Source organism: Gorilla gorilla, chromosome 13 (genome assembly GCF_029281585.2).
Source record: "Gorilla gorilla gorilla isolate KB3781 chromosome 13, NHGRI_mGorGor1-v2.1_pri, whole genome shotgun sequence".
NCBI lineage: Eukaryota > Metazoa > Chordata > Mammalia > Primates > Hominidae > Gorilla > Gorilla gorilla.
Window position 1 is genome coordinate 62,322,592 of NC_073237.2, and position 72,089 is coordinate 62,394,680.

General features: G+C 42.5%; 1 long non-coding RNA gene across 1 annotated transcript; it reads right to left on the minus strand.

The window, feature by feature from the left end:
• Window positions 1–9,490: 9,490 nt before the first annotated feature.
• LOC129524691 (uncharacterized) lies at window positions 9,491–35,244 on the minus strand. The gene is made up of 3 exons (XR_008668553.2): window positions 34,637–35,244; window positions 32,755–33,948; window positions 9,491–9,732 (listed from the first exon to the last, which is right to left on the minus strand). It is a non-coding gene; the product is annotated as an uncharacterized lncRNA (long non-coding RNA).
• Between the last annotated feature and the right edge of the window lie 36,845 nt (window positions 35,245–72,089).

Consider the following 72,089-nt stretch of genomic DNA (forward strand, 5'->3'; position numbering starts at 1 on the left):
TATTCAGAGGATACGCAGGTTGTTAGCAAGCACAGGGCTGTAGGCTGCCTCTTCAGAGAGGCTTTATGGATCATAATCTGAGGATGGTGAGGGAAGAACTGCAGGTGAGGATGAGAATTTGAGCGTGTCTGTGCCATCCTGAGGGCCTCTCTCACCACCTTGGTAGCTGCTTTGTAACATGTTCCTTCCAAGTCCCCAGTTTTCCAATATTCCTTTGTCATTTCTAGTGGGGACCTTTTGACTGTTGTAGTTACCAGGTCATAAGACATTTAATTTGAGGCACTAGGCTAGCGTTCAAATCCCAATGGGAAACATTTGTTGCTGGATCTTTTGCAAATTACTCAATACTGCTAAGCCAACATTTTGTCAATTCTAAAAGAATGAAATAATACCCATCTCATAGAACTGCTGTGAGAATCAAGTATAAACAACTATAGGAAAAATGTATTGTCAACTACTACTACCCCCTCCAGCATCCTCTAAATTGCCAGGAATAAATAGTTTCCATTCAGCCATAGTCCATGTGCTCCCTGGAATTAATACTGGTTTAGAGTTTACTGCTTCAAATGCAAATGGAAAAATAAACCATTTAGAGAGAATCCCTAGCAGACTGCAACGTCCTCAAAGTCAAGGCCATTGACTTATTCATCTTCACACCCTGGCATCTAGCCTCATTTCTGGCATCCAGGAGTCACTTCACATCAAGTGAATTTGTGAGTGCAGGAGGAGTCAGTCGTGCCTTGTCGACCACCTCTTCTCACAAAAGTGTGTGATCCCAAGAGTCAAGGCGGTTGAGCAGCTAGTTTGGGGATCCTGGGATTAATATGAGTCAGAAATTGGAATGAGCATGTGGTAGCCCAAGGGATGGGGTGGAGTGAATGAGGTGCTGACCCTGTGTATGGGTGAACCTGAGACTCAGGGCTCCTTAAATATTGTGTCCTAGGTGCCTCACTGCCTAAGCTTAGTCCCAGTGTTTGGCAACCCTGTGCTTAACCACCTTCACTTTTGGAGTTCTTCAGAAATTGCAGAGGATTCAGGCTCAATCAAGATTTGGGGGCAATCTCCCATGTATTCAGAATGGCTGAACTATGAAATATTATGGCTATTAAATATTGATTAGTGCATAATTTTATTCACTTCAGAGCAGAAAGTTCACTGATGTGTGAGTGGAAAGATCCCTTGTACCCCTCCCCTCTGTTTCCTCATTTTTCAAATGAAGCATTTGCCATTTTAAAATTCTGTATTTTCAGATTGGCAGAATATTAATAGTTGAAGCTGGGGAATGGGAACATGGGGGAACATTATGCTGTTCTCTCTTATTTGGGATATGTTCAAAACTTTGCATAACACATTCAAAAAATAATCTATTTTCTCTAAATATTCTCTACTGCTGATCAATTTTTGAAGACATCAAACATCACAAATGACTTAAATATATCCCAAAGCTGTTCCAAATATTCAGATTAACAAAATCATTACAGCATAGAATTTGCTGTGATCACATTCCCCCAAGTCCTGGGCAATATATTAGGTAAATAAAAATTAAATTTTATGTAATCTGCTCAGACCCTCACTGAGAGTAACTTCATATGCAAGAGCAACACTGAGATGCTGCTGATCAAATAGAAGCACATTTCAGATAAATATCTCATTACCATACATGAAGGATTGAAATTCTTGCCTCATCAAAATGGTACCTTGCTATACACCAGGGAGTTTCAGGTCACCTGCAAATGCATCTACAGAATGTAGAGAATGCAAAGTGTGGTCCCCTCACTCAGATGTCAACAAAGTATGATTGTATTTATTTTTCTGCAACTGAACAATATGATTTCTATTTCGATTTCCCTTTATGCCAAAATAGCATAGACTGAATCACATTCTATTTTGGATTTACCTTTTCCCTGGGATTTTGTGTAAGTCTGGGGAGGGGGTTTAAATGGTATCATTGTGAGAAGGAGGCACTCTATGTCATCATCTCTCCAGATCAACATCCTTTGAGACATTCCTATTTCCATCAGTACATCAATTGCACATGAAAGCAATCACTGGGTTGTCCTTCATGCCTACTGCCATGCTCCACTGAGGGACGGGGCACAATTCTGTGGGCTCCCACACCACACTGAGCCATGGTAAGATCCACAAGGCTGTGTAGAACCCCATGTACCTAAACAATATGCAGGAGCGTAGTGTGGGGTGTAGTCTCTTTCCTAGGGAGCTACTTAGGACAGGGAGGCTCAAGGGATCTTTGTTCTCAGATATCCCTAATCGAATTGGAGGTGCTTTCACCTCCCAGGTTAGTAACAGATAGAATAGAATGGAAAAAACTCCCATATCCTCTTCCCCAAATCCACTACATACATTCATTATTGACTTCCCCTTTATTCCTCCCCACCATCACCACCACCACCATCCCCTTCTCCCCAAATTCAGGGAATCTTTTTCTAGTTTGGAAGTAAACCACCTTTTTCTAACTCATCAGATATTAATGCAAATCTACTGTTTATGCCTTAAGTGCCCTCAAGGCTAGGCTTATGAAACTCAAAGCCTTTATTCTGCTGTTGTAATAATATCAATTGTCCATGGTAATCAACACCTCCAAGTCTGGGTCTGGGCTTGAAACAAAAATGGGTCATGGGATTACAGGGTAATAGAAAATAATAGGAAAATTATGATTCCTGTTAATATTTAAAAATATTATTCTGCCACAAATATTCTCTGGTTTTGTTGCAACTAGCAATTTCAAGAGCTTCAGCTCATCTTCAAAGCTCTTCAGCCCTTCAACTCATCCTTAGGGAATTCTAAAATGTGTTCTTATTATTGTTCTCCTCCCCTACTGATATGGTTTGGCTGTGTCCCCACCCAAATCTCATCCTGAGTTTTAGCTTCCATAATCCACATGTGTCATGGGAGGGACTCTGTGGGAGGTAATTGAATCATGGGGGCAGGTTTTTCACATGCTGTTCTTATGACAGTGAATAAGTCTCATGAGATCTGATGGTTTTATAAAGTGCAGTTCCCCTGCCCACACCCTCTTGCCTACCACCATGTAACACATGCCTTAGCTCCTCCTTTGCCTTCTGCTGTGATAGTGAGGCCTCCCTAGCCATGTGGAACTGTGAGTCCATTAAACTTCTTTTTCTTTATAAATTACCCAGTCTCAGGTATTTCTTCATAGCAGTAAGAAAATGGACTAATACACCTACTAACTGCCTTCTAAACCCTAAAAAGCATGAGGTGCCACTATAAAAGCTGCCTATTACATTTCCTGTTGCTGCTCAAACCAGCAGCACCATGCTGCCAAGTCAGTGAAGGCTTTTCTGCATTCTCAATGTCCCCCAGGGATTTTAGAGAAACAGACCTTTTAGCTTGTACTCATTGTTTAACTTTGTTGGCTGTGAGCCTATAGAGCTGGAGCAAGGGGTACTCTTAGTGAGAGACATGGCCCTTGTTCTCCAATGCCTTTAGACTTTTTTTGCTCCAAGCACGCAGCTTCCATGCTCTTTTTGTCTCATCTTGCAGGCTCCTGGGTCCCACAGGCAAAGAGGTCTTTGCTGGGCCTCTGGACATGCTCAGACAGGTTTAAATCCTAGGATAGAGACAGCCCAGGTTCTGAAGCTGAGACTCACAACCTCACACTGAAAAACACATTGATACCAAAGACTGATTAATATGCATGTAAATACTGGCATTTGGCACTCATACTTATAGGTAGTAGAGGCTCAAAAGCCAAGACTGAAAAAATTTGTCTCTATTCATAGATACCAGTCTGGCTACCTCCATCTCTACTCTGAACTCAGAGACTAAGGAGGGTACATGGGAGGACAGTCCATGCCCTAGAGAAATTGAGGAAGATAGCTTCTTCCTCATTGTTGGGAGTACAGTGGCTTTTATACCATAATCTTCCCATTCTCTTCTCAGATAAACCCATTGGCAAGTATAATTTTTAAATCTTTCTTTGAAAACTGCTGAACCTGACACATTGTAAAAGTAAAATTCTTCCCTGTGGTAGGCTGAATAATATCCCCTAAATATGTTCATGCTCTAATTCCAGACCCTGTGAATTTAACCTTACATGGCGAAAGGGTCTTTGTCAAGATGGTTAAATCAAGGATCTTGAAATGGGGAGGTTATCCTGGATTATTCTGGGCCTAATGTAATCACAATAGTCCTTATAAAGGGAATGCAGGAGGAGTCAGAGAGTCAGGGGAGAAAGCTATGTGAGGACAGAAGCAGAGATTGGAGTGAGAGGGCTACAAGCCAAGGAATGCCAGCAACTTCTAGAAGCTGAAAGGAGAAAGAAACAGATTCCCCATTGAGAGCTGCAGAAGAAATATACTCTGCTGACACTTTGATTTTAGCCTTGTACAACTCATTTCAGACGTGTGACTTCCAGAACCATAAGACTTCCAAAACATTAAGTTTGTGGTAATTTGTTACAGGGGCAATGGGAAACTCGGACTCTCTCACAACTCGGCAGAATTAGTGGAACAGCATGTGTCTTTTATCTAGAATTTTGTCATATAGCTCTGGAGTTATCTAAGAAATAGGAGACTGAGAGCACCTAGAAGCTGTGTTTCTTAGCAAGGAGATGCTTGAGATCAGTTTGCCTATTTGTTATCCATGAACTGGTAAGCTTCCTGTCAGATGGTGGATATCACATTGGACCTGGAATCAGTAGACCACTGATATGGTTTTGCTCTGTGTCCCCACCCTAAGCTTATGCTGAATTGTAATTCCCAGTGTTGAAGGTGGGGCCTGGTGGGAGGTGACTGGATCATGGGGGTAGTTTCTAATGGTTTAGCACCATCCCTTAGTGCTGTCTCATGATAGAGTTCTCATGAGATCTGGTTGTTTAAAAGTGTGTCTCACCTCCCCCTTCTCTCTCTCTCTCTCTCTCTCCCTCCCTCCCTCTCTTTCTCTCCTGCCAGCCATGTGAAGACTTGCTTGCTTCTACTTCACCTTCCACTATGATTGTAAGTTTCCTGACGCCTCCCTAGCAATGCCTCCTGTACAACCTGTAAAACTGTGAGCCAATTAAACCTCTTTTCTTCATTAATTACCCACCTCAGGTAGTTTTTTGTAGCTGTGTGAGAAACAACTAATGCAACCACTTTGAACGCCGGCTGTCATTAGCCAGCTGAATGATCTGGGTTAAGTCACTCACCCTTTCTAAAATGGAGATCAATGACTACTTAAAAATATACTATGAAAATCCAGTGAGATAATGTAAGTGAGAGAACTTGATATCCCATAAAAACCTTCACATATATAAGGTATTTTTACAAATAGGGTGTATAAAAAATAGTCTAGTCATTCGCATTTCTTGCTTGTTTTGATTTCAGATAAATGGAAGTCACTTGGCTTTTCTTTTAAGGAGCTCAGATTTCATCAAAAGCATTGGACTCTGCTCTAGGGTCCTTTCCAGCTCTGCCATTCTATAATTCTAAATGTCAGCCTGAATGATGCTGTGATAGCACCATTAATTCTCTCATGGCAGATAGAGACCAAAAGTCCAGGAAGAAGCTAGAGTTGATCAAGCCTGAAGGATAGCATGGGCCAGGGTACAGACTCCTGCATAGGAGTGTTTTATTCATACATTCTTTATTCATTTATTCATTGCACATATATTCACTGAGTGAATACAATATATGCCAGGGGTTATGCTAGGCACTGGGTAAGTTGGGAAAGGTGACTGGGGGGCAGGAAGAGTTATGACAATGAATAAGACAAGGTTTGTGGCCTCAGTGACTTTACATCAGGTGGGGTAGGTAGATATGCAACCCATGGCAGCCTAAATGTCCCCAGGCCTCTCTCCCCTGTGGTCTCCAATGAGGTCACAGGACTTTTATACCCACATCTCATTGATTTCCATAGACCCATCTACTCACACAGAAAATCAGCCCCTTGCTAAATTGCCCAATGTTTCTGGAGGCCTAAAGGGATGTCTCACATGTGCTCATCAACAGGCTGTGCCTGCTGGCTGCTGTGCGACCCAGGCACGTGCCATCTGCCACCACCAGAGCTCTCAGGCAGGGCCCCTCTGTATTTCATAGATGTGGTTAAATTTGGAACCAACCTTAAATCCATAGCTGTGGCAACCTAAGCCTCCCGCACAATTCCCACGAGTTTCCATGGCTTCCATCCTCCTTATCCATTTTGTTTACCACTCACCCACTTCCAACATCCTCCTCCACATGCTTGCTGAAGAATTCAGCTACTTCTATTGTTTCTAAAGAAAATCATGTGCATCAAGCACTTTATGTCCTTCATTCCTTCCTTCCTTGACTTCATAAATTTAACTGACAATCTGCATAATAGGGAAAGGACAGAGCAGAGATTTGAAGGGAGCTCACACTGCAGAGGGCAAGGCCTTTCACCATCCACTGGCTCCATCCCTCTCTCCCCCTTGCCCTTACCTCTCTCTCCTTCTCCTAAGCTACCAAGCACACCCTCTCCTCCAACCTTCCACAGGGCAGTTCCACTCATGCCTAGATGCACTGGAGACTGAGCTCCCACTGCAGGTGCTTATTACGGTATTTTCCCCGTACAGATCTGTGGAATCCAGAGGAGGGGCTGTCTCACAGACAAAATTTTTCAGGATAAGATAGAATAAACACAAGCCACAAAATTTCTCCCATTTCATGACCTAAAGCACCAGCATACATTCTTTCTGGGTTCCAGTGTCATTTCCAGTAATAGAAGTATGAGGACATAAAGCAAACATCAGCCACACAAGCTGCAGTGTGGCTTCCAGTTACTGCTGTTTGTGTTGCTAAGGACAGTGGGGTGGGGCGGGGCCTGAGCACCTGCACCCTGGTGATGACGAATCAGACACAGCAGGACCCAGAGCAGGTGCCCTTTTCCTTGTTTAGGATTCTGAGTGTTTCGAAGTATCGATCATGCACCAGATGTCACTAAAAGAGGTTTTATTTGAAACAGTCTGACTTATTGAGGCTCAGATTGTTGCTGTGAGCTTGTGGGGAGAGAGTAGGTATACACAAGCAGAGGTAAATTTACCCTGGAGCTAATAAGCCTCATGCTTCAGGGCCTGTCACTTGCCTACGTTTCTTCCAAGGCCGTGTCCTCAATTTTGTATTTGTAATTTTATACTCACTTTCTTAACGAGCACTCCCATATTGTTAAGTTTCATGGCCCACAAAACCAACCACCCCAGTACACCAGAGCCTTTGGCCCATGTTGCCACCAGGCTGAACGCAGACATGCACACACATGCTCATGGGGGTCAGCCCTTGCGAAATTAGAAAATGCAAAATCTGTCACTGACATCCTTCTCCTCCACCTGCCTTTTCTCTCAGAGCCTGTGGCCTTGCCTCTTAGAATTCTCCATGCTCCCACTAACCATACTTCCCCACTCTGCTTGGTGCACTCAACTGCCTACTTTTCCCACACCCCATTATCCAATATAGTGGTCTCCAAACTACAGCCCTTGGGACAAATCTAGTCCACCACCTGTTTTTGTAACTAAAGTTACACATCTTGTGTGTGGCTGCTTTTGTGAGGCAGAATTGAGTAGTTGCAACAGAGACTAAATTGCCCCAAAGCCTAAAATATTTACTCTCTGGCCTTTTACAGAAAACAAGTATGCCAACCTCTGGTTGAATCCCCAGTAACTTCATAACTAATATTGACAACTCATTTCATCAGCCAAAGATCTGCTTAAAAATAAACCTACTCATGCTCTCTCCTACTGCTTCCCACTACGCTTGAAATGAAAACCAGCTTCTGCCCAGGCCCCACAGACTTTCCATGGCCAACACTGCCTGACTCTCTGATCTGTTCTGACTGTCCCCCTTTCACTCACTATTCCACACTCTCTTTCTTTCTGTTCTCCAGACAGGCAAACTTGGTTCCAGCCTCTGGATCTCTGCACTGACTGTTTCTGCTCGCTAAAAGCCCTTCCTCCAGTTCTCACATGGCTGTTTCTTCTTTATGATTCAAATATTGACTCAAACATTGTCTCCCCAGAGAGGCAATCATGATCTCTTATCAAATATTGTACCCTGCCTTCCATCACATGTGCTGGTTTTGTGTTACATGTGCTAGCTTCTCTTCTTATACCTCTTGCAATTATCCTGTGTGCTTGCTTGTTTACTTGTTTACCATTGGTTTCCTCCAATGGTGTTCCTCCCAGAACCACAGGCTTGTCTATCTTACTCAATGTTGGGAAGTATCTAAAGTTGTGCCTGGCATATAGTAGTAGGCTATCAAGAAACATTTGTTAAACAAATAAATGAGCAGAATGGTGATGATTTAATAAGGGGATTCTGAAACCTGAAAAGGAAGGGCCATTAATACAGGAATTTCAGAATTACACACATAGGTGGAATTTCAGAACTGCACAAATTGCACAACTCTAGGAATGGCCATCCCTATGTTGCAGGGAGATTAACCAAGGGTTCTGATATGGTTTGGCTCTAGGTCCCCACCCAACTCTCATCTTGAATTGTAATCCCCACATGTTGAGGGAGAGACCTGGTGGGAGGTGATTGGATCATGGGGATGGTTTCTTCCATGCTGTTCTCATGATAGTGAGGGAGTTCTCGTGAGATCTTGACAGTTTAAAAGTGTGGCACTTCCTTGTGCTTGCTCGGTCTCTCCTGCTGCCGTGTAAGATGTGCCTTGCTTCCCCTTTGCCTTCTGCCATGATTGTAAGTTTCCTGAGGCCTCTCCAGCCATGCGGAACTGTGAATCAATTAAAACTCTTTTGTTTAGTTTAGAAATTACCCAGTCTCAGATAGTATCTTTATAGCAGTGTGAGAATAGACTGATAAAGGGTAAATCAGAATTTCTTTCTGGGACTTTTGAGGATGTAGGTTTTAGGTTTAACTCATTACCAGGGAACCACCCAAAGCTCATATAGATTTAGTGTAAACCAGAGTTTAGTACTTCCACTGGAGAAAGAAAACTCACATTAGGGTTCAGGCTGAACACATGAACCTATTTGTTTATCACTGTGACATATTTCAATAGACAGCTTCTGACACTGGAGCAATAACCAGAGACAAGGCTTTCACTTTAAAACTTCCTTTTTGGTAGTAACAAGCATCCTTAATTTCATGCACAGTCTTGGCATTAACCAGTGATTTTTTTTCAAAAATCTCTCCCTGTTGCTGCTCCCATTCATGCCAGCCTCACTCCAGTCACTCTGGGCAAGTTCAGAACATTCTCTGTGTGCTTCCACTTCCACAGCTTTCTTACTCTCCTCTCCATGCCTCTCACCATCACCACTTGCCCAAGGTCTGGCTATTTCTAAAGCTATACTTATACCCTACCTCCCCCTATCCCAGAGATCTCCCAAATTAGCATTAATTTCTTCTTTTCTAACACTCTATTGCACTTTCTTTCTACTACACTAGTTGCCTATGGCTGGATAGCAGACCATCCCAAACTGTAACCAGTTAAAACAACTGGCATTTTATTTTATCTAAATTCCTGATTTTGGATCAGGAATTTAGAAAGGGCTCAGGTTGGCAATTTTTCTTCTTCACATGATATAAGCTGAAGTCACTAGGTGGAATTCATCTGGTGAACGAGTAAGTATGGTCTACGACAGCTCACTCAATGTTTAACACATTGGTGGGAATGGAGTGTCTAGATGTTCTCTAGCATGTGTAGGTGGGTAGTCAGGCTTCTTTTCAGCAACTCAGAGACCCCAGATAGAGTTCCAGAAGACAAGAAGTAGAAGCTTCTTGGGTTGCAGTTTTCTCTCTGAAAATAAAACCTTTCATTAATGAGATGGTCTCCCAGATGGCTCCAGCCCCAAGAGTCTGATGCTTTAACTCCATCCCAGAGTGTGTGTACTCAGCCATTAATCCCTTCCTTACTTGGAAGGTAGGAGATTTCTAGGAATCTCAGACAAATCACAGTAGAATAGTTTAAGAGCTGTTTGTCTAAAGGACTAAGAGCTATGCACCAACATGGTAGAACAGGATTGCAAATGCATACTTCACTAAGCTGGCAAAAACAAAACAAAACAAAATACAAGCTTCTTTATAGTCTTTAACTGATCCAGTCTTCCTTATTAACTGCCAATCTCCCTCCCAATCTTGCTAGATAGTAGGGAGATGGGGTGAGAATAAGGGCAGAATTTGGAAATTAATAGTATCTACATATTCAAATGCTTTTTTGGGAACAAACATTCATATAATGTTAACTTAAACTCTTTGAACAGAGCTGTTTTCCCCCCTCTTCTTCCTGCTTTTCAAGATGGCTTCAGGGTGGAGGTGAAAGCTTGAGGGTATTTCTGATAACTGGGGGAGTGGAGACATAGGAAAGGGGTTGAGGTGGTGGGAGAAAGCTGGCCTGGGTACTGCCCCTCTCTGCCAACCTGGCATGGGGTGTCGATCTGATCTCAGGATTGGCATTTGCCAATTCTGACAATTTCACCTGGCCTCATGGCATGAAGTTTATCATCTGATGCTCATGGCTGGCATTTGTTGTTGACTTTCCTGTCCTTGGTAGTTGCTTATTTCTGATGCCAGGCCCTTCTTGGCAGCTCTGTGAGTTCTCACCAGGCCATGAAGCCAGCTTCAGACCTTTTACCCAACACACCAAAGTTCAGCAGAGCCAAGAGAGCTTCCAGAGGCTCGTCCCTCAAGCCACTTTCCTCTACTGGTGCTGCCCCATATCCTTCTACCAGATTTTTCCTAGAGACCTGAAGTCCTCATAAGGCCATGCTTGAAAAAAGGGCCACAGCATTACAAAACTCCAGGAATGGCCGTTCGCAAAGAATACAATGTAACTGGTGCCCCTGTAGTTGCAAAGCACAGAGGTTCCAGTGAGGGTAGCAGGCCACCAACCTCAGTGTTGGATTCACTCAAGATTCTCCCAAGAAGGGAAACTGTGAACACATGTGTTTAACTCTTTGGCTGTTCCCTGGTTCCTATCTTCTTCTTCCCACAATTCCTCAACGCTAAAGATGCAAGATTTCTCCCTGCCTTTCTGGTGTAGCCAAGGCTTCCCTTACATTATATGCTAAGTTTTCTCTATCAAGGTTTATAGAAACTCTATGAGCCAGTCCACCAGCAATGATTCCTGACATGTTAATGGGAGCTCAAGGAATTTAGAAATTTATTTTTCTTCACCAAAGCCTGACTTTGAAGACTATTATCTTGCTAGTGACTCAAAAATCCTATTTGCTAGTCAAAGATGAGAAATAACTCTATTGCTAGAGTTGGCCTCCACCCTTTCCCTGAAGATCTTAAATCCATTGCTTCATGACTGGAAGGCCCCAGGGCAACCATCATTCTAGGAGATGGAACACTTCAGAAATTGTATTTTAAATTATTAGCCCTCATATGCATATATGTTACAAACATTGTTTTCATGTTTTATACATATATTGACATTACAGGGCTCTCAGGGGTTAAGAAATAAGATGAAAGCTCTTTCTTATGCTGATAAAATATTCACTTCCTATTACCTTCTTCCCAGGTCCTTTCTTAACTGGGTATGAAACCTTTGCTCCTAAGGTGGTAACTGAGGGATGGATGAGATGATTTCAAACCAGAGAGTTGATAAAATGGGAGTATACAGGTGAGATTCACATGTGATAAAAACACAAGGCTTGCAAATGTGGTGAGTGAATTCAGAGCAGATGCTTTCCCTGTTACCACTTGATGGAACCTCCTTAGGATGTAGAAGTGAATCCAAAATAGCAGCGATTCCATGCTCCAACTTCAGCTCCCATCCTAATCACAGGCTTCAGCCGAGTTGAGGCCATGTGCTCTGGCAAGGCTTTCTGTGTAACTTAAATCACGTTTCGTCTCTGATTTATTAGGATTTTGTTAAATTGCTAATACCATTATTCTACCCTCATCCATTTCATCAGCAGCAGTTTAAACTCAGTCTCCTTGAATCAGTCACAAACAGTCCCAAAGGTTTATTTGGCCTTATATTTCTTAACACAATTTATAGCATTCAAATATTGAGTTAGATTTCAGGATGACATTTATCAAGCCTACTGTAATATGCCCTTGGCTTTTTTCTCTTCATCCGTTTCATCTATCTTGGCAGTAAGAGTGCTGCTGCTTTACCTCTGTTCCATATGATCAGGTTAAGTCACTTTTTCTTTCCTAGGCCCCTATTTCAGCAGTGCCTTAGAGCTCATCTACATGAACCGCTTAAGCTTCTTTCCTTCCATAAAGCTTTGTAATAAACTTTCTTCTTCAAATACAGTTTCCCCCAGTACATACCTCAAATTTGGTCTTTTTCAAATGCAGGAATTGCTCACATTCCTGCATTTGATATCTTTCCCAAAGATGGGATATTATCTTTCCCAAAGAAAGAGGGATATCATCTTTCCCAAAGAACAGATTTGGTCTCATGGACCTCCAAGCATGTGTGTGTTCATGGGAACAAAGAGCTGAAATACTACAATCTAGTATGAAAAAATCTCATTTAGAGGGCTCATTGTCTGAAGTGGATTGCTCTCCAATAGCTAAGTTTCCAGGACTCCGGCCTAAGAGGCAGAATTCCCAGGATTAACAGAAATATAACTGCTCTGTCCTGAGCTCTCACAGACTCTAAGAGGTTGGAGTGGGATCAGCCAGTCCAACCCCACTTATTTCATAACTGGGGAATCTGAGATCTAAAGAAACTTCAACAAAGGAAGCTTATCATCCCAGTAAGTTGCCAGGCAAAGTCTCGGATGTGCCCTGTGAGTATTTTAGCGTTATTCATTCCCTGTGTTACAAAAACTCACATTGTACAAACTTCAAGAGAAAAAGAGCACAGGCTCTAAGAATGGGCAATTCCAAGTTTGCATTAAAACTCCAGCACCTACTGGATATTCAGGCAGAATATATTTCTCACCTTTGAAATGGGTTACAACACTGCTCCCTTGGAACATCATGGAGCACCCACATAGCACATGGGACAGTTCAGAGCTTGGTAAATGGCAGCTAAACAGTAATTTTAAAGAGCCTGGGGCATGGACCTCTGGGGGAAACGGCTTAGGAGTTGGGAGGTAGGTGGAAACTGAGAACAAATAGAGAGATCAGTGAAAACCATATGTGGGTTTGGCACAGTCTACCAATGCCTAGCTTAAGATTGCAGGACCAATTTGGAGGACTGATTATCTCAGCCAGCCAGTCAAGCCACTACAGCTCAGACAATTCAATTTTCTGGAGTTCTCTAGATCCTACCTCAAGTCATTCATTTAATTCTTGCTCCTGTCTCATAGAAAGAAAGAACAGAAGAATTAAAGAGAGAAGAAAAAGAGGCTGATCAGAGCCTGCCATCATTACAGCGAGAAAACTAGACCACACTTAAGTGAGCCTCCCCTCTCTCCCTCACTTTTATTACTGGTGCTGTACAGTGAGTGCATATTTCATTGTTCAACTTCTCAAAAACAGAAGTCCTCTATATCACTCCGCCCTCCTGGCACATGGCTGGGCACAAGGACAGGCATCCAATAAATCATTTGTAAAGTCATGAGGCTGAAAGGGAGTTGAGAATAAACCCACTCATTTTCCCACTGAGAAGATGGAACGAGGAAGGAAACTAGAGAAAGTTAACAGATAATCAGCCCTTCTTATGTTTGGATGTAAGAGTGGGTTTAACAGTGTCCAGAAGATCAAAGCTCAATCCACACTCCTTCCTCCTAAACATGCTTTATGTCTCTTTGTTCAAAGTGGCCGGAAGGCAGCCCAAGGCTTCTGTTTTCACTCAACCTCCTAGCTGAATCTTGCAATATTGCTTCATTTAGTGGGTCCACAGTCATGTAAGAGAACAATTTCCTCTTCCTTGAAACTTTTATATGGCCTTCGTTCTCCTGCTAGGCCAGTTCCCAACTAAAGTTGAATTTCCAGTTTAGAAGTGAATGCATGGCCATGTGATTTAATACATTCTCGCTAGTCGAACTGGAAAAGTCTGTCTTTAGAAATATTGTATACAGCTGCAGCTGAGACCCAAGGCTATGGTTTACCCGCAGATAATACTAGGGCCAAAAAAAAATTCTATATTAAGGTTCAGTGATCCCAAACTCAGACAACTGTCGCCAAAGCTGGGCAAGTTAATGCCACCGTCTGCAACAGCTGGGTTTCCACAAATACCACCACGCCTCTCACCCATCAGAGGTATTGTGTCTCCAAAGCCATGTTGGTTTTGCAAGACTGCCTGCTACTTGGCACCATTTCAATGTGTGACTATTTCCATTCAAGATCTCCCCATCTGGCAGCAGCCTAGGCAGTCATGCCCTGGTGTGCTGGCGGTGTTCTTACAAGAGGATCAGGCCACTGGGATTGTAACACCTGCCTCTGGGCTATGCGGGAAATAGCCAGGGAAAACAAAAGAACACAGGATATGGCTGCAAATAAATAAATGTAAAGTGTTGCATGCTGTTGCTGTAGCCAGGTGACAGAAGCCCATCTGGATATAATCTACTCTTTGGAAGCAGAGTCAGATATCCAAGAAGTGACAGATGCACACATACAGAATTTTTATCCATCAGTGAACTTGCAAAGTTTAAATTCTCTATAGTGCTCCCTTATTTGGGATATTTGCACAACTAATGATAATATCTTTTCAGATATATCTTTTCAGGGACACCACAAATTTTACGATGCTTCCCTGGGCTCAAAAGATTCAGTCAGTCTAATCACATCTAGTCTCTAGGAGATGGATAATGAGAAAAGCCAGAGCTGCTATGTCTTCATCCTGGTGACCTCTCGTGGAGAGCTTAATTAAAGTATTTAGAAGGAAGGAGGAGGGTATATGGTAGAAGCAGGTTTTAATTTTCTTTCTTAGCTAAAAATGTTCTATTATTCTACCTCAACACTAATAGAATCCTGATTTATTTTTCAAAATTTTCAGAGATGATTTCATGTGTTTTTCTAGGTAGTTCTAATATTTAGTAGGCAGTTATTCTTCTGATTCCACTGGGAAGTTAGAGTGGTGCCTTCCCATGCCCTTTGGAAGCCAAGGGGATGGTGCCTAGGACAATGTTTTGCATACAGTAAGTGCTCAATAAATATTTGTTGTGTTGAATTAAGAAGGAACAAATATATCCACAGAGGGAAAAGGGCAGGGACTACATGAGAATAGAACTCAGTTGTTCCCGTAATCCCCAAGAATGATCCAGCAGTGGGATTTAGGAGTCAGCTGAAGTTGACTGCTCATCAGAGCAGGCTGTTGTAAGAATGATTCCAAGTCCTTCATCCATACTACTCATGCCCCTATTAGTGAGGGTTTTGTAAGGATGCAGTGGTGAAGTGGCAAGTTTTGCTATTTACTAGCTATATAGTCCTGCACAAATTATCTAATCTTTCTAAACCTCAGTTATCTTATCTCTAAAATGGTAATAATAATGAAATCTATCTAGTGTTGTTCTAGGGGTAGCTTTCACTGGCTTGCAAGAGGTGATTATCTGCTTCTCTTCCTGACTTATTTCTCAGTGGCTCACAAAATAATGGCTCATGTCACAATCAATGGAGTGTTAAGAGTCAATGAAACATTATTATTATCATCATCATCCTCACTATTATACTAGGCCCTTTATAACAATCCATGTAAATTATCTTTAAAATGTAAGAAAAATCACACTAATGTGCCACCATACATATAGTAGCAACCTGCTGATCCAAGGAGGAGCTTTGAAGTAGACAAGATCTCCCATCTTCACCCCTGCCTACAATTGGCAGCTTTCCCTCCTCCTTTCCTAACTCCTCCAACACAGCCCTCTCTCAGGAATGAGCCCATGGGGCCTCTAGCGTGGTATGAGTGACTCCAGTGAATGTGACTTCCCATGAGCAGGTTTGCACTGACAGCCTAATGGCTCACTGGGCAAGGGGAGCTGAGATCCCCTGCTAAAGACACTTACAGCAAGCAGAAGAAGGGGGCTGCTCTGGTGTAGAGGCTTTCCTGACACTGAAATCATCATGCAGGTTGCTGTTTGCAGAGCTGCTAGCTTTGCAACTCTGTTGCCTGGTGGGTGATACATATCTGAAACTCAATACACGTTTGTTGAATAAGCCAATGAATGACTAAATGAATAATAATAATAAAGGTATACCAAATATGAAGATTTTAATATATGAAATAATCAAGTGTTACTTAGGATGTATTAAATTGTCCTTAAATATCTTGCTGATGGAATGTAAATTGCTTTAGCGCTTTTAAAGGACAATTGCTGGTATGCATTAAAATTTCATATGTGCCTACCATGCTGTTTCAGGGAAGCACTCATGCACAAACTAGAGTTCACAAGGATCTTCGTAGCTGTGTTGTCTCTAGTGGGAAAAAAAAAAACTCTAATGAGTCTATCTATGAATAAGGAATGGGTTAATAAATGCTACTATATCCATAGCCATTCTGTATGCAACAGTTAGGAAGAATGAGGTTAATCTGTATATATTAATAGGAAAAGAAATATTAGTGAAATAAGAAAACAATTTACTGAACACTATATATAACGTGATTTTTAAATTTTTTAAATATGAAAACCATTTTTTCTGTATTTTTGTATATGAGCCTAAATGCACAAAAGAAGGTAACAACAGTTACCTCTAGAAAGGGGTATGGTCTAGAAAGCATATGGTCAAAGTAGACTTTAGCTTGACTTTTATGCTTAGATTTTAAATTTTACAACCAAAATGTGTTCATGTACTATTTGTATAATTAACATTTTTAAAAAATAAAAGGGAAGCATAGCTAATGGATGTTCAGGCTGAGCCATGAATTTGTGCAGCAGCTATGTGAGCTTGTTCTCTGCTGAGGGGGGAGATGACATGTCTGAACTGTGAGCATCCAAGCACAGCAGTGCAGAGCTGCTTAGAGTGGCTGCTCCTCCTACTCTGAAAGATTATGAGCCAAGACAGAGGAAGGCAGGGTTCCCCAGATGCCACTGCAGTGACAATCACCTCCAAGGCTGTCTGGCAGGAATGTACAGGCTGATGGGATGGCAGAGGCCCCTGCTTCCCTCTGCTGATGCCCAGAGAGGTGAGGGTCAGGGAGTGAGGGACAAGGGAAGAGTAGAGGGAGAGAGTATTGGAGTCATCCAAGACAGACATTGGTACCTGGTAATACCTGGTAACTGTGCCAAGAGCCAGGCCTTTCCATAGCTGAGAGTCCAGGGGATGTGATTTCTCCCCTCCTCCTTCATCCCCTCTACTCTAAACAGGGTGATTTCTCTGTGTTGGCACCAAGTGCAAACCCTCCTCACACCACAGTCATAGAGCCAGATGATAGCTCAAAAAGCTATCTTGGTCACTCCTTGCTAGGAAGTTAGGAATTAAAGAGTCCCTGGAAAAAAGTAATCACAATACATATAGAATGTTCTTTTTTCTTCCTTGGAAACCAAAATATTTGTTGTCCCTTTGTGAGTTCAATTTCTTATTTTTTAAAATTTTCACAGAATGGGATTTCACCACCTTGCTTGGTCTCCATCCAACTGTCCGTGTATTTGTTAATCCGCCCAATCACATTTATTTAGCACCAACTCCATATATATCAGTACTACAGGATACCTGATCTTTAAGGTGGAAAGTTTCAAAGAAGGCTTTGAGGAGGTAACATGAAGAATGAGTACAGTAAGTAAGCCATATCCAGGCAAACTTTTGGGAGTGTGACTGTAGGGTGAGAGTAGGATGAGGGAAGGGATCAAGCAAGAGTGCTCCAGGCTAAAGGGAAAACATGGGTTGCAGCACATTTTAGCAACTCCAACTCCCCTACACCCATAGAAGAAAAAAGCAAGTGTGGAGCAACTCTAAACTTAGTGATGAAGAAGTAAGTTAGAGTCCCTGTGAAACGGGAGAGTTCCCGGTTCCCCCTCTCAGTACTTGTGACAGGGGTGTGGAGTGACTGATAGGTCACCGTCCTGCTGCTTCTCAAACCCCTTGCCGGAAAGGGAGCACGCAGAAGGGCAGATGCAGAGCTGGGGCGAGCACTTTGGGCTCCAGCCCCATGGTAGGGTCTCGAGGTGGGCGCCTGCAATCCCAGTGCTACAATGCTGTCTTAGCCTTGCTGTCCACAGATGGCTTTAAGTGTTAACCAGCTCTATGGACCCTCTGCCTTTTTGCAAGGTCAGAGGGCCAGTGTGAAATCTTTCTGTATCCCAAGTTCTTTTCCAGCATCCCGGAAGTATCGGGTCACACACGGGCTTGAAGGATAAATGCAGGGTTTTATCGAGTGGTGGAGGTGGCTCTTGGCGGGATGGATGGGAAACCGGAAGTGGGGGATGGAGTGGGAAGATGATCTTCCCCTGGAGTTGGGCTGTCCAGCTGCCAAACTCCTTTCCAACCACCCCCAGCTGAACGTTCCTCTTCCTGTCTCCCTGCTGCGTCCTTCTGCCGTCCCTCTGCTTCTCTTCATCTGCTGGTCTGCTCCTGGAGCCTGGGGTTTGGGGTTTATATGGGTACAGGACAGGGAACGTAGCAGGCCGAAAGGCAACTTCTTGAGTGCAAAAACAGGAATGCCTGTCCTCATTTAGGGCCAAGGGTCTTCAGGCTTGAGGGTGGGGTTCTTGCCAGGAAACCACCCTCTTCTAATCAGTAGCTCCCTGTCTCCTGTCTATATCACCTGTGGGATGCTAGATGCGTTTTTACAAAGCACAGGAACATCATTCAGAAGGATTTTCATGTGTGTTAATGAAATATCAAAAAGGCCGTGGAGACAGAAATGCAAAGTCATTCAGGACTGGAAACCGAATTTCTGACAAAGGGAAGCTTGGTTAAGAGGGTGATGGCATTTTTTACCTCCAAACTGTGGACAGCTGTACAATCTGAAATGCTCAGGAGAGACTCCATCAAGCTGAAAGCAGGAATCAAGTTTCCCAAAGCCAGGCTGTTTGAGCCCTTTACCTCCTTGGCCAGCCTTTTTTAATTTTTTAATTAAAAAATCAGTTCCAGTGGTTCTCCCATGCTCAAGAAAAGCAACCGTACACTCTAACTTACTTTCAAATACCTTGCCACTTTTACTCCAGATAGAGCCACATAAAAGCCAAGAGATAAATCAAATTGCTTGTCAGAATATCAGGTAGGCTGGGGACTGCTGGGAAGAAAAAAAACCTGCTGTGGACTTCAATGGCTCTAGAATCGGCAAAAACATGTGAAATCATTCCTGAAGAGCTCAGGTGAGTGCTCTGCAGGTAGCCAGGCAAGCACTCTACCCTCCTTTAGGCTCTGAATCCAGCCCAGATTCATGATAACGTTTGCAAATGGTGTATTCATAAAACACTTTTTGGTGATACTCTAAAAGGGAGCTGGAGTGTCATTTTGTTAATGATTAACTGACAACACAACCGAAGCTCATTGAGCAGCTACTGTGTGTCCTTAGAGTTAGAACTCAAGGATGGAATGGGGGAGGGGGATGGCTGAAAAATGGCGTAAAAAGAATTCAAGACTGGCAGGTTTCATGCTGGACCCCTATTGACTTCATTCAATAGGAATGGCATCGTGTTTGAGAGGCTAAAGAAAAGACCTGGAACCAGTGAACAAGACATAGGGTTTATTGAGGGAACTTACATACAGGGCAGTCCAGTCCAGTGGTGGTGGACTAGACAGGAGAACTGTAACAACTTGTATAAAGCATGCAGTTTATATAGCGTTTTCACTTAACACCCTCCTCCTAGGAACCTCTACCCATTAACCTTCACTTAACCCAAAACAAAGAGCCTTGATCCCCTGTACAGCCTGTGCTCCCAGGATGGGCCAAGGGATAAGGAATGAATCTCCATGTTGGCTACTTCTGGATTCCTTAGCTTACAGCTACAAACACACATTCTTCTTAGACCATAGGGTCATTCTCAGAGTGTGCCTAAGTTATGTTACTGCTGTCAGGTGTGTCTGTCATACAGAAGGCTCTTGATGGGATGTAGTACACAGTGCAGATTAGGGAGGGGCCTTAGAGTCCCACTTTCCTGTTCATTCACTGTGTGGCTTTGATCTGTGCACTTCAGTTTCCTCTTCTGTAAAATGGGATCAATACTATCTTCTAGGCCAGGTGAGGTGGTTCACGCCTGTAATCCTAGCACTTTGGGGGGCCAAGGCGGGTGTATTGCCTGAGCTCAGGAGTTCGAGACCACCCTGGGCAACATGGTGAAACCCTGTCTCTACTAAAAATACAAAAAAAATAGCTAGGCGTGGTGGCGCATGCCTGTAATCCCAGCTACTCCCAGGCTTGAACCTGGGAGGCGGATGTTGCAGTGAGCTGTGATCGCACCACTGCACTTCAGCCTGGATGGCAGAGTGAGACTCCATCTCAAAAAACTAACAAAAAGCAAAAAACAACAACAACAAAAAACTCTTCTACTTCAGGTGGTTACAATTAAAAGAGATAAGCATAAAGCATTTAGTTCAAAGAAAATTAGGCATTACTACAAGGGCAAAAAGTAGACTGCTAGGCAGCTTTTTATGAGTGAGCCAGGGAAAGAGTAGGAGCCTAGAGGTTCTGGACATTTTTAAAATAAGGGCAGTGCAAATTCTAGCTATATATATCTCCTGAGGGCAATGCCTCACAAACAAATGCATTGGGTTTCCTTTCATTCTATATTGGTTCAGTTCTACATAGTTACAATTTGAATTTTTCAAATATTCAAGTTACGGAAATCACCCTTTGCAAAAACAACATTAAAATAATTAGAATCTGAAAAACAGATGCATTCTATTTGGAATGTAAATTAAGCCTTTAAAGAGGCTTTTAAGAGGTAGCTTTTCCAGGATAATTACATTGCAAGGACTCTAGGTCAATTACTCTTTAACCCAAATGTCACCTGGCTGTGGATACAAACAGGGTTACATCTAAATTAAGGCCAAAACTGCAGTGCCTCTAGGAATCCCATAGTCACACAAGCAAATTATGAGTACCCCTTGCCCTGGATGTTGCTAGAATGCTCTGAGGGGTGTCTCCATGTGCCCATGGGAACAGGAACTATGGGTGCCACACAATCTCTCTCCCTGGTTCTCTTTCTTGCCACAACCCACTTGCCCTGGTTAGTTGCCCAAAAAGGAAACTCTGTTGCCCCTGCTGCTGCTGCCTCTCATGGGATGCCAATAACAACAGCAAGCATGCTGTCCCTCCTTGAAACTGAGAAGTTAATTCCATCAAGTCTGCCTGTCCTGCTTGCTTTTGGTCATTTGCTTTTTGTTATTTTTTTCTTTTTCAATGAAGCTGAAGGCTGCAGAAGCTAAAGGTCTCTCGTCTGAACAGCTAAAACTTAACTTTCACTGGCTACTTTATAGATAGCATTCATAGGTTGCCAGGGTAATGAGCATGTCAGTTGTTTTTTAGGAACTTCGGCCAGCTCCTGCTCAGTTCAAATTGGTTAAGACCACTGTATTAGTCCGTTCTCACGCTGCTAATAAAGACATACCCAAGACTGGGTAATTTATAAAGGAAAGACGTTTAATAAAGTCACAGTTCCACAGGGCTGGGGAGGCCTCAAGAAACTTACAATCATGGTGGAAGGGGAAGCAAACATATCTTTCTTCACATGGCAGTAGCAAGGAGAAATGCCAAGCTAAAGGGGGAAATCCCCTTATAAAAACCATCAGATCTCATGAAAACTCACTCACTCTCACAAGAACAGTATGAGGGTAACTGCTCCCATGATCCAATTACCTCTCAGTTGGTCCTTCCCATGACATGTGGAGATTATGAGAACTGCAGTTCAAGATGAGATTTGGGTGGGGACACAGCAAAACCACATTATTTCACTGCTGGCCACTTCCAAATTGCATGTCCTCACATTTCAAAACTCAGTCATGTCCTTCCAACAGTCTTCCAAAGTCTTAACTCATTCCAGCATTAACTCAAAGTCCAAGTCCAAAGTCTCATCTGAGACAAGGTAAGAAACTTCTGCCTATGAGCTTGTAAAATCAAAAGTCAAGTTAGTTACTACCTATATACAATGGAAATACAAGCATTGGGTAAATACACCCATTCCAAATCGGAAAAATTGGCCAAAACAAAGGGGCTACAGGTCTCATGCAAGTCTGAAATCCAATAGGGTAGTCATTAAACCTTAAAGTTCCAAAATGATCTTTTTTGACTCCATGACTCACATCTAGGGCATGCTGATGCAAGAGGTTGGCTCCCATTGCCTTGGGCAGCTCCACCCCTGTGGCTTTGCAGGATACAGCCCCTCTCCCAGCTGCCTTCATGGGCTGGCATTGAGTGTCGGCAGCTTTTCCAGGCACATGGTGCAAGCTGTCAGTGGATCTACCATTCTGGGGTCTGGAGGACTGTGGTCCTCTTCTCACAGCTCCATTAGGCAGTGCCCCAGTGGGCACTCTGTGTGGGGGCTCCAACCCCACATTTCCCTTCCACATTGCCCTAGCAGAGGTTCTCCATAAGGGCTCCAGCCCTGCAGCAAACTTCTGCCTGTACATCCAGGCATTTCCATACATCCTCTAAAATCTAGGTGGAAGTTCCCAAACCTCAATTCTTGACTTCTGTCCACCTGCAGCTCAACACCATGTGGAAGCTTCCAAGGCTTGGGGCTTGAAGCCAGGGCCTGAGCTGTAACTTGGCCCCTTTTTGGCCACAGCTGGAGCTGGGAAACAGGGCACCAAGTCCCTAGGCTGCACACAGCAGGGTGGCCCTGGGCCCAGCCCATGAAACCATTTTTACCTCCTAGACCTCTGGGTCTGTGATGGGAAGGGCTGCCATGAACACTTCTGACATGCCCTGAAGACGTTTTCCCTGTTGTCTTGGTGATTAACATTCAGCCCCTTGTTACTTATGCCAATTTCTGAGGCATTAGTCCATTCTTATGCTGCTAATAAATACATACCCGAGACTGGGTAATTTATAAGGGAAAGAGATTTAATTGACTCACAGTTTCCCAGGGCTGGGGAGACCTCAGGAAACTTACAATCATTGCGGAAGTGGAAGCAAACACGTCCTTCTTCATATGGTGGCAGCAAGGAGAAGTGCCCAGCAAAAGGGGGAAAGTCCCCTTATAAAACCATCAGACCTCGTGAGAATTCATTCACTATCATGGGAACAGCATGAAGGCCCACCCCCATGGTTCAATTACCTCCCACTGGGTCCCTCCCATGACATGTGGGGATTATGGGAACTACAGTTCAAGATGAGAGTGGGGACATAGTCAAACCATATCAACCCCCAACCCTTCAACTGGACCTGCATAAATACTCAAGAGGTGGCTTTTTGATGTCAGAGGGCCAAAAACTCCACCCTCAGATCATGTTAATGCTGCCATTTTCTGTACATATGTCCTATGAAATGGCATGAACACTTATGCTTGTGTAGAATGAACCTGTTACTTCATTTTTCCCCACTGCCAAATGACAGAAGACAAGAGGATGAACAGAAGAGCAGAAGAACTGCAGGAACCACAGCAGAGAGAAGAGAAGGAGTGTCTGTACACCAAGAGGAGCTGAACTGGGGATGGCTGGAGAGGAGATCAGCCTCTGGACTGCCAAACTCCAGGGGAAGATCATCATCCCACTCCATCCCCGTTCCAGCTCCCCATCCATCCCACTAAAAGCCACCTCCACCACTCAATAAACCCCCCACATTCATCCTTCAAGTCCATGTGCAACCTGATTCTTCCCGGATGCCGGACAAGTACCTGGGTACCAAGAGGGCACTGAGCTAGTTAACACATAAGCCGTCTGTGGATGGCAAGGCTAAGAGAGTGCACTGTAACACGCACTCACTTGGGCTTTGGGAGCTTCAGGCACTCACCCCTGGACACTGCTGTGGGGCCAGAGCCCAGGGGCACTTGCCCCAGCTCCTGCACCTGCCCATCTGTGTGCTCCTCATCCCATATGTGGTCTGAGTGCACATGGCAGCCTAACAGATGAGCCACACCTTTCTTGCACATCCTGCAAGGGAGGTCAGAGAACTCTCCCATTCACAATCACCTTTTCATGACCTAGACCACTCCACTTCCCTAACCCATAAATATACCTAAGTCTTATCTTCAGGGAGGTGGATATGAGAGCTGTTCTCCCACCTCCTCACTTGGCAACCTTGAGGATAAATCTTTTCTCTTTTGTAAAACCTGTGCCACAGTGATTGGTTTACTGCACACAGGCAGAATGGACCTGGACCTGGCTGGTAACACCAAGATCCCAAAGCTTTCAGTTCTCGGGGAGCCAAAGTAACAGTAGGTGCTCTACAGAGGTACGTAAACCAAAAATTAAATTCTAAGGCCCCTCCAACCATCCAAATAAACTTCCTCCTTGCCAGGGCACTCTTAAAATTTACCCTGAAAGACTGGTTCAGGCCATGATGAGAAATGGGGGTTGGACATGCCTTATTATACCTCTGGCATTAACATCAACACAGGCCTTAAGTCTGATAAGAAGAACTTACAGTCCGTTCTTTCTGAAGCCTGCTACCTGGAGGCTTCATCTGCATGAGAAAACTTTGGTATCAATAACCTCTTATTGCAACCCAGACATTTCCTTCCTATTGATCCCATGTCTTTAGATAAACTCAACCAATCGTCAACCAGAAATTGTTTAAATCTATGTAAAACCTGGAAGCCCCCACCACCCCCACTTCGAGTTGTCTCACTTTTCTGGACCGAACCAAACTATTTCTTAAATGTGTTTGATTGAATTCTCACAGCTCCCTAAAATGGTCAAAACCAAGCTGCACCCCAACCACCCTGGACACATGTTCTCAGGACCTCCTGATGGATGTGTCACAGGCCGTAGTCACTCGTATTTGGCTCAGAATAAATACCTTTAAATATTTTATGTAGTTTGACTCTTCATTAACAGGTGGTATGAGTGGGCCCTGTAAGCCAGAGACTGCACTTTGTATCCTGGGCCCAGCAGCTACTCTCTGCAGCCCAGGGTCTCAAAAACTCTCTTGTGAAATTGATTCTGTTACTTTCTGGCCATAACTGGCAATGCCTGAGAGACATTTAGTTGACCCAATAGGGAACAGAGACCAGGCTATCCCTTCCAAGATCTTCACCTCCCTTCTCCTCAGCTGTTCTAGTCCCAAACACGCTCCGTCCACCTTCCCAGGTCGCAAAAAGAGACCCCAGGGCATCATCAAACACCATTCTTAGGTGTCATAAAGCTAGAAATTCCCAGCAGGGAATAAACATCAGCTCCATCAGCCAAAGGTGCTGCTGTCGTTTGCCAGTCTTGGTAGTCTATAAACTTAAAATGAGGTTTTCATTAACTTGTAAAGAAAAATAAATTGAACTAGCACCCTGATTTTGTTCCAAGTTTGGATTAGTGGGGAGGAATTAGCTGTGGTTTATACTTAACACCTGCCAGCTCGTCACAGCTATTTCTCCCTCTTGGACCTGGTTAAGGTGACAGAGGCATAAAAACTGTTGAAACATGAAACTATCCCAAATGGAAAATGCAGATGATTCACTACAGGTAAACTAACTTAGTCAATATTCATTACAAGTTGATGCAAATTATCACAGTAACAGTTCCTTCAAAAGACTGGTTGGTGAGGTTGTGATATACTAATTAAAATTATCTGGTTATCTGAAGATCATTATTAACCTTCTTCAATTCTGCCTAAAATTAACCTCTTCCATTTCAGTAAATTCATCAGAAAATTTATTTGAATGAATTAGTTTATTAATTCACCACTTACTACTAAATTTCTATTGTGTGTCAGACCCTATAACACCTATTTTAGGGGTGTTATATATCATTGACCAAACATATCAGGCCCTGACTTCATGGATTTTCCTTTATAGAAGGACAGACAAAAAACTGAAAAGAAATATATATTAATATTGTCAGGTAGTGATTAAGTGTTGTGAAGATGAAGAAACTATAGGATGGAGTTACTTTAGAAAGGCTGGTCAAAATAGCCTCTCAGCAGAGGTGACATCTGAACAGACATAGGATGGAAAGGGGCAGCATGCCATATGGTTATCTAGAGATTAGCATGGTCCAGGGCAGGGAACAGTATGTGCAAAGGCCCTGAGGTGCTCAACATGCTTAAGGAGCAGAAAGCAGGGGTGGAGAGGTTTGAGAGGTTAGGGGTAACATCAAGAAGTGGTCCAGAGCCAGATCTTGTAGGGTCTGTCGGTCACAGTGAGGGACTGGACTTTACTCAGGTGTTGATCCTGACTTTACAACAGGTGTTGATCCTGAGAGCAGTACCCAATAAAACTCTTGCACACAAATCTTAGAATATCAGAGTCTCTACCCTGGTAAACTCAACTGAAGGCAATTGTGAACAATAAATTATGTTATATAGGCCTGTATCTGTACATAGAGAAGTACAAGATGACAACAAACCTATTCTGATCAATGAGTTAATTTTTTAATTAAATTCCTGGCATAGGCTAATCATTTTTTGTCACTGGGCTCTTTAAAAGTGGAATACTGACAAGAAAGGTGGAGGAGGTGGAGAGTATTCTGATGAGTTAGAAACTGGTTTTACTCTAATTTAGTTATCTTTAATTCTCATGAGTCAATCAATTAGTTCATTTAAGGATATAGAGACTATATTAACAATATTTGACTACATGTGAATAAACGTCCAAAAGTAGAAATTTTTAGGAGTTTGCCAGCCTGGCCAACACAGCAAAACCCCGTAGCTATTAAAAATACAAAAATATTAGTTGGGCATGGTGTCTCATGCCTGTAGTACCAGCCACTCAAGAGGCGGAGGTTGCAGTGAGCCAAGATTGCACCACTGCACACCAGCCTGTGTGACAGAGCGAGGCTAAAACGAGAGAAATTTCTAGGAGTTTGATTATTCACTTTTCCTATGTTTGAAAAATATAAAATGCTCAACATAGAGAAAATGTTACTGAACCTTAAAAAATTTCCTGTTACTAATAAATGGTCCACTGAGTGTTCCTGCTCAGTTGAATTAAATCTTGTCATGCATAATCTATACAGGCATTTGATATTATTGTCACAGTAAAAAATTGAAAGTTGAAAGCATATGATAATTTACCCACCAAAATAATTTGTTTGACCACCAATATACCTGATTTCAAAACAATAATGATGAGGACTAAGCTCTAATTTTTTCTTATCTTGCCAAATTCCTACCTAAGGGGTCTGGGGAGTCATGCCCTACAAACCACAAATTCTCATCAGATGGGTTTTATTTAACCCTATATATCTTGACTTACTTTCCAATCTGACTCTGGCATAACATTATGTGACAAGAAAATCAAAATATTTTACCCCAAAACATGTTTCTTTGCCACATTTTGAAATAGCCCTGCAAAGCCATACTTTGTGGGGGAAAATTTGCGTCTGTAAAGAATCTCTATTAGCATAGCTAGATCTTTTACTTCCAGGCCCTCCCAATCCTGAAGAGATTAACTGAGAGTCTAGCACCTTTTAAAGGTCTGAAAAGGAGACATTTGTCATCTATTGTCTCTAAGGACAGCCACTATGAGACTGCAAAAGAATCTTAATCTTTGGGATGCCAAGGCAGGCAAATCAACTGAGGTCAGGGGTTCAAGACCAGCCTGGCCAACATGACAAAACCCTGCCTCTACTAAAAATACAAAAATTAGCTGGGTGTGGTGGCGCCTGCCTGTAGCCCCAACTACTCGGGAGTCTGAGGCAGGAGAATTGCTTGAACCCTGGGGGTGGAGTTTGCAGTGAGCCAAGATCATGCCACTGCACTCCAGCTTGGGCAATGAAGCGAGACTCTGTCTTTAAAAAAAAAACAAAAAACAAACAAACAAAAAACCTTGGTCTCCACAATCTTTTATCTTAATCTGAACATTTCCTTTCTATTGATTTTGGACCAAACCAATGTATTTCTCAAACATATTTGATTGATGTCTCATGCCTCCCTAAAATGTATAAAACCAAGCTGCATCCTGACCACCTTGGGTGGGCACATGTTCTCAGTACCGCCTGAGGGCTGTGTCCCAGGCCATGGTCACTCATATTTGGCTCAGAATAAATCTATTCGAATATTTTACAGAGTTTGACTCTTTTCGTCAACAATGAAAATGTGCCTAGCCCTGCACTTTATTGCTATGATTCTTCTGCTAGTTGCTTACCAAGTGTCTATTGCTGCTTCTCTTTACTAACAGAATCTCTACATTGTCGGTGACAATGTGACCAACTAAAGCCAACATCTCCAGGTTTGGGAAGGCTGGGGTAGGGTGCAGGGAAAAGTATCTGGAAGTCATTTGGTGAGGCTTTCAAGGGAGGTGCCTCAGCTGGTGGGGTGGGCACCTTTTTTCAAAACACCATTCGGTGAGTCCCACCCAGCAGTTTCTGATGCAGTTGGTTTGAGGTGCTGCCAGAGTATTTTCTTTTCTAACCAGTTCCCAGGTGATGCTGTGGCTCTTGGTCTGGAGACCACACTGTGAGAACCACTGCATTTAGCTAGAGCCACAGTGGCTATTTTGTGACTAGAATATGACCTTCAGGGTAGAAATCAAGCCCTAAGTATTGCAGAACATAAAGATAGAAGAATCTGGGTTTCCACTCTGTGCTTCGAGTCATCCTACCTGCCTAGATATCCTTTTTCTGTGAAAAAATTAAAACCCTTATCTTAAGCCATGTTGGATTTTCTACCATATTCAGCTGAACCTAATTGTATTTGATAAGAAGGCCTTAGGCCATATCTAATGTTTGCTTCCTCCAACTTTGTAGAAAATACTAGGTCTTATTTTTTTTTCTCTAAATTAACAGAAAGTGGAATGTGACTTTAGCATTTGAACCCTGGCAATAAAAACCTTGAATCTGATATTAAATTTGGCTCTATAACTTCAGCCTAACAGTGAATCAGTGCTTCTCCTAATAATTTTATGAGCATTTATGCACCCAGAGCCCAAGGTGCAGAGGTGGCAATGAGGTGATTTTTCTAGCACTAAATGAATTGTCTTCAGGATGGGGATAGAGGGAGTCCTAAGGCCTACTTCCCTGACATATCCATATAGGAATTTTTCTTCTCCCCACATGGAAACCACTGGATCAACAGATCAACAGACTTTTGTCTTTTATTCATGAGCAAGGAAAGATAAGGCTATGAGCTCATTCCAGTTATCATCCTATCTGATTACGGAAGAAAAACTTCTCACAATGTTTAAAGTTCCTGGGATGAAAAGTTATTTTGGAAAATTACACTATTTCTAAAGGTTCTTTGTTAAAACGGAGAATTTTGTGTGCTTGCTTTTTGAAATATGTTTCTATCAAAGATTGAGAAAAAGCATGGCCATCAGTCTCAAATAAGAACATAGATGCTTGTAATTGGATGTTGCCATGGATCCTTCTTTTCTGCTCTGGTTGAAATAACTAAAGGGGTCAAAACACTGATCCCTCACCCGCACATTCTCCAAATAGTTGCCTGGTGACACTTTCAGGGCTTCGCATGCAGGAAGAGGGTGGACCCTGTTTTGCCTGTCTCCCTCATCAGGGCAGGTACATTAGCTCCAGGACAGGTGACTTTCACTCGCATCTGTGTGAAGAGACCACCAAACAGGCTTTGTGTGAGCAAAAAAGCTTTCAATCACCTGGGGGCAGGCAGGCTGAGCCCGAAAAGAGAGTCAGCAAAGGGAGATAGGGGTGGGGCCGTTTTATAAGATTTGGGTAGGTAAAGGAAAATTACAGTCAAAGGGGGGTTGTTCTCTGGCGGGCAGGGGTGGGGGGTCACAAGGTGCTCAGTGAGGAAGCTTTTTAGCCAGGATGAGCCAAGAGAAGGAATTTCACAAGGTAATGTCATTGGTTAAGGCAGGAACCAGCCATTTTCACTTCTTTTGTGGTGCAAAGTCATCAGTTAAGTCAGGGACTGGCCATTTTCACTTGTTTTATGGAGGAATGTCATCAGTTAAGGCAGGAACAGGCCATTTAAATTTCACTTCTTTTGCCATTCTTCAGTTACTTCAGGCCAACTGGATGTATACGTGTAGGTCACAGGGGATATGATGGCTTAGCTTGGGCTCAGAGGCCTGACATTCCTGTCTTCTTATATTAATACGAAAAATAAAACAAAATAGTATTGAAGTGTTGGGGCGGCGAAAATTTTGGGGGTGGTATGGAGCGATAATGAGCGATATTTCTCAGGGCTGCTTCGAGTGGGATTAGGGGCAGCATAGGAACCTAGAGTGGGAGAGATTAAGCTGAAGGAAGATTTTGTGGTAAGGGGTGATATTGTGGAGTTGTTAGAAGAAACATTTGTCATTTAGAATTATTGGTGATGGCCTCGATACGGTTTTGTATGAATTGAAAAAGTAAACGGAATAAGAGAAGGAGAACAGGTATTAAAGGACTAAGAATTGGGAGGACCTAGGACATCTAATTAGAGAGTGCCTAAGGAGGTTCAGCATAGCCTTGCCAGCAAAGATTATTTATTTACTTTAAGAGTTAAGAGTGGCGGTTTGGGGATAGCACCAGGAGATATCAGCTGTGATGCTTGGAGAAACAGTGTAAACCGGCAGTGTAAACAAGAGCAGGGCATTTATGAGTAGTTGAGAATGGTGAATAGGAGTATGACTAGACAGAAGATAGTAGGGATGACAAGTTTTTTGGGGCGCAGTCCAAATTGGTCTGGTGTCTGGAATGAGACTGGGGCCTAATAAAAAGGAGCGTCTATACAGGAGCTCAAATGGACTGTACCTTGTAGCATTCTGAGGACAGGCCTGAATTCTGAGAAGGGAAAGTGGTAAAAGTATTGTCCGGTCCTTTTTAAGTTGGTGGCTGAGCTTGGTGAGGTGTGTTTTTAAAAGACCATTAGTTCACTGAATACTAAGAGCCTGAGAAACTGCTTGGGTGATTTGACTAATAAAGGCCAGTCCCTTATAGGACTGTATAGAGGTGGGAAGGCCAAACCGAGGAATTATGTCTGACAGAAGGGAAGAAATGACTGTGGCGGCCTTCTTAGACCCTGTGGGAAAGGCCTCTACCTATCCAGTGAAAGCGTCTACCTAGACCAAGAGGTATTTTAGTTTCCTGACTCCGGGCATGTTAAGTAAAGCCCATTTGCTGGTACTGGGTGGGGGCAAATCCCTGAGCTTCATGTGTAGGGAAGGGAGGGGGCCTGAACAATCCCTGAGAAGTGGTAGAATAGCAGATGGAACACTGAGAAATTATTTCCTTGAGGATAGATTTCCACGATGGAAAGGAAATGAGAGGTTCTAAGAGGCGGGCTAGTGGCTTGTCCTATATCATAGCCTGCCTTTGCTGATGTGTGGCGATTAGGCCTGGTGCAACTGCCATCACTAAACCAAGTGTGATTAGGGTGAGGAACAGGAAAGAAGGAAATATGGGGAAATGGAGTGAATGTCAGGTGGATCAGAGAGATACAGTCATGGGGGTCAGATGTATCAGGAATAATGTGGGAGGCTGGATTGAAGTCCGGGCCAGGAACAATGGTAATTATGGGAGACTCAACAAAGAATGAGTACAGCTGAAGGAGCTGGGGAGCAGAAAGTATATGTGTCAGGTGTGAGGAAGAAAATAGATTTTGGAAGTTATGAGAGCTGTAGAGAGTGAGTTGAGCATAGTTTGTGATTTTAAGGGCTCTAAAAGTATTAGGGCGGTGGCGGCCACTGCACGCAGACTTGAGGGCTAGGCAAAACAGTAAGGTCAAGTTGTTTGGATAAAAATGTTACAGGGCGCGGTCCCAGTTCTTATGTAAGAATTCCGACTGCACAGCCCTGCACTTCAGCTGTGTGTAATGAAAAGGGGTGGGATGAGTCAGGGAGTGCTAGGGTGGGGGCAGTCTCTAAAACTGTCTTCAAGGAATGGAAAGAGGAGTGGGGAAAGGATTTAGGATCTATGGGGTCAGCTAGGTTTCCTTTTGTGAGTTTATATAATGGTTTTGTTAGGATGGCAAAACCAGGTATCTAAAGTTGAAAGTATCTAACCATGCCTAGGAAGAAAGGAGTTGTTTTGTAGGTGCTGGGGTTTGAGAGATCAGTGGACACCATCGGCAGGGAGAGCACGTGTGTTTTTATGAGAATTATGCCGAGATAGGTAACAGATGAGGAAGAAATTTGGGCTTGACTGAAGTAATGGGGGCTGTCTGTGAAGCACTGCGGCAGTACAGCCCAGGTAATTTGCTGAGCCTGATGGGTGTCAGGGTCAGTCCAAGTGAAAGCGAAGAGAGGCTGGGATGAAGGGTGCAAAGGAATAGTAAAGAAAGAATGTTTGAGATCCAGAACAGAATAATGGGTTGTGGAGGGAGGTATTGAGGATAGGAGAGTATATGGGTTTGGTGCCACGGGGTGGATAGGCAAAACAATTTGGTTGATAAGGTGCAGATCCTGAACTAACCTGTAAGCCTTGTCTGGTTTTAGGACAGGTAAAATGGGGGAATTGTAAGGGGAGGTTATAGGCTTTAAAAGGCCATGCTGTAGCAGGTGAGTGATAACAGACTTTAATCCTTTTAAAGCATGCTGTGGGATGGGATATTGGCATTGAGCAGGGTAAAGGTGATTAGGTTTTAATGGGATGGTAAGGGGTGCATGATCGGTAGCTAAGGAGGGAGTAGAGGTGTCTTATACTTGTGGGTTAAGGTGGGGAGATACAAGGGGAGGATGTGAAGGAGGCTTTGAACTGGGGGAAAAGGCGGCAATGAGGTGTGGCTGTAGCCCAGGAATAGTCAGGGAAGCAGATAATTTAGTTAAAGTGTCTCGGCCTAATAAGGGAACTGGGCAGGTGGAGATAACTAAAAAGGAGTGCTTAAAAGATCACTGTCTAAGCACCAGAGTTGGGGAGTGTTTAAGAGGTTTAGAAGCCTGGCCGTCAATACCCACAACAGTTACGGAGGCAAGGGAAACAGGCCCTTGAAAAGAAGGTAATGTGGAGTGAGTACCCTCCGTATTGATTAAGAAGGGGATAGACTTACCTTCCCTTGTGAGAGTTACCCAAAGCTCGGCATCTGTGATGGTTTAGGGGGCTTCCGAGGCCATCAGGCAGTGTCAGTCTTCAGCCGCTAAGCCGAGAAGATCTGAGAAGGAGTCAGAGAGCCTTGGGCCAGAGTTCCAGGGGCTCTGGGAGTGGCTGCCAGGTGAGTTGAACAGTCCAATTTTCAGTGGGGTCCCTCACAGATGGGATGCGGCTTAGGTGGAATCCCGGGCTGCAGGCATTCCTTGGCCTGGTGGCCAGATTTCTGGCACTTGTAGCAAGCTCCTGGGTGAGGCGGGCCTGGAGGAATGCCTGGCCACTGTGGTTTAGGCGTTTGAAAGTTCTTGTGTGCTGGAGATGTGGCTGGGGTTTGTCTCACAGTGGAGGCAAGGAATTGCAACTTTTTTCTGTTATTGTACACCTTGAAAGCGAGGTTAATTAAGTCCTGTTGTGGGGTTTGAGAGCCGGAATTTAATTTTTGGAGCTTTATTTAAAGTCGGGAGCGGATTGGGAAATAAAATGTATATTGAGAATAAGACGGCCTTTTGACCTTTTAGGGTCTGGGGCTGTAAAGCGTCTCAGGGTTGCTGCCAAACGAGCCGTGAACTGGGCTGAGTTTTTCATATTTGATGAAAAACAGCCTAAATGCTAACTGATTGGGACAGGTCGGATAAATAAAAAGAAGCATTAACCTTGACTATGCCTTTAGCTCCAGCCACGTTTTTAAGAGGAAATTGCTGGGCAGGTTGGGGAGGGCCAGTCAAGGAACGAAACTGTAAGCCAGACCGGGTGTGAGGAGGGGAGTTGATAAAAAGATTATAGGGTGGAGGAGCAGAGGCTGAGGAAGAATTGGGACCTAGCTGGGCCTGGCGAGGAGCAGCCTGGGGAGGAGGGGAGAGGTCAAACGGGTCTGTAGAGAAGGAAGATTAGAAAGACTCAGCGACGCCTGGGGTTGGGACTGAGGGGACAGGTGAGAGGGAAAGGAGGAGGATTTGGGACGAGTCCCATTGGGAACTGAGACTAGGGAGGGGACAATGTGTAAAAGAATGTCTGGGCGTCAGGCACCTCAGACTGTTTGCCTATTTTAGGACAAGAATTATTTAGATCTTGTAGGATGGAAAAATTGAAAGTGCCATTTTCTGGCTATTTGGAACCACTGTCGAGTTTGTCAAGCGGCATTGCGGGTCAAGCGGCACTGCAGAAGAAAATAAGGCATTTGGGTTTAGGTCAGGTGTGAGTTGAAGAGGCTTTAAGTTCTTGAGAACACAGGCTAAGGGAGGAGGAGGAATGGAGGGTGGAAGCCTGCCCATAGTGAAGGAGGCAAGCCCAGAGAAAAGAGAGAGTAGAGACATGGAGAGAAGGGGTGGGGAGTGCTTGCCCCGCAGGAAAGTGGAGAAGGGGTAGAGACACAGAGAGAAGGGGTCGGGGGGTTCTTGCCCTCCAGAAAAGTAGAAAAGGGGTAGAGACACGGATAGAAGGGGTTGGGGAAGAAGTTTCTTGCCCTCCAGAAAAGTGGAAAAGGGATAGAGATGGAGAGAAGGGGTCGAGGGGTTCTTGCCCCGCAGAAAAGCGGTAGTTGCCGCTAAGGGTGAAGGAACAAGGCAGGTGTCCCCATGTGGTCGGACACCCCTGAAGCGTGGGTGAATAATCAGGCAGGCATCCCAGCGTAATTAAACACCAAGGGAAGACTGTCTTCCCGAGTCCGTGACCAGCGCCGGAGTTTTGGGTTCAGGGATAAAACGCATCTCCTTTGTCTCTACCAGAAAAGGAAAGGAACTGAAATTAAGAGAAGAGTGAGATTGAAGTGTGGCACCAAGATTGAAAGGAGAAAGAGGTTGAGGGATAGTAAGAGAGGTTGGAGAAGAGAGTAAAAGCCCGCTTACCCGATTTGAAATTGGTGAGATGTTCCTTGGGCTGGTCGGTCTGAGGACCTGAGGTGGTAGGTGGATCTTTCTCATGGAGCAAAAAGCAGGAGGACAGGGGATTGATCCCCCAAGGGAGGTCCCCTGATCCGAGTCATGGCACCAAACTTCACTCGCGTCCGTGTGAAGAGACCACCAAACAGGCTTTGTGTGAGCAATAAAGCTTTTAATCACCTGGGTGCAGGCAGGCTGAGTCCGAAAAGAGAGTCAGGAAAGGGAGATAGGGGTGGGGCCGTTTTATAAGATTTGGGTAAGTAAAGGAAAATTACAGTCAAAGCAGGGTTGTTCTCTGGCAGGCAGGAGTGGGGGTCACAAGGTGCTCAGTGGGGGAGCTTTTTGAGCCAGGATGAGCCAGGAGAAGGAATTTCACAAGGTAATGTCATCAGTTAAGGCAGGGACCAGCCATTTTCACTTCTTTTATGGTGGAATGTCATCAGTTAAGGCAGGAACAGGCCATTTAAATTTCACTTCTTTTGTGATTCTTCAGTTACTTCAAGCCGTCTGGATGTACATGTGCAGGTCACAGGGGATCTGATGGCTTAGCTTGGGCTCAGAGGCCTGACAGTGACTATTTGGATGTTTCACAAATTCCACCTGCAGGATAAGGGCCGAAAGTGGTGTGGGTAATTCAAACATTGGAAATTAACCTTTGTCTCAGATGGCATACAGCAGACAGCTAGACCTGCATTTAAAGGCAGAGTATCTGGGAAGAAATAAAAATACTCACCCTACTCTCAGAAACCTATGCCTTAAGATGTTCAGCAAATATTTTTTCAAAAGCACTTCGTTGTTTTCCTAGTTTATAGTCTGTTCCCCCACTTTCAAACTAAACTACAGGATATAAATTTTCTGTCCTATAACTTTCTAAGATGCAATAAGCTGGCTCTGGGTCACTCCATTGAGTCTCCCCAAAAATGCACATTTCACTGTGGTTCCCATTCTCTCTCACTGGCCCATGTGGCTTCTCAGCGTCCAGCCTCATTGTGCCAACAGGACTGAAGCCTAATGGGAAAATTAGATGACCAAGGGGTCCAAAAACATGGCAGGTTGTGTGGTTGCCGTTTACTTTAAGCAGAATTAAATCCCTCCTGAACAGAAGGCAAAGGTAAAGCAAGTCACGGGCTAACAATCTAGGGTTTCAGTTTTTTCATTTTTAACATGGGGGTCATTAGCTACTGACCCTCCCTTGTGGGTGTGATAAGCATTCAGCAGCCCCCAGATAGAGATGAGGCAAGTTTTCCTCTACCCCTAACTCTCCCATACATACACAGACCTCAGGTAACTAGGACCCCTTCCTTTTTTGGCTTTATGCATAGTCAGCAAAGTTGGGTGTGGAAAGGGTGGGTCATATGCATAAGGGATAAATTTGAAGGAGGCAGCAGATGCCCCAGTGCACAGCCAGGGTCAGTCCTGCATATAGCAAAATGAAGTCCTTCATTACATCATTCCCAGGCACAGGCAATGGAGCGAATGTGTAATTATTCATTCTTGCAAAAATGCAGTGAGAAGAGCAATGATTCAGCACCCAGGTAGCTTCTGAATTTTCAAATGATTCTTCTTCAAGGGCCACCCACTTTTTAAATATAATAATTTTCTCCTGTTTTGAGAGACCTACCCAGAATCACCTCCAAGTTCTGGGTTATTCATCAGGTAAATCTTTCTCTATTTCTCTCCCACCTCTCCTCTAATCTCCCTTTTGCTCTGAAGGAAACCCCCAATTGCCCTGAAGCATTTTCTTCTTTGAATACCCCCTTTCCTTTAAGCTCTTCCTCAAAATCCTTCTTCCTTTTTTTTTTAACAGTAGATGTGGATGCCCTAATATACATGGAACCCAAAAGAATGGGAACTAGTGCTATTACCTTAAAGGAAAAGAGGTGTAAGATCTTTCTAGGGCAGCACAGAAGAGAAACGGGAAGAACAATTTACTTTCCATGTTAGTATTCCTGGATTCCTAACCTTTCACACGTGCAGCCATCACTGTGGGAACACTGAGGACTTCAGGAATGGCTCTTTACAGGAGCCCAGCAGTGCCAACACACTCTTACTACTGTAAATGTTAAATAACAAGAAAACAATTAAGTTTCTGAGATGCACTTAGTGGGTGTTTATTCTTTGCAATCATTATTGGCATCTGAAGTCCTGGGTTGAGGAATTAGAATCAACAGCTCTTTTTCCATTTCAATTTTTGCAACACGGTGGGAATAATTTCTTTTTCGGTTTGCTTTGAATTATAGGCAAAAGCTCCCAAGTGCATGTTTGAGATGTTACCAAGGTGTTCACATTCAAATTTCCTAGTAGGAGGTACTCAGTGAGGTTCTGGAATTGATAAAGATTTTCAGTCTGGCACTACTTGACCTCTGGCAGTAGATCCATCCAGTCCCATAAAAGCTAGAGTCTGAGGGGGCAAAGTCAAGAGCCCAGGTCAGGATCAGCCATTTCAGAAGGATACACAATGCTGCCTCGACAATAACAGCAGCCTCTTTTTGGTCAATTAATGTTCTCCCAATGGTCCATGAATGCAAATGACTCCAGATAGTGGTGGTTCAGCAGAATAAATCAGAAAAGCTTCCTATTCTCCCTGTTATTAGAAGGGTATGACTTTTAAAGTAATAAAGCACATCATTTTCATTTTATCTCCCCATGAAAGAGCTTGGACCAAACATCCCTAATGCACAGCTCCCAAAATGCAAATTATTTTCAGCTAAGCTTCAGAGTTGATTTTCTTTTTCCTGATGGCCTCCTTTCTTGATTAAATCCTGGAGCTTCGTTTGATACATTAAGTCAGGACTACAGTCCCTGAAAACAAACCAGATTTAAAAAACAATTCATTATCTAGGAAGCTGTTTCTTTCCCTGATTTGTTTGCTGAAAAGGAGAGTGAAAGATGAGAGGAGAACCAAAGAAAAAAAAAGCAGGACAATGGAGAGAAGAAGGAGATGAAAGGAGAAAGGGAGATGACAAATACAGTAAATAGATTTGAAAACAGATGTGCAATGAATGAAAATCTATCCAATTATTTTTCTCAATTAAAAAGTGTCTCATCCTGAATATCTGTATCAGATTCTTATCTATATTCATTTATTATTTTCTGCATAGAGAATACTGTATAAACATCTCAGCAATGGATTTATTTGATCAGAAATTATACTAATGACGATGCTTCAATACAAGATTTCTAAAAATGTGGAGAATTTTTGGTAGTTTTTGAAACAAAGGATTTAAAAAGTAACAAACAGCGTTCAGCATCATGATCATTGTCAGGGTCATCATTCGTTATTGTCGTCAGTGCCACTGTTGATATTAGTAAACCTGCAGCATAACTATTTTGATCCCTAAAGCAAGCAAGAGTTTGAATTAGGTTGAAATTACCGTCTCAGGATTGGATTTAATGCTTTTTCTGAATATACAGAGAAACTTAGGTGGCATTTAGCAAATGAGTTAATTTCTTCCTTTAACGATGCTTAATTAGCAAACATCAGGCAATTGGAATGAGTAGGCAGCTTCTACAGTAGAGGACAAGGACTTAAAAAGCCAGTAATTCCCAGCACTGTAGAAATCACTAAAAGGACGTTCAGGGTTTTTTTTTCCAATTTAGTCTTGTTGAAAACAATATGAAATAAACATTTTCTCACTTTCAAGAAACCACCTCTATCCTCTAGACCTTGATCATGGTGGGGAGGAAGATAAGCAGCTTGGGGCTTGGTGCTTATTAAAGGCTTGACAGACATGAGCTGAATCAAAATCTGAACAAGAAGAACAAATAGTTTTAAGGGACCCCATCTACATCACAGCTCCTGCCCCATCACCACAATCTCAAAAAAACTTCTCTCCTATAATCCCAGTATTAGCAAAGCATTCTTTTAATTTAACAAGCTTCTATTTAAAAAGTGAAAACAAGTCATTGGGAAGGTTAACATAATTGGCAGTAAGGAGATGTTCATGGTTCCTCCAGCAGTATAACTTAGTTCTCAAGTGTTTGTTTCTTGCTAACGTAGAGAGAAGTTCTTGCAGGCCAGGCGCAGTGGCTCACGCCTGTAATCCCAGCACCTTGGGAGGCCGAGGCGGGTGGATCACAAGGTCAGGAGATCGAGACCATCCTGGCTAACACGGTGAAACCCCGTCTCTATTAAATATACAAAAAAAAAATTAGCTGGGCGTGGTGGTGGGCGCCTGTAGTCCCAGCTAATCGGGAGGCTGAGGCAGTAGAATGGCGTGAGCCTGGGAGGCGGAGCTTGCAGTGAGCAGAGATCATGCCACTGCACTCCAGCCTGGGTGACAGTGTGAGACTCCGTCTCAAAAAAAAAAAAAAAAAAAAAAAATTCTTGCAGTGAAGAAGTAGGATTTCTACTAGCATTAGACCTGGGGAGTTTTTAGGACTCACAGTAGAAGGAAAGATTTGGGCATGGCACAGAGGTGGAGGCTCTGGAAACTAGAGCACATAGCCTATCTGGGGGAAAGAAGGAGGGAGAGAATCTGCCTCAAAACATATTCGGGTTGGTTTCCACACACCCAGGGTAATGCCCATCTGCCAATTTAGTCCCACCCCCAGCCACTCAAGGCCCAATCAGGTGAGAGGAAGGTGGAGCTTAAGTATCTTCCCCCGACAACCTTCCCTGGCTGTTTCTTTGGCTGCCAGCCTGACTTACACACAATTCACCAGTTCTGATGTCTCATTTCAGAAGCCTGAACTTCCTGTTTTCTACCAGCATGTCTCAATTCTCATGTGCACTATGTTTTGTTTTGTTTTGTTTTTGTACACTATGCTTTTAAACCTCAATTATTGGTCCCATGCCAAAGTTACTTTTCCAATAAACTAGTATTAAACATTCTTTAGGATGGGTTCCTACCATCCTCTTTTCTTCCCATACTTGACTCTAGCACTCCACTAACCGTCAATGATCCTCCTTAGTAGAATTTTTAACCTGGCTTTCCATGGATTTTCCTAACATCTACTTTTCTTCGATGCTAAACTTTCCTGGATCTTTGGGGCCTTTTGTGTGTTTGAGCATACCAGTACTGTGGCTGCAGGTGAACATGCCCCATAGGTGATGAGCAGTTCACCCAGGCCTCTTTGGCCTCACCTAGTGTCAGTGGCCTTGATGGCTCACAATGCTTGCCTCGTGTAGGAGGGTGGGGCAGGTGGGGAGGAGGAGGATGTGCATTGTCTATTGCCAGATTCTGCCTCCTTCTCTGAGTCTGGGAAAGAAGAGTAGGAAACTTCGAAGAGTGGCTAAAGCCCCAACTAGGGAGTCAGAGAGACCTGGATTTGAATTCTAGCTCTGCCACTTGCTGGCTATGTAACCTTAGAAAAATTACTTAACATCTCTAAACTTCAATGGCGTCATCTTTAAGGTAGGCAAAATAATCCTGTTTCCTAGGATTATTTGATGAATCAAATGAGATGACAACATGTGTGGCAATCCTATATACATAGACAACGTAGTATATGCATAGTGTTAGTTATTGCCTAATTATCTGTCATGCCTCGCCAATTCCTCAAATGTGACAATGAGTTCTTGGGTACAGTTTTGCCCACGGTCTGCCCCAAGCATAATGGAGCCTTCCATGAATATCCAAATCCAGCCCAAGTGGTTTGTGTTGTTCTTCCCCTTCCTCATGAACAGAGCTGCTCTGCAATGGGCAAGATGGATGCCCTTAAATCCAGCCTCTCAGGGTTTTTTATTTTTTTAAGTCTTCTCTTTTGGCTAATGGTTAATAAAATAACTCTGTTTTCCCACAATGCACACTTCCTTTTCAGCTGCCACTTTCTGAACTAATCACTTATTCTAGTCACTAGTGGCTCCTATCCACAGCCATGTAGCTGGCATCTCTCCCCATACACTCCTGTGGCATTCATATTTCATGAAGAACAATGGGGTAGGACCATACAGCAGCTCTTGGAAAAAAATAAAGTGTAGAAAAGATGAAATAAAATGGCCTGCTTACTTGGAGGAAAATGTTACTAGGAAACTAGCCTAGAGCCAGTTTCCTCAGGGGTGGTTTATAGAAAAGGATTTATTACACAACAAAAAGCTTTTATTATTTTTCCAGCAAGCATTTTTGCATTATTATTCATTTGGCAACTCAGCTGGGTATTTGGAGGTGACAGCTTGCCAATTTTTTTCACAAACATTTTGGACTTTAACATCTTAATCTGAAATTATTGCAGTAATTACAAGGGGGTAATGGGTAGGAGGATGTGGGGAAGTTAGCAGCATGTTGAAGACGCTAATAGAAGAACTGTGCTAAATATGTAGTTCTGACAGTTGCAGGTAGAACGTTTGCCTGCTGATGAATAGCAGAAACAAGACATCAATGTTATTGCCCGCTTTTGAGGTTTTGTCACCATTTAAAAAATGATCACACCTATGCAAGCCACAATGGCACTTTCCTCCTGTTAAATTCTCTTTGAGGGCTGCAGAAAATCACTGAGGCAATTCAAAAGTCATACATAATCAATCAATATTTATTTGGTATCTACTCTGTCTCTGGTGTGCTCTTTAATCCTTTATCCCACTTTATTTTCTTTATAGCACTTGCCACTAATATTTGTTGTATTTCAGCTTATTGGGTTTATTATCTGTTTACCCAATAAGAATGTAAGTTCCATGAGGACAGAAACCTTGTTGGGTTTGGTTCACTGCTGCATCTCTATCACCAAGAACATTGTCTGGCACACAGTAGTGGCATAATAAAGATTTATTGGAAGAATGAAGGAATACTAAATACTGAGGTGAATTAAAGAATGGTAAGACGTTTTCCCTAATCTTGGCTTGTAATCTAGCTGGAAAGGAAACTGTATAAATGCTAAGAAAGCCTGCAAAGGAAAGCAGTTGACCAGAAGCTCTTGGGTCATCTTTGAAGGGTATTCCCTACAGGTGCTAATTATGTGATTCCTGTAAAGAAAGAAAAATAACCTGTCACTGTCCCCTTTAAACATTGACTGGTAAGAATAAGCTCAGGCCATTCTTGGACCTGCTTTCCCAGCCCCTGCTTTGCACACCTGGCGTTAGTCTACCCTGCCCTCTTTCATTTTGATCTCATGGCTGAGGTCCAGAAGCTCCCCCACCTGCCAATGTTGCCAATTGACTTGCCTCCTCCTTACCCCTATTCAATATATCCAGAGAATGACTTAATACAAATGCACCTCTGAAAGAAATATCTTCAGAAATATCAACACATATTTTCAAATTGTGTTGTTAAAAAATAAATCCATGTGGTTGTTAATAGTAATTTTATGGAAAAAGGTTTGCAATATCAAATAGGTTTGGGGAACTCAGAGTTAGTTGAAACCATTCCCATAGTTTGTTTCCAAGTCTTTAGTGCACTGGCGTGCAGTTAAGTCTCTGAGAAATGGCCATATACATGGTGGGTATTTCCTCCAAATTTATTTGACCATGGACCCTTTCTCTTCTAAAATATACATAGTCTGTTGCTATTACTGGAACATAATTTTTAAAATACTAGTCTATAAGCTTTACAGAAGAAGGACATATAGAAGTTGTTAGCCTGAGCTAGCCCTTGGTGGATTTTGAAGATTGACTATTTGATTGACCCTTTAATCAAGAATTACCATGATGTTTAAGTTCATAGGGCCAGGACCATAAGAACTCAGAAGAGAGAAAATCAAGGTTCTGTGGAAGAGATGGACTGGAGCTGGGATTGACATTATAAACAAGATTTAGTTAGACGTGAAAAAAGGAAATTTCAAGTGTGGGCAAAAGTGAAAGATGGGGAGGTCATGACAATGAGTATTTTAATTTTCAAATTTGAATTTACTAAGATCCCTGAAAATTCAGTGGGACTTGGTTAATGTATTCTAACATCCAGTCCTATTTTTTCCTATTAACTCAGTGTGTTAGTTTGCATTTTCTAAAGCAGACACTAAGACAGGATTCAGAGTCTAAGAATTTTATTAAGGGAAATGCCTGTGTGACAGAAAATGGGGACAAACCAGGGAAAGCCATCAGACCATTATACAAGTCTGACCCCAAGTGAAGGAGAAAGGGAAGGAAAATTAAGTAGAAGCATCTACTAAACTGCCAGGAAGTTTAAGGAGTTTTCAGCAATACTGTCAGGGAGTCCTTGTGTCAAAACCAGCCGTCAGAAGAATCCTACATCTCCCCAGACTAGCTCTGCCTTAGTATTCCTGCTGCATGAGCAGCCAGCTCCTGGGAAGCACTGCCTTGGTACAAATAAGGCAATGGATTTTCAGAGTTCAGCTGCTGGCCCCTTGATCAATTAAGCTCCTTGTAGTTTGGGTTCAGAAGGCACATTTTTGTCACCATCACTCTTGAAGACAGATCTTTAGAAAAAGTGAGCTGGCCTACATATGAGAAACAAACTGCCCACAAAGCAAAAGTTGTCCATCTGAAATCAGTGATAAAGGCAAAGCAATATCTGATGCACATGGTGATAAGATCTAGCCTGGTAACAAGAAAGAGAGTCTTGCTACTTCTCATTTTATAATTCTCCAAATGAGAATATCTTAGTTTTCCCAGGGGTAGATTCAGTTACTGTGGGATCTCAAGCTTGTAAAAGTGGTGTTGGGGATGAAGGAAGAGTATCATTAAGAAAAAATATAAATTACAAATATGAAATCACCAGGGATTCTCCTGGGGCCTTGAAATGGGCCCCTGTACGTAAGAGGCCAACTTAAGCCTCATTTGCTTCATGATAAATCCACTCCTGTTCATTTGCAAAATATAGCTAAGAGACTTGGAGTACATTGCATGAGCACATTCAAAAATAATTCACTGCTGATTGATTCATGAAAATGTAAAATGCCCCACAAGTGTTTAATTATCTGAACTGTGTGTGCTTTTCACGGAAAAGAAACAGCTGATGAGAGATGGAGCGAGCAAGCCACTGAGGTTAATGCACAGTGAGTGACCCTGGCATGCTCTTCCCAGCAGAGCTGAGTGAGCTGCTGACACAGACCCAGGAGGACACATTCTCAAAACTTGGCTGCAGTCAGTCCTCGGAAGGGATCGCAGTCTGGCCTCGGTTATCAGACTTTCTCTTTAGGGATACAGAAAAAGGGAGACAGGGTAAACCTGCACCACAAAAATAGCTGTTCTTTTAGCCAAGCAAGAAAATGGAGTGCGAAAGACAGTAAATCCTGAGGGCTGGAACTAACCCATGCCTGTGCTGTTCGTAAAGATCCAGGAGTGATAAAAAGGTTCCCAGAATATTTTTTCTTAGAGGTTTTCAAACTACTCAAATGATGATGCTTCTAATGAGAGTAATAAAGCAAGAAAAAAGAAAAAAATAAAAGAGGAATGAGGAAGAAAGAGGGAAGAAGTGAGGACAGAGAAAAGGGAAAGGAATATGAAGTAGAGAGAAGAGAAAGAGAAGCAAAGGACTAAGAAGGTCACAATGTTTAGCTCTAGTGGGGCCAGAGACCTAATCGCTTCTGGACCTTTTAGCATCATTTTAAAATAGAATAGGACCCAAAGTATTTACACAAATCTAGGTAGGGGAAGTGCTGATACAGGATATGCCTTTGTTGTACTCTGAACATCAAAGGGGCTTCACCCCTAGGTTCTCTAGTTTGGTTGCCAGTCTATCCAAAAATTTTACATCGGGAATAGCCTTTCTTAAAGACAATGATGCTATGATACACTTCCCTACTCAACCTGGAATGCAACTGTACTGCCTGCCTTACAAATCCAAGCCATCCTCCAGGCATAATCTTCTATCACCTATTTCTTCCCACCACCCAACTGCATTTCTTGCTATCTTGCTTTCACTAATACTTTATTAACCTTCTCATTTTTTGTATTTTTCTCTACCTAGCCCCATTGCTTCAACCAAACAGATCCTTGTCTGACATACTTTATTAGAACATATTGTCATTTCCTGATAACTTTCCTGATTACTTCTGTATTATCCCATGACCTGTAAGCTCCAAAATGTTTATTGTGTATTAGGTAGCATCTATCCCAGTGGATGACATACAGCAAAATCTGGATAAACATTTCTTTGAAAAATGAATGACAAGCATCTACTTGTGTGCATATATGCTTTCCTTTGCTGAAGACTCCTATGGCTTGCGCTTAATAGTCTACTTTTCTTTAAAATCCTGCTTAAAATTTGTGTTTTCCAGAAACATTTATAGAAATGCTTACTTTTCACAATCTGACACACACTCCTGATACTTAATTTTGGAAGCTTCTACGTACTCCTTTGCTTTTCATTTTCCTTCTATGAAGTAGCTTGTAGCAAAACCAAGGATCAAGAAATGTTGTACTAAAAATATTTATCTGCTTGAAAACATCAGAGAATAACCAAGAAAATTAGGATTCAAGGGGCCAAGACCCCAGGAAGAAGGGAGTTTGCTGATGTGACCCCAACATTCACCTCAGAATGTATGTAGTTTTTTGGCATGTTTTGTCATGGGTCAGAAGCCAGGCAAAGGGTGGCATCTAAGAGATAGAGGAGCCAGCTGAGCTTTCAGCAACCTTCTGGAACTAGGAAGGAAAAAAAATGCAAGTTTGTGGCTTCCAGTGCATCCAGGACTTGTGTAGGCCAGGCTCTGAAAGAAGGGACATGCAAAGAAGTGGAGGTGGTTTACCCTGCAAGGCATTTGATGACTGAATGAATGGCTTAAAAACCAGGTTAATACCATCTGAAAATCAAAGTGGAGTTTTTAGCAGTCTCTTAGTCCCAGGGAAACCAAAATCAGTGTCCAGGAAATCAAAGTGGAGTTTTTAGCAGTCTCTTAGTCCCAGGGAAACCAAAATCAGTGTCCGGGATAGACCCTATTAGGCATCCCAAGATCTCATCTGAAGGAACCCTCTAGGAGTAGGGCAAAATCAGGAGTAACGTGAGGTTTGCTTACTTCCTAATTGTACTGAAGTGAAGTGTCCCTCATCTAGCAGCCTGCCAGAGGATAGGGTAAATTCTCTCTGGAAGAAGATAACATCATTCAGAGCCTCTCCAATTTTCCATATGCAATGTGTCTAGCAAGCAATTAAAATTTACTAGGAATAAAAAAATAGGACAAAGCAGAAAGAAAAGAGAAACAGACCCACAGGTGAATTAGATATCGGTATTATCAAACATCAGTTTGACCATGTTCAGGAAAACAATAAGATGGAGAATTTTACCAAGAACTAGAATCTAGTTTTTAAAATAATTAAATGAGAATTATATAAATGGTATTAAGATCTCAATAAGTGTATTTAACTTTGCTGAAGATTACTTCACTAAAAGTTGAGTCAGTCGTAAATATCCAAGCTAAATCAGAGATGGAAAAAGAATGTAGAATATAAAAAAAGCAGGAGACAAAATACAGGGAAAACGTCTAATATATTTATAATTGGAATACCAGAAGTGAAAGACAGGACTAGCTGGATTTTCTATGCTAAGAATCCCTAAGCCTAGCTGAGAAGGTGACTGCATCCACCTTTAAACCCGGGGCTTGCAACTTAGCTCATACCCAATGAATCAGATAGTAAAGAGAGCTCACTAAAATGCTAATTAGGCAAAAACAGGAGGTAAAGAAATAGCCAATCATCTATCGCCTGAGAGCACAGGCTCTGATCAGGATATAAACCTAGGCATTCCAGCCAGCAACAGCTACCCACTTTGGGTCCCCTCCCATTTTATGGAAGCTCTGTTTTCACTCTATTGAATCTTTCAACTATACACTATTCTGGTCCGTGTTTGTTACGGCTGGAGCTGAGCTTTTGCTCACCATCCACCGCTGCTGTTTGCCTCCGTCACAGACCCACTGCTGACTTCCACCCCTCCGGATCCGGCAGGGTGTCTGCTGCGCTCCTGATCCAGCAAGGCGCCCATTGCCGCTCCCGAATAGGCTAAAGGTTTGCCATTATTCCTGCACGGCTAAGTGCCCAGGTTCGTCCTAATCCAGCTGAACACTAGTCACTAGGTTCCACGGTTCTCTTCAATGACCCAAGGCTTCTAATAGAGCTATAACACTCACCGCATGGCCCAAGATTCCATTCCTTGGAATCCGTGAGGCCAAGAACCCCAGGTCAGAGAACACGAGGCTTGCCACCATCTTGGAAGTGGCCTGCCGCCACTGCCATGGCCCGCCACCATCTTGGGAGCTCTGGGAGCAAGGACCCCTGGTAACAGAAGGAGATATGAGAATGAGAAAGAAGCAGTCTTGGAAGAGAAAATGTTCGATAATTTTCTAAAACCTTTGAGAGATTCAAGAAATCCTATATTCTAATAAACAGGCTCAATATAAAGAAAACCACACCTAGACACATCATAATAAAACTACCAAACAGTAAAGGAAATTTTAAAAGCTGCCTGATCCAAAGACCCATTACACCATAGGAGCAAAAATTAGGCAGACAGAAGACTTCCCCAGAGAAACAATGGAAGCTAAAAGACAAAAGAATGACATCTTTAAAGTGTAGAGAGAAAATGCTTGCCACTCTAGCATCTATCACCTGAGAAAACAACCTTCCATAATGAAAGTAAAATGAAGACCTTTCTAGTCAAATAAAAATGGAGAGGATTTCAACCCTTGCAGAACTGCACTTAGAAAAGGGAGAAAAAGAAAGAGGAAGGGAGGTTTCTTCGGCAAGAGGAAAGAGGAACTCAAAAGGAATTACAGAAATGCGGGCTGCAATAAAGATCAATGAAAACGAAAAAAAATGTGGACAATTTTAAATTACAATAGGCTGTCTTAAACAATAATGATGATAGTGGGGTTTAAAACACATGTAGAATCAAAATGCCTGATAATAGCAAAACATGCAGAAATTAATTCACTAACAAATGAGCTTATTTATTATCCATTTTGTATCATCTGTGTTTGGCACAGTGAAGGGCACACAGTGTCTTACAGTTGTTGGTTGAATGCTTATAGTTGTTGGTTGAATGCTAGTTGAAAACCCTTCTTTCACAGATGAGAGGGAGAAAAGGAAGACCAGAAAAATAAGTGTAATGGCAGAGCTGTGCTCAGCTCACAGATTGTTTTTGCAGACCAGAACTCTTGGTGCTGACTTCAGAGTCCAGATTTGCAATTAGACTATTTAGGGACTAGTGACATTTTAGACTACTTTCTATTCTACAAGCATGCCTGAGATCAAACCTTAGCCCCCATTTCAAGAGGCTGAGCCCAGGGCAGTTCTCTGCATGCTGACCCACCTGGTGCCCAACTTTTATCGAAGCCCTGGTATAATCACTTTCCACCTCTCTTCCCTAAATAATCTTCTCTAAGTGGCAAAGCATTGAGAAACCTAGAGTAACCTCCTAGGCCTGTGCTTAGGTGGTGGTTATTTATATTGGCTCAAGCCCCTCTTTCTCCAATTGTTGAGGCTTTGTTCTGGAAGAAAGCAAGGTTGATGGAGGAGAACAGTGCAGCAGCCTGTTGCAGGAGTGTGCCTGCAGAGCTGTCAAAGTTCATTTTCCAAGCAATTCTTCCAAAGGTCTTAAGATGACAAACTGCTTCTGCCTTGTGGATGATTTTGTTTTTAAAGGGAAAGCCCAGGAGGCTGCAGGCAGTTGCTAAAGGGGAGGGAATAAGATGATAGCTTTAGCTTTTTCTCCACCTCCCCCACCTAACAAAACCTAACAAAAAGAGCTGGCATCGAAGATGCAATATGGCATTGACAGACTGTACAGTGAATTGATGTTATGGAATATTTTAGCAGCCCTTTTATAATTTCCCAGGCTCTTAACAATCAAGTTTTAGTTCATGTGTAAAATGATCAAGTAGGTCATGACGCTCTTCCACAAAGTTAAGGAATAGACAAGATTGATAGAGGCAACCTCTGTCAGCCAAGATGCAGCTGCACAGAGAAGAGCCGGCCTCAATTCTGCCTGTTAGATCACTTGATTCCAGTTCTTATTCTGCTTCTCAGAGGCAGGATCTGAGGCCAATCATTTAATTTCTCTGAGCCTCACTTTCTCCATCTGTAAGTGGGAAAGATAGTAATACGTATGCAACCTACTGGACAAGACTCTGGGGGAAGAACAAATGAAATAACATGTATAAATAAGCTTTTTAAATTGAAGAGTCCTGAGGACAATTTCAGTTTTTATTATTTGCCTTAAGAATGTTGTAAATATTGCAGATCATGACAACTGAGGAATAATGCTCAGTAGAAAATGCTAAGAATGTTTAGAACTGGAAAGATACTTTAGAGACCTTCCAGCCTAACCCGTCCATTTTTCAGATGAGAAAACTGAGTGAAAGTCAAGTAAATAGTTGCTTTCTTAAAGTAATGAAATTAGAAAAAGTAGGAGAAAGAACATTTCTCAAATCCATTCCAAATTCTTCAAAGAGTCCTCCTGGTGCACAGGGGTCAGGATTACCAGATCCCAGTGTTTACTATTTCTTGTTCTTTGATGTCCACAGACAGTCTTGAGCTGGAGGAGGAGATTAGCAAGTGATCAAAGAGGGATGTTAATAGATATAAGCATCTATCTGATGTTTTCCTCCTGGCATAATATCAAGAATTTAAAAAGCACTAGGAGTCTTCTATAAAGAATGAAGGCAACTTATCTGAAGAATGTTACGTCAATAAAATTATCTTCCAGTGAAGGCCTGGATACACCTCCTCAGAATGAAAAGGTATCCTGAATGCCACTTCAGGACCATTTTCTGAGACCTCTATTGTTCACTTATAGCTGTTCAAAAGTCAGAAAGGAAAGCATGGCTCTCCAAAGAATCTGACATCACCTCAAAAGCACGTGGAAGGAGGAAGAGAGGACATTTGATATGTGATCTTACACCTTTGGTGCGCATAACAGATATTTGAAGACATGTTACTTAGGTGCTCACAAGTATGTCCATATTCAATAGGGAAGCTTCTTCATTGAGTCCTAGGACAATTCCTGATAAACTGAGTTGGAATTTCTCCAGCTGGACAGTTCTGGGGTCTATACAAAGAAGATAGATCCACTGTCCACTTGGCACAAGGCACTTAGAACAAGTTACTTGAGCCCTTGATCGAATCACTATTAAAATAACACTTCCTACCCTAGTCTCCTTCAGTGCTGCGTGGCCTCGGGAGTCTTTGAAGATGAAGTGGTCATTTGATCCTGAACTTATTACCACCACCCACAGCATGAATCAAGGCTTTCCAGCAAGTCTTTCTCCCCCCACCCTTCAAAGGTTAGAAATCAAAGAGCCCCAGCTCTCAGTGGATCCCAGAATGCTGCTGGGTAGCCCAGCCACATATTGGCGCTGTGTCAATGCCATTGTTTGGACTTGGGTGTTCCCCAGATCACATTAATCCTTAATCAGTGTTTTCCTCTGATGTGGCAAGCCCTAGAGCCTGCCCCAAATCTTGAGATTCATTGATTTCATGTCACCAGGGACTGAATAGAACACCTCTCATTCAACAAAATAACTGTCACTGACTCAGAAACAAGAAACAGGCTGTCCCCAAGGGGCCAAATTACCAGGCAAAAGAGACCTCCCTAAACTATGGCATGGTCCCTTTGTTCTGTGCCAGTCAGCTCCTGCTTGAAACTGTGTTGTCATCTCTGATTCATCCCTTCTTTCATGCAGGGTGACTCAGAAGGGGGGAAAATGCTGTGTAAAGCCCTGCTATATTTAATTGATAAAATACAGCCAGTTACTGCCAAACCAAAGGGGGCAAATGGGTAGTGCAAGGATGCACTGAAGTAGAACACTAAGCCACATGACAAGTGGCTGTGGCTACAGGCAGCTGAGGAGGGACAATAGTGGACTGGCTTAGCTGGCCTTCAGCCATTTTGAGCAAAAGCACATCAGAAGCTCTAGGGGACAAAGAGGCAGAGACACAAGTACAGATATGGCTCATAAATGCCCCCCAGGGACACTACACAGAGGCAGGCCACACACATTTGCAGTGTGAGAAGAAGCACAGTGAGTTATTTTAGTCATCTCTTAAACATATGCTAATGAAATGCAGTCTTATGAAGGACTATCACTGGCAGGACAGTAGTTTATACAGAGAGGAGCAAGATCGATGCTGGCATGGCAATAATTAACACACACACGTGGATGTATACACACATACCTGTGTACATACATGCACACAAACATATATATATACATATAGACCTATTTTTTAAAAACAAGCTGTTGATTGCCCTCCCCCTCTGCATACTGTCTGAAGCTACTCGAATGCAGACAAATGCTTGATGATTGTGTTAAAAACCAAAATCGTTATTTAAAAACACTTTTAAAAGTTTAAATACCAAGTGTGAATATAATTTGTTTCAGTGAGAAAAATATTCATGTAAAGAAGAGACAGGGAATTGAAGTTATTTTCTTAAATATTTGAGTTAGAATATGAGATTGTCTTGATTCACTTAATTAGAATTTGGACTCCTGATCTCTGAACTCAAGAAAGTTACTTGCAGTGATCAAGGAAGTCACTTCAGAATCCAGAGAGTAGGACCACCGGCAGACATGCACAGAGACAATGGTGACACACGTGCTGAGAGGCTGTTCCATCTACCTGCCACCCTGATTCCTGGGCTCCTCCAGGGTGACTTTGTGTATCTAATGGGTTTGTGTTTTACACTATAGGCAATGTTTTACAAAGATAATTCCAATAGTGGGATAAAGAATGACTTACAGGTAGGGGGAGATTGGAGGTAGGGAGAATAGTTTTAGGAGGTTATTGTATGAGGTCCCTAACACATTGTGGCATGGGAAAGGAGACTCCGGAAAGGTAAAATTGGTGGCTCCTGGGTACCGATGATATATTGAGGCAGGAATTACATTCCAAAGAGAAGAGGATCTTGCCTTTACAGGCCTGGCACCCAGTTGTAATAGTTTAATTTCTAGCATATGTTATAATAACTCCTAAATCTCAATGGCTTAACACAAGAAAGGCTTATTTTGGGTTCACATTAAGTCCCATGTGATTCAAGCAGAGCAGCCTTAATCCATCTACTGATCCTTCATCTCCAGTGCCTGGTCTCTATGATTTCCTACAGGAAGGGAAGACAGAGATGGAGGAAAGACACCAGCTCTTAACATTTGACCCAGAAATTGCACATCTCACTTCTGCCCACAGCTCACTGGCTTAAACTAGTCCTGTGGTGCAACTAAACTACAAATAAAACTGGGAAATGTAGGGGCACTCATAGAACATTTGGTAAGCACTAAGCAGCTTCTGTGTATACATGAGATCACATTAGTTGCCAATTTTTAGTAGCTCTGAGCCTAGATCTGTTTAATGGCAGCACCTCAGTCTTGCTGCACAGACCGAACATTGGCCGTTATCTCCATGACCTCTGCGACTAATGTGCCCATGTTCTTCTCTCCTGGGCTCATGAGGTGCCTTGTAGCTGCCTGTGTGCCTGGTGTTAATGAAGGCTGTCTTCTGTGACAGGATGTCTATAAGGTCAGGGTGCCAAACAGGCAGAATCCTGGGAAGAGTGGGCAAAACATCCCTTTCCTCAGCTCTGCATTATACTTGACTTCAAGCATGGATGTGCCAGTGCTGTGCCTAGAGCCTCCTAGTGTCTTTCTAAGTCTCCTCAATTCCTTACTCTGTCCCACAGGAGTGAAGACAGGTGTGGGCAGGCTCAGAAAGGCCTGTCCCATGTCATCTTCTTTGTGGCCTTCATCCTATCTCTCTTTCTTCCCCAGGCACCTCTACCTCAAAATGTCTCCTTCCTCCTTATCCTAAAGACCAGAAGTCTCCATGGCTAGGGAGTAGATACAAATAGTTATCAGGTGGGCGGTGGGGAGGAAGATACCTAGTTCTACTCGCCAGAAGAGACTGAGGCCTGCCAAGATAGCAGATATGGAAACGTAGGTATTCCACAGAAAAGGCCAACTGATTTCAATTGCTAAAAACTGTATGGTGAGCAAGATGATGCACAAGGCAAAGCAGCACAAAATATGGCACTTGACATTTACTTTTTTCAGTGTGTGTTGTAGACACTGCAGTCTATAGAGCCAAGGTTTTATTGTCTTTCTGCAGGTCACTCCTTGTTTTCTTCTATCATCTGATAGGCTTCTGTTGCTGTCCAAGTCATTACTCTAGTGTGAAGATAGCCTTAAAAGAATAACAAAAGTCATTAAACATATGTACCTAGTGCTTGGTTAAGAGAGGTAGAGAAGGACTGCAGAATAGCTACAGTTCCCTTTGTTAAAATGGAAACTAGAGTCAAGGCGTTTGCTCCTCCAGGTCATCAGTGCAACCTATGGAAGAATCTGACTTATTGCTGCTATTCTCTTTTCTAAAGGAAAAATACAGAGTGTTATAATTAAAAAAGGGTTTTAACTAAATTCACTAGTCCAATCTGTCCCATTTTATAGATAGGGAAACTGAGACACAAATGGTTTAAAAAAAATTCTCAAAATTACAAAACTGACAGACCAGGAAAATAAAATATTTAATTCACAACCCCCTTTCTTTTTCCAGATCCTCTATACAAATCCTCTATCCCTCTCCCTCTCTTCCTATCCTCTCTTCTCTCTCATTAAAATCACCTTAAGCAAAGAGTGTGAATAAAATGAATGATATATAGAGTACCTAGCCATGCTTCCTTGTAGCTAAAGTAAGATTAAAGCATTATCTGTGGATCTTAGCGTCCATCAGCAGACAGGTGCTCCTGGAGTTTGTCAGCAGGTGCAGGAAAGAGGAAGCTTGCTGATGATTGAACATTTTTTTCAGCCCAATGCACTCTCAGAGGAAAGAGCCAGGGCATCACATGTTTGTCATTGCTTACTATTGAACTCTCAAAGCATTAAAGCGACACAATGTGTGGGGGCTATGAGCCCCTTTATTAGTAGACATACTGAAGAAACAAGATGTAAGGGAGTCAAAAGGAAATTAACATGGTCAGGATGTTGCTTCGGTACCTCTTTCCATTGTATGTAAGCCCTTAAAATCTTTCCCCAGAGCAATGTGTTATCCTTCTCGCTTAATGATGAAACATCGGATGCACACCATTATAGAGATGTGCTTTGACATTTTTTTTTCTCCAAAAGTGATGGGCGTGTGATGATCCAAGGTTAAAAGCAGTCTGCAGACATAATTATGACAAGGAGCTAGTCACTTAACCCCTCTGACTTTCATTTTGGTTTTTTTTTTTGTTATTTCCAATTTATAAAATGAAGGAATTGAATTAGATGACCTCTATGACCCCTTCTAGCTCAGACATTTCAAATCTATAAACACAAAACCACCTGCCTCACGTTGGGACTAAACTCATAATTTTGTTTCATTAGTAGTCTGTCTTAATCAGCACAGCAAAAAGGAGAGAATACAGTTTTTATTTGACTGGTGGACACTAGGAACACCCAGGTTCTTAGCTGGAATCCTCTTCCTCAGAAAGATTTTGTTTGTAATGTGGCCACAAATCTTGCTCCTAACTTGCTGGTTTACTGATATGTAATGTTAAATCAAATGAAAAATAGCTTTGAACAGATACCTATGCTAGAGCTGAATCCACAGCTTTGTTGAAAAAAATTTTTTTTTTTTTGAAACAGAGTCTTGACTTCTGCCTCCTGGGATCAAGCGATTCTCCTGCCTCACCCTCCCAACTAGCTGGAATTACAAGCTCCCGCCACCACACCCAGCTAATTTTTGTATTTTTAATAGAGTTGGGGTTTTGCCATGTTGACCAGGCTGGTCTCGAACTCCTATCCTTAGGTGATCCACCCGCCTCATCTTCCCAAAGTGCTGCGATTACAGATGTGAGCCACTACACCCGGCCTGAAAAAACATTAATTGCACATGAGAATCATATTAAACTCTACATATCCCAGTTATCTAAGGCTTCTAGAAGAGAAGTGACATGAAATCTCATCTTGAAACATTGACATCTCCTTAGGAGGATGAGGAGTAAGAATGGGAGTTTTTATTGGAGCCTTTCTTCTGTAAATATAATGACCAGTTAAGGTGGATGATGTTCATGGTTAATCAAGTCTGGATGAGTTTACATAGAAAAAAATTCAGTTGTCTGGTTCTTGAAATTTTTTTTAATTGAGTGCATAAAAAACTGTATAAAGATGTGACACCCCTGTGTGAAAGAAGATGCCCTGTTCTCAGAGCTAATGGAAAGTGTCATCTATGTAGAACCAATTATTGTAGATGGCTCATTCATTCACTTATTTCTTCAACCACAATGTTTTTCAGTGCAAAAAACACTCTAGCATTAGGTGCAGATATTGTGAATATAAATAGAGATGGTGTATGTGCTCAAGGGACTAATTGTCTAATAAATAGGGAGATGAACATACCCTGAGTGTACACCATCTATAATGCAGACACAAGGGGTGAGAAAGACTATGGGAGATACGAGTAACTGTCTTAGCTAGGGAGACCTGGAGGTAGCACTAAGAGGTAACATGTGGGCTTTGTCTTCCAGAATGGATGGCAGAAATGTGCAGTGGAAATGTCAGGAAAAGGCATGTGTGCTAGACATCCTGTTTGCCCCTCCAAATCCCACACTTCTGACCTGGATGAATCATATCAACAGGTTCTTGAACCCTTTGGCTTTAAGTTATGATGATCAATGGGTAGCCCAAACAGGCAATTGGTGGAAGAGGAGAGTGAGGTCAGGATATTTTATTCCTCTGGTTTCATTCCTTGAGAAGTTGCTTCAGGCTGGCCGTTTCTAAATCAAAGGACATGGCTCCTCTCAAAGTGACCCTATGGGAACCTCTCTTTTTGAGTCCCAGTAAATACTCTCCCCTCTTCTCTTCCAGCACGCAAGTAGTAATGTCTCCACTGTGGCTGACCCTATGTTACTGCATCAGCCCTTGAGGTTCTCCTCCCTGCATTCCCCCTCCTGTGAAAGTTTCCCTTTATACGTATATCCCTTTGGACAACATTTTGGGTGTGCTACAATTTCCCAGTTGGTACTCTGGCTGATACAGCATTTGAGAATGAGTGGACAGACAGATCAGAGACAAAGAGTGGAAAAACGCACAGTGTGTTTGGGAGCCATTGTAGAGTTCAGAGATGCTGTAGTATAAGGCGCTGTCTGGTGGGGCAGAAGTGTCAGAGGTTTGTACACTATGGCGTCAGGACACGACAGGATTAGATCTGAGATTAGAAGGGCCAACCTGGCAGCAATGTGGAGAACGAACTGGAAAGAAGGAGTTGAGAGACTCCCCTGTGGCTCCATCTGCCTCCAGAAGATATTGCTGTCGTTCCAGGTTTAGCTAGGTGACATCAGCGGCTGGGCTCCTGAAACACGACCCCTTTCCTCTGGCTCTGCAGCCTGCTGTCACTAGTTTTAGGTTATTTTGCCTTCCCGTATTTGGCTCTCAACTCCTCCATCACCTGGGTAACCAATGGCTTTGTAGTAAATTTCTTCTTTTATAAATACTTGAAGTGTTTTTTGCTTTTCTATTTAGACCCACATGAGTACAAGGGCCTTAACAGCCAGGATGATGAGGTGGCAAGGAGTGATATATTCCAAAGGGGAAAACTCATCGGCAAAGGGTTGCTATCTCCTCTCAACCCAGAAAGAGTTTACTCTCTTTAATGATAGGCAAAACAGTGGTTTTTACATGGATTCCAGAGCAGGCTGCCTGGATTAGATAGCCTGCCTCATTGATCCCATGTCAGTGATCTAATCTGTGTGCCTTGTTTCCTCACATGCAAAATGAAGATAATTGCACCTCTTTTAGGAGGTTGTAAGCATTAAATGAGCTAATACAGCATGTATAAAATTCTTTAAAAAGTTCTTGCTGGGTATTCAGTCCCATATAAATACTAGCTACTATTATTTGCCTAAGGCCTCTGAGTTGGAGCATGAAGGACTTGGGCCTCCCTGGGTCTCAAACACCAAGGGTCATCCACATTTTTGAATCATAGGTTTTAGCTGTGATATCCTTTTTAAGGATCACAGCTTTGAAGGTTGGAGGAAGCATGTACTGATTGACAGGGATGCTGTGAGGAGAAATAATTTTCCAGGGGCAAGCAGTGGTTACCATGGTTTCCAACTGGCAGAAACTCCAAGGTCAATTCCTTGAAAATATTTCACTGCTGATATGAGCAGTGTGGTTCCTCTACATTCCTAATCACTTCCTCTGCACCAGGGCAGATTGAGCCAATGTTGAGCCTTGCTTTCAGGCAGCAGGAAAGAAAAATCTGAATAAGTAGACATCCGAAAACATAGCCATCCAGCTGACCACTGACCATGAAGTCAAATACAGTTGATTCCCCAGGGGAGCCAGAAAAGGGAACTGTCATTTGGAGCAATGAAATTTTAATAACCACAGAGGGAATAAAGTATTTTGTTACAAGACTCAGGTCTGCATTGATAAAGATCACTGGTGACAACTTACACTATTTGAAATTTTAGTTCTGTTCTCTGAGTGACTAATTTTTACTTCTCCAGAAATGCAAGTCTCAAGGTACTGGGAGAAATTGCAGTGCACAAAGCCTTGGTAAAAGCCACAGCACAACCCAGCACCTGACTTATCTCTGTGCATCTATTTCATCCTCAAGTCAGTTCTCCTTCCTTTGGAATTAAACTCCTCTGACAGCCCAGCTGCAACAGCTATTAAATATTTTTTCTCTATAGAGTGGCTCCAGTTGTTTCCAGGAAGCCTTTCTCACAGGGAAGGGAATTACTTTCAGAAGCCTGTTCTCCAGGGAAGTGGCCTCCCCACAGGTGTTCAGCATTTAAGGGCAGCCCCATTAGCCAGGCTCTGAAGGTGGGTGTGTTCATTGTGGACAGGCCGAGGAGTCGTTTTATAGAAGATCTAAAGGATGCAAGTTTCTCTACCATGGAAAAGTCTGCCTGAGTAAAATACCAAATTAAAAAAAAAAGAAAAGAAAAATAACCTTTTACCAATTAGTAACAACTCAGAAAATACCACTACAAATTAAACAGTCATTCAAATGCTTTTGAAAATGTTTTTAAATGGCAACTTAGAGAAGTCAAACCAATGTTGTCTTCTACTTATGCAGGATTAACACTCATCTTTTTATAGGAAAGCGAGGGCCTGGCCATCTACTTACGAAACTGTATTAAAGAATGAAGAAAAAGAAGTTGTGTTTAGGACTTGTGACATTTTTTAATGGCTATATATTCTTTGTAGCTACTCCTATCAAGAGGTGAAGTTTATTTCCCCTGCTCTTAAATCTAGGCTGGTCTTGAAGATTGCTTTGGCTAACAGAATGCATTGGAAGTAAAGTTGTGAGACTTCTTTGTCTTGGCTTCCAGAGGCCTGTAGTTTCTTCTCTCACCCTCTTGGATATTGCCCTATATGAACAAGTCTGAGCTGGTCTGCTGGGGAGGCCAGATGGAGGAGAACTGAGGCACCCTGATTAATGTCACCAACCACCAGTAATGTGAGTGAGGCCTTCTTAGACCGCCCAGCCCCTGTCAAGTCACAGATGGCTGCAGCTGCATAAGTGACCCCACGCTAAAGCAGCAGAACCATGTATTAGTCTGTTTTCATGCTGCTGATAAAGACATACCTAAGACTGGGCAATTTACAAAAGAAAGAGGTTTAATGGACTTACAGTTCCACATGGCTGGGGAAGCCTCACAATCATGGCAGAAGGCAAGGAGGAGCAAGTCATGTCTTACATGGATGGTGGCAGGCAAAGAGAGAGCTTGTGCAGGGGAACTCCTCTTTATAGAACCACTGAATCTCGTGAGACTTACTATCATGAGAAAAGCATGGGAAAGACTTGCCCCCATGATTCAATTACCTCCCACCGGGTCCCTCCCACAACACATGTGAATTCAAGATGAGATTTGGGTGGGGACACAGCCAAACCATACCAAACCATCCACCTGAGCCTAGCCCAAAGCACTGACCCACAGAATCATAAGCAAATAAGATACTTGGTTGTTTTAACCCATTAAATTTTGGAGTGGTTTGTTACATAGCAATAGATAACTGCCATAGGATTCATTTCTAGCTTAGTGCTTGATTCATCTGAGAAATCAAGAAAATCATATTCAATTACAAAAAGTATTCAATCAATGAAGTATTCACATTTACTAAATCTTTGAGACAACATTAGAGGATTGGAGACACTTAGAAAATGTGAACAGTCTGTCAAACAATTTGATTCCCTCATAAATGCTCACTCTGAATACCCACCTTCATTTCTCAAAAGCAGTTATTTTTATAAAAATTATGTGTAAAACTGACAAATTCTGACAGTCAGAATTATCCTGGAACAATATAGTCACAGGCTTACTGATCATTTATTATTGGGTGATCTACTATTCTGATCATAGGTTTATCTAAACTCTTTCCCTGTGTAGTAAAGAATTTAACCCAGGCCAAAGACAGATTGTGGGAGGTAATCTCTAAGTCCTTGAAGTATCATGCTGGATAGGTGTGTCTTTGTTTGGGTGTCTTGGGTCAGCCATGTAGTGACAATGTGTTTTAAGGTTGGAGCCCTGAGCCACAACAACACTGTGATTTAGGGTGGGAGTTTTAGGTCATGTAGTATCAGCTTGACTTCCTGCGGGGCTAAATGTTGAGAAAAACCATGTGGGCAGTTGACTGTGCCTACATGATGGAGCCCCAGTGAGAATTCTGGATATCAAGGCTTAGCAAGCTTCCCTTGTTGGCAATACTCCATGCACATGATCACACATCAGTGCTGCAAAACAGCACTTTCCTTAATCCATGGGGAGAAGATAATTAGAAGCTCCACTTTCAGCTACCTTTCCTTGACTCTGCCCTATGACTTACTTCTTCCCTTGGCTGATTTTAATCTGCATCTTTTCCTTATAATAAGCCATAACCACAAGTATAAAATAGCTTTCAGTGACCTCTGAGAGTCTTTCTAATGAGTTATCAAAACCAAGGATGGTTTTGGGAACACCTCAAACTCGCAATTGGTTTCAGAAGAGTGTATTCCTATGAGAGCTGTTCCCCTAACTTTGCAGTTAGTTAACTTTTGCACCTCCATTCAAGATGCAATTAAACCCTGCCTCCAGGAAACCTTTCCTGACCACCTCAATTAAAAAAAAAAAATAGATCTTCCTCTGAATTCTTAGATTATATAGGGCTCACCTGTAATTATCTTACAGTATTTGGGAAATGGCTTCTGGCTTTGTTATTGATCATATTGATAGGTAGATCTATCACATGTCATGTATTAGATTTTAGTGCCTGGAGGACTCAGCCTGTTTCTTGCACCCTTTCTACTAGCCAGCACATTGTTTTCAATTAAACACTTTGGTGTTTAAAAAAGAAATTGCTGCTTCTAGCATCAACTAGGAATTTCTGAAATGTAGGTTAATTTTGTATTATTAATAAGACTGAAATAATCATTCATTCAACAAATGTTTATTGGCTGGGCATGATGGCTCATGCCTGTAATCCTAACACTTTGGGAGGTTGAGGTGGGCAGATCATTTGAGGTCAGGAGTTTGAGACCAGCCTGGCCAACATGGTGAAACCCTGTCTCTACTAAAAATACAAAAATCAGTCGGGCATGGTGGCGCATGCCTGTAATCCCAGCTATGCGGGAGGCTGAGGCAGGAGAATCACTTGAACCCGAGAGGCAGAGGTTGCAATGAGCCAAGGTTGTGCCACTGCACTCCAGCCTGGGTGACAGAGCAAGACTCTGTCTCAAAAAATAAAAAATAAAAAAAATTAATTGAGCATCTACTAAGTGCTAGGCTCCAGGGATTGGCAACAAGCAAAATAAATTTCTGTTTTCAGGAAGTTTCCATTCTGGGAGATAAAGATGACAAATAAATCAACACATATATACTTTTTTTTTTTTTGAGGCAGGGTCTCACTCTGTTGTCCAGGCTGGAGCACATGGTGTGATGATGATTCACTGCAGCCTTCACCTCCTGGACTCAAGCATCCTCCCACCTCAGCCTCCCAAGTATCTGGGACTACAGGCATGCACCACCACACCTGGCCGGTTTTTTTATTTTTTTGTGGAGCTGGGGTCTTGCTTTGTTGCTCAGGCTGCGTATATGCTATTATATTAGATAGTGATAAGCACTAGAAAGAACAATCAAGTGGAATAAGATAATAAAGTGTGATGAGCATAATTAGAGAGGATGATCAAGGGAGGTTTCTCAAAGCAGGTGACATCTCAACAGAGATCTGAATGCAGCAAGAGAATGAGCCATGCAGATAAGGTTTGCAAACCTGGTCTAAATATTTCCATTGTCTAATGACTTCAATAGCCAAATGCGTTTGAGAATGCGGCTGTCCAATTTATTGAATGGTGGATTACTTTTTTTAAAAAAGGTTTTTTAATGAGTAAGGAATTCAAATCCAGTCTTAACACATAGATACATTCCCATAGTCCCTTTAAAAATAAAAATAGAAAAATTACTGACATGTAAACAGTTTGCATGTGGAAGAGGAATAAAGAAAGTTTATAGCTGATTGAAGACAAAGTTCAACCTTGTTATAGTCTTTATGTTTCAAATTTCTTGAGGAGACATTCAGGGGGACAACTTCTGTCTAAATAATCATCCCACTAGAGGAGGAACCCTTGAAACAAATCGTTCCTGATAATAGCCTTTGTTAGACTGAGGCACGTGCAGTTGAAGCTTGACAAGCTATCGCACAATTCTAAAGAGAAGTGAGTGATTCAAATAGAAGGATCTTTGCAAAGGTAAATGTGAAGAATAACTTTGTGAATATAAATCACAAAACCCAGAGGAAACTGTCTTATGCTTTTTCACTGTATTTTGTTTCAATAAACAAACCAAGTTTCACTGATTTATTTTATTTTATTTTTGGACAGAAAGAAATCTTATTACAGGGAGAACTGGGAACTCTGAGATAAGAAAGGTATGACTTTTAAAGATGGTGACTGTGGGCTGGGCGCGGTGGCTCACGCTTGTAATCCCAGCACTTTGGGAGGCCACGGCAGGTGGATCACCCAAGGTCAGGAGTTCGAGACCAGCCTGGTCAACAGGGTGAAACCCCGTCTCTATTAAAAATGCAAAATTAGCAGTGCGTGGTGGTGCGTGCCTGTAAACCCAGCTACTTGGGAGCCTGAGGCAGGAGAATCACTTGAACTTGGGAGGTGGAGGTTGCAGTGAGCCGAGATCATGCCACTGCACTCCAGCCTGGGCGACAGAGCGAGACTCTGTCAAAAAAAAAAAAAAAGATGGTGATTGTCAGAGCTGTCCCATTCCCACCTTCTGATTCTGCGTGGTCCTTGTCATTGTTCTGTTCTTCATGATGAGCAAGGAATGTATAATGGACATCCTGTTTGAATATGGGAATTCTTCTGTGATCTGGAATTCCTCTCCCCACAAGGCTCTATTCTTTGGCACTCTTGCACATATGCACTGAAATAATTAAATGTCATGGAAATCCTAAAATACTTTGAATCATCAAAAGGGGCTTAAATTATGTCAGGACAGCTGTGGTGTTGAGTATATTATGTATTCTAGTTCTTTAAAAATGATGAGACAGGTATTGTGTGTGTGTGGTAAGGCTTGACTAATCTAAATAATCATTAACTAGGATATACCAGAACAAATAATTTTTCAAGTAAATTTTTTTTCTAGATACCAGGACAAGATGTCTTGGTTTGAAATAGGTGGGAAAGGAAAAGGGGATATATGAGAGCTCATTTGGACATGATAGTTTTAGAGCTGAAGTCCCTGTTTTTAAGTCTCCAGAATATCACTTTTATTTAATATTTTCCCTCTTCTCTTTCTTGGTTCCCAGCAAAATGGTGAAAATCTTGCTGAGAAATGGTACCATGAGAAAAAGTTGAGAAAAGAGGAGGCAGATCCGCCTCAGAGAAGTTGCTATGGATCAGGAGAAAAGAGGGAAGTGCTTTGCCCATTGCTCTCTCTTTTCCCCTCCAAACATACTAAAAGACTGGTATTTAATGTGTTGGCAGCGTCTTTGTAGAGAAATGAACATCTTTTCTGGGTACCGGGGGAGGGAACATGCTGGTTGCCATACCTATATTTGTCAAATGGAAGTCATGCTAAGAAACCCAAAAATAAAAATAATTTTAGGGTAAAGTCTTAGGAACTTAAAATCTATTTATTTAGCATTAAATACACACCTTCCAGATACCCATCCCTCAGCTAAGTGCTATGAAGGACATTAAATAAGTATAACAGGTAGTCCCTACTTAGCCTTCAGCATCTAATTAAATTAGATATTTGGCTAAAGGTGGTGAAAGACATGAAAGGAAGATAATACATGGACCTGGCTTTCCAAGACCTCATGGTTTTGTGGGAAATGAAAGACATGCTCTTGAAATATTTAAAATGTTTAAATATTCCCAGGCAGGAAATGTAAGTGTCTGAATGGTTTGCAGAGTCTAAACAGTCATTTGTCAGAAGGGAAAACAAGGGTGGGCTGCAATGAGATTCATTGATGAGGAAGGACATGATAGTACCTGTGGGTCTTTGTTTATAAACCATTTTAATTCACGATGAAGTTTACTTACCATAAATCCATGAAGAGAAATGTAGGCAAACATATATACACAGGACAGCAATGCTATAAAATGGGCCAAGGCACTGCTAGAAAAAAATAACATAGCTTAAAAGTATATTAAACCCTGGCAAGAATTTTTAAATATTGAAGATAAAGTTACTGTGTGACCCAGCAATTTCACTCACATGTATATACCCAAAATAACTGAAAACATATGTCCTCCCAAAAACTTGTACGTGAGTGCTCATAGTGGCATTATTCACAATAGCCAGAAAGTGGGAACAATTTAAATGTCCATCACTTGATGAACGAATAAATAAATTGTTATACCCATACAATGTAATATTACTGAACAAGGAAAAGGAATTAACTACTGACACACACTCTACGCAGATGAAGTCTGATAACATTATTCTAAGTGAAAGAAGCCATACTCAAAACATGACATATTACATGACTCTATTCATATAAAATATTCAGAATGGACAAATCCATACAAGCAGAAAGCAGATTAGTGATCCCCAGGGGTTGGAGAGAGCAGAGAACAGGGAGTGACTGCTTAACAGGTTCAAATGAGGTTTTTGGGGGAGGGGGGCGATAAAAACGTTCCAAAATTAGATAGTGGTGATGGTTGCACAACTTGGCGAATATACTAAAACAAATCACTGAATTGTACACTTTAAAAAGATAAATTTTATGGTACATTAATTGTATCTTAATAAAGTTGTTAAAGAAAAAAAAAGCCTAGAATGAATAGCTCTCTCAAAGTTGCTAAGAATGCTAGTTCCTAAGAGTACAATTACAAAACAGACACATGAGAAATGAAGAAAATAAATGGGCAAAATATAGGAGATTCATAGAAACAAGATTCTGTCTGGAGCTTTGTTTCTCTTAATGTTGTGTAAAGAATTAAAAACAAATCCTGTAAGATACACCTGAAATAAGGGTGAAAATGGAGTGTTACGTGTCATTTTACTTTGATAACTTAAAGGCATGGAATTATTATTTGTAAATGCCTTGTTAAACATATATCAGAGTCTGATCCTTTTTTTAGAAAAACTTATTTAGGGCAGGGCACAGTGGCTCACGCCTGTAATCCCAGCACTTTGGGAGGCTGAGGGGCAGATTGCCTGAGGTCGGGAGTTCAAGACCAGCATGACCAACATGGAGAAACATCGTCTCTACTAAAAAAACAGAATTAGCCGGGGTGGTGGCACATGCCTGTAATCCCAGTTACTTGGGAGGCTAAGGCAGGAGAATTGCTTGAACCCGGGAGGCAGAAGTTGCGGTGAGCTGAGATTGCGCCATTGCATTCCAGCCTGGACAACAAGAGTGAATCTCTGTCTCAAAAAAAAAAAAAAAAAAAAAACTTACTTAGAAATAATTTCAAACATACAGAAAAGGTATAAGAATAGTACAGAGAACACTTACGTATACGCTGTTCATTAACAGTTTGCTGTACTTGCTTTATCATTTGTGCTTGTGCTCTCTTCCTCTCTTTCTTACCCCTTCCTCCATTCTTCTTTCCATCCCCTTTCTCTCTTCTCTCTATGTATATATACAAATTTATTTGTATTTACATATATCTCAAATATCTATCTCAATATATAACATTTGAGACAGATAATATATATTTGAAGGTTGGAAATAGCATGTCCTTGTACCTAATTTATCAATGTGCAGTGTATATTTCCTAAGAATAAGAATATTATCTTACAGTGTTACATATCCAGAGTAAGATTACCAACTTCAGTAAATTTAACATTGATATAATACTTTAATATAATCTACTATGCAGCTTCCAGTTTTGTCAAGGAACATGGTGTGTTAGTTATCTATAGATACATAACAAGTTACTTCAAAACTTAGCAGTTGAAAGTAGCAAACATTTATGATCTCAGTTTCTGTGAGTTAGGTGTCTGCATGTGGCCTAGCTGGGTCCTTTGACCAGGTTATAATCAATGTGTAGGCTAGGGCTGTGGTCTCATCTGAAGGCTCAATGTGGGGAGGATCCACTTTCCTGCTCACTCACATGGTTGTTGGCAGGATTCAGTGCTTCACTGGCTGTTGACCAGAAGTTTCTCTCATATCTTCACCACATGGTCCTCTCCATAGGGCTGCTCACAGCATGGCAGCTAGTACCTTAGAATAAGTGAGGGAACAATCCCCACAGGTGGAAACTTCCAGCATTTCTTTGTAACCTTATCTTTGAAGTGACATTCTATTACTTCTACCATCTTCTATTCATTAAAAGCAAGTCAGTAAGTCATTAGTTCAGCCTACATTCAAGGGAAATGATTATACAAAAGGGCAAATATCTGGAAGTGGGACCATTTTAGTGGCTGCCTATCAGACACAGTAATGTTTTTTCAGTACAGGATTCAGTCTAAAATCATATATCGTAGTGAGTTGACATATCTCTTTAGATTTTTTTCTTCTTTATGACACTGACATGTTAAAAACAGTTCCTGTTTGTAAGATGGAATGTTCCTTGTTTGGGGTTTCTATAACGCTTCCTCATTATTAAACTCAGGCTATGCATTTCCAGTCAAATAGTACAAGAGTAGTATTATCTCCTCTTTGGGGCATCATATCCAGAGGCACATGATGTCTATCTGTCCTTTATTGGTGATGTTCATTTCAATCACTAGTCAAAGGGGTATCTGATTTCTCCACTGTATAATTACTATTTTTCCCCTTGCAACCAAAAGGCAATCTATGAGGAGACATTTTAAGAACATATAAATTGCTCATTCGTCACCAAAATTTTATCTAAATTGAACATTGGGTGACTCTTGCCAGAAACAATCTTAAGTACCCAGTGGTGGTAAAATAATAATTCTTTCCCCCAACTCCAGCTCTCCTGCTACCTCTACCAGTTGACACTAGGTATTTGTATTAGCCTGCTCAGGCTGCCATAACTAAATACCACATACTGGGTGGTTTCAGCATCAGACATTTATTTCTCACAGTTCAGAGGCTGGGCATCCAAGATCAAGGTGCCAGCAGAGTAGGTTTTTCTTGAACCTCTCTCTTTGGTTTGTAGATGACAGCTTTCTTGCTGTGTCCTCACTGGTCTTTCTCTGTGTACATGCCCCAGGTGTCTCTTCCTCTTCCTTTAAGGATACTAGTTTTATTGGATGTGGGCCCCACCCTATTGACCCCATTTAACCCTACTTACCTCCTTAAAGGCCCTATCTCCAAATACAGTCACATTAGGGGTTACAGCTTTAACATATGCATTTTAGGAGGACACAATTCTGTTTATAACAGTATTCTACTGTAAAAAGCGCCATCCTTCTCACACATTTACTTATTTATTTCTATGCTTATGAGTATATAGAATGGATTCTGTATACTTTTTCAATGGTTTGTACTTTGTTGCTACCAATAATTATTTTGGTATTCAAACTGTCCCAGACATGGGCAGGGGAAGCCGCTCCAGCCTGCTTCCTCTGTCCTCGTGACATGCCCCCAGTATGTTTTGTACATTTCCTTACATTCTGGAATAACAAGACATTTCAGGCTCTCACTAAATAGAGGAGGTAGTTGCACAACCCTGGGAATGTACTAAATGCCACGGGATTATACACTTTAACATGATTGATTTTGTTATGTGAATTTCACCTCGATTAAAAAAAAAAGTTCCAGGCTTATCTTGCATATTTCCTGCCTCTGCTCTGGAAACATTTTTTCTCTAAGGATCCCTTATTCCTCTTAGTTAGAATACTACATTTAAAAGCAAGGTGTCGCTGTTAGGTATGGCCACTGCTACCAAGATTTCTGCTTCAGTGGGCAAAGCCAGGAGATATATATATATGAATATTATATATATATAAGAATATTATATATAGGTATCACATTAATACATACACATATATACACATTTCAGAAATTATGAGTCCACAGCAATACCTCTAATTGCAATCCATTCTTCTTACATCCATGTCTTCTCTCTTTCTGTATTTGTAACTTTCTTCTCCACAGTGAGAACCCTGGCTCTCAACAACAATGTGTTTACTGATTTGCTCAATACCACGAAATATCTAAAATCATTTTAGAATCCTTCTGTGTCCATGCTGCTACAAAAACAAACCCAGTAAAAAGAGTTGAGTGTTTAAGTCCTTCCCGACTCCCACGCTACGTAAGTCTAATGGAATATGGTCTAATGGGTATTCATAAACTACTCGGATTTCTTTTTCCCCCCTTTCAGTGTGGTTATTCATTTGAAATACAGTTGGGTTTATTTTTTTCAGTTTGGTTTTTAGTTTTTTCTCCCTTCCCATACTTTTTGGTTTACTCTTTTAAATAAATAGAACATTAATAAACTTCCAAAAATCAAAAATAATACAAAGAGCTATACCATAGAAGTGTTTCTCCCTCTCATATTCCTTCCACTCTGTTTCCCACCTTCTTGTTAGGTCACCTGCTTCATCTCATTTCATTCTTCACTGGTTTATTCCTCCTATATTTCTATTTTTTTGAAAGATATGCAGGTACATGTATTTCTCCCATTTTTCCTTTTCCTCACAAAGGTTAGCACAGTATACATCTACTCTTTTGCAGTTGGTCAGGAAGAAATGCTTTCCATGAGCTTTGGAGACTAGCAGCCTTCTCTGCAGTATCTTATGTTCATTTAGCAAACACCCGAGTCTCCACAGAGAGCCAAGGCTGATCAGTGAGTCCCAAGTCTACAGTGAGCTGGCTTCATAGCATAGACCTTTCTCAGGAATGCTTCACGCCTAGCCCAGCCAAAGGACTGCGCCCTACATTGCATTCTTTTCTGTGCCTTGTTGACACCCTGCGGTTTCAGCGTGCAGACCCTTGTCTGTCACTGCCTTAGATGACTGTTGTAGACTCTCACCTTTACGGAGTACAGACGTATTATCTAAATTTTCCTTGTTGTCTTGTTCTGCCATCCCTCACAAAATCAATCCTCCAGGAACAAAGCTTCCTCCTATACTACGTCATGATGCTGAAATCCTTCCCCTCCCCTCCATTTCTCAACTTACCTCAACAACTATCTCTTTCTCTCTCTCTTTCTCATGCTCATGCGCGCGCAAACACACACATACACACACTCACACGTGTTTTCTTTAAAGGCTTAAATTTTCCATAACAGTGGGGGGTTCCCAAGGAAAAGGGGTGAAAGTTTTAAAAATAGGTGCTTGCTGGGTAATTTGCCATTAAACATCAGGGCACCATTCTAGTAGGGAGATGGCTCTTAAACCCTTCACTTCTGCTCGCCAGGGTCCTGCCCTCAGCATCTCAGGGAGGGCTGCCTCCCCGAGATCAGCAGCTGGGGAGGTGCGGGCGGGGGTCAGGGTGACAGCCAAGCTAAGTGGAGGTCCCAGGAGGCTGGACATAATAACCACAGTGACTGTGGTTGCTCCGCCCGGTCCTCTGGCGGTAGCCAGAGCCTTCCCAGGTTTTGCCTTCGCCCGGTCCTCGCCCTTCAAAGCTTGGTAAGGTCCAGCCGTCCACCTGTGGCTGTCCTACAACAAAACCACTTCCAGGAAAAGGAAGGGGTACGTGACAGGCCGAAGAAGTCAGGCTACAAACCGGATGACAACCGTAAGGAAGAAAGAAAAGAGCAAGCCACGGGGGTTCTCATAGGGTTAACACAGCCTGGCATACACAAAGGATGAGGATGAGGGCGAGGCAAAATGAGAAATCGGGTGTAAGGAGTAGGGGGAAAAAAACCTTCCACCCTTTCTTTTTGCATCCAGAGGTACATTTTCATTTCAGAGTAAAGCCAGCCACAAATGAGGGTAGCTGGGAGCATGTCCCTTCTTAGGCAGCTGAGAGGATGAAAGAGCCTCCCAACGCCTTTGATGCAGGCTGCATATTCGAGCACATTTTGAAACGTGCATCTGTGCTGTGTTGGGCCTGGAACCCCGGCGGCTCGGGGCTGGCTGTGGGCGGGTGAGAAGGAAAACGTTGCCTGGCGTTACCTGCGTCTGGAATGGGTTCCCGGAACAGCGCTAGGCAAAACCCGGAGTGGATCTTGGGAAGTAAAGCAGGCGCTGCTCCCGGGCTCAGCACCCGGTTTCTTAGGCACCGAAAGGTCCACCGTTTGCACACACCACCCCTGAGGGCTCGCTAGCGGTGGGAACCTGGAAGGGGCCAAACATGCTGTTCAGAATAATTTAGAAGGTAGAATATTCTTCCTGCTTGGTAGTGTGAAATCACTTATTTATGGCTTCCATTCAGTCTCCGGTTTGCAGATAATCCCCCTTTCTAAGCGGTGAAACTCATAAATGTTGATCTTGCAAATCAAGCTGACACTAGCAGCTTTTGTCCGCCAGGGCATACATCAAGGCCTGCCTTCTCCCCAGCACAGTTTCCCCCCTCCTCGCCATGCGCATCCCAGGCTCCCGGATTCATGAAAGGCGCGCTCCGCCCCAAAGCGACCTGAGGGTCTCTAGCAACAATCCAGGGGCTTGTCTGCCAAGCGCTCGGGCCCCACTTGGAGCGTCCTGTTCAGAGCCTCAAAGAGAGGCCCTGAAGACAAATGGCCCCGACAGGAGGAGGTCACCCAATGAAGGGCTGCGGGAGCTCTAGACCCTTGCCCAGAGGCCTAGGCGCTCGTTCTTAAACACGCAAACCGAGCCAAGCCCGGACAAAACCCGGGCTCCGAGGAAGGAAGCAACGAAACAATCGCATTTATGTAAAGGGAGGATCGAGGAGAGAGAGAAGGCAAAGCCAGCCAGGATGCGAGGATTTGAAATAATGAGATCAGACGGGGGACGGCGGATGTTAACTACACCCACAGAAGCCATCAATAAAAGAGGCTTTGCTAGAAGTCAAGCCGACCGCTGGTTTTTAGAGTGGCTAGGTGGTAACTCTGGATCCTGCTGTAATAAGATGCTTTTTAATTAATGCTAAAGAGCTAATGTTTATTAACTGCTCAAAGCTCCAGAGGAATAGGTGCGAACTGCAGACCAAATATGTCTTTGGGTGTTGTGCGATGAATGTGACTGCTGAACGAATTAAGAATAGTCAGAGGCACCCTCATTCTTAGGGATCCAGCCTCATGAATAAAGATATTCATGCGGCCTGGTGCGGTGGCTCACACCTGTAATCCCAGCACTTTGGAAGGCAGAGGCGGGTGGATCACCTGAGGTCAGGAGTTCGAGACCAGCCTGGCCAACATGGCGAAACCCCATCTCTACTAAAAATACAAAAATTAGCCGGGCGTGGTGGCATGCACCTGTAGTCCCAGCTACCTGGGAGGCTGAGGCAGGAGAATGGTGTGAACCCGCGAGGTGGAGGTTGCAGTGAGCCGAGATCGTGCCACTGTACTCCAGTCTGGGTGACAGAGCAAGACTCTGTCTCAAAAAAAAAAAAGATACTCATGCTTAATTTAAACTGTATTATGTGGCAGTCTCCAAATTGGTCTCTGTAGCAGAGGCCACTCATTGTGCTTCAGAAAGTTACTGTTTACCTGTGTGTCTTTCTGTTGAGAACCATTTCAAAGCTGAGGTTGAGCTGTGGGAAGGATACATTTCCACACACAAGTCTGTACTTTAAAAAATTATCTTGGTTGCTTGGTACAGGATGAGTAACCAAGACGGTCAGGATTCCTGCCGGCCTGGCAATATTTCCTGCTTCCCACCACCCCACCCACTTCCCCAATTTACAAGCCCTGCCCCCTCCCCTAAAGAAGACCTGTGAATGACAGGCTAGTCCTCTGCCTCCTGGTCCCAGCAAACAGGAGCACTGATTCTTGGCCTTTCTTAATTGACTTTGCTGTGACTCTGACCACCATAAAGTTCACAAGAGAAGAGATCATAAAGGATGGTCAAAGTCTAGTTTTCTGAACAGGAGAGATGATCAGAGTGACCATTTGTGGTTGGCACACATTTCCCAGACAGAATATGGCGAGTTAAGGCACCGTGGGAAGAATGTCATCCATATGTCATTGTTCACTCTTTTACATTAGTTATGTACTCCAGTCCTGGAATCCAAAGGTCAACAGACTGCAGCAAGTTAACTGCTGCCCTTCTGTGGGATGAATTCTTCAGGAACAATCTTGGCTTTGTCAGTGTTTCTTACCTGCATGCCTTCTTGGATCTTGGTGTTTTCTGTCTGTTGGCTTTGACAGTGTCCAGATTGGAGGTTATTTTCATCCATACAGTCTTCCTTCCCTCTCACTCCCTGGCCTTTGAAGAATGACCCCTCTCTGACTCCACATGGCTCTGGTAAATCAGGACATGTGACCAATAGGGAATATGACCAGGCCAATCCTATTTTCTCTTCCAGGAACTGGGATTTTCAATAGAGAGACCCAGGATATAAGAGGTTGAACAAATTATCCTGTAACTACACCCTAAGGACAGGGTTCCTAAGGGTTGTGAACCCTGAAGCTGCCCTGTTGCTGGTACCTTCCAAAACATATTCTTGAGCATTTCTCTCCATTTTACAGGCTTCAGAAAATATTTTTTGTTCTTGCTTAACTTCAATTAATACATTAATACACAAGTCATACAGAAAATAGCAAGTTTAGAAATCAATTTTTTTTGTGAAATATACATCCAGAAAACTTCATTAAAGTGTATTACGAACAACTATAAAGTGAACATTACGTATGTGTTTACTACCAGGGTTGGGAAATGAATATTATCAGTAGCCCGGGTGCCCTCTCTAACCCACTGCATTCCTCTCCTTAATGATAAAACCACCTTGCTCTTCCCTAACTACTCTGCTAACATTCTTGATCATCATTTCCTTGCTTTGCTTTACAGTTTTATCACTGATGTATGTATCCCTACACATGTTGCTTAGTTTCATCTGTTTTAACATTTGTGTGAAAGGAAGGAGGATTTTGTGTCTTTACTCAACATTACATTTGTGAGAGTCATCCATGTTATTATGTATAGAAGTAGGTTATCCATGTTATTGCTGGTGATAGTCCATTTGTAAACATATCACAGTTATTTATTCATTACATACCTGACAAACATTTGCATTGTTTCCACTGGGAATATTACAAACAGTGCTGCTATGAGCATTTTTATTTATGTCTCCTGATACGTGAAATCAAATTTCTCCAGGGGAAATCTCTAGGAGTACAATTGCTGGGGTATAGGGTTAT